General features: G+C 30.3%; 3 protein-coding genes across 5 annotated transcripts; 2 read left to right on the forward strand and 1 right to left on the reverse strand.

Annotated features, from left to right (window-relative positions):
• The first annotated feature begins 12,731 nt into the window (after positions 1 to 12,731).
• On the forward strand, positions 12,732 to 37,953 carry LOC139089678 (receptor-type guanylate cyclase Gyc76C-like). 3 transcript variants are annotated; one of them, XM_070639263.1, is made up of 18 exons: positions 12,732 to 12,890; positions 14,955 to 15,201; positions 30,533 to 30,984; positions 31,075 to 31,140; positions 31,290 to 31,499; positions 32,557 to 32,711; positions 32,808 to 33,205; positions 34,078 to 34,250; positions 34,313 to 34,603; positions 34,664 to 34,853; positions 34,918 to 35,054; positions 35,119 to 35,284; positions 35,440 to 35,978; positions 36,033 to 36,180; positions 36,240 to 36,464; positions 36,527 to 36,688; positions 36,758 to 37,198; positions 37,385 to 37,953. In XM_070639263.1, exons 3-18 carry the CDS (start codon positions 30,598 to 30,600, stop codon positions 37,852 to 37,854), a joined length of 4,158 nt encoding a protein of 1,385 aa, XP_070495364.1. In that variant the 5' UTR covers positions 12,732 to 12,890; positions 14,955 to 15,201; positions 30,533 to 30,597; the 3' UTR covers positions 37,855 to 37,953. The 3 variants fall into 3 exon arrangements, with proteins under 3 accessions (XP_070495364.1, XP_070495363.1, XP_070495365.1); XM_070639262.1 differs by lacking the exon at positions 12,732 to 12,890 and adding an exon at positions 13,471 to 14,207; XM_070639264.1 differs by lacking the exon at positions 12,732 to 12,890 and adding an exon at positions 13,471 to 14,179.
• Position 37,954: 1 nt separating this feature from the next.
• Positions 37,955 to 38,605, reverse strand: LOC139089681 (reactive oxygen species modulator 1). The gene is made up of 3 exons (XM_070639266.1): positions 38,407 to 38,605; positions 38,277 to 38,343; positions 37,955 to 38,163 (listed from the first exon to the last, which is right to left on the reverse strand). The coding sequence occupies exons 1-3, from the start codon at positions 38,471 to 38,473 to the stop codon at positions 38,055 to 38,057; spliced, it is 243 nt and encodes an 80-aa protein (XP_070495367.1). The 5' UTR covers positions 38,474 to 38,605; the 3' UTR covers positions 37,955 to 38,054.
• Positions 38,606 to 39,007: 402 nt separating this feature from the next.
• Positions 39,008 to 40,054, forward strand: mTerf3 (mitochondrial transcription termination factor 3; the record flags this gene model as incomplete). Its single annotated transcript, XM_070639265.1, has 2 exons — positions 39,008 to 39,638; positions 39,702 to 40,054. Coding segments are annotated over 2 exons (909 nt in total), but the record flags the coding sequence as incomplete, so codon positions are not given.
• Between the last annotated feature and the right edge of the window lie 32,035 nt (positions 40,055 to 72,089).

A 72,089-nucleotide genomic window follows, 5' to 3' on the forward strand; every position in this document is an offset into this window, starting at 1 on the left:
CAGTTGTGTACAGTAACTAAATAATTAAGAGTGAAATGTATCGATCTATTGACAATGATTAGAAAAAATATTTAGCAAGTATCTTCACCAGTTGGTTGCTGTGTAATCACTTTAACAGCGTGATTGTAGAAAGTGTATTCGTAGCTCATTAAACAATTATGAAACCGAGTCTAACAACACGAAATATAAAAGATCTCACTTTGGCAAAGAAAAGTGAAAAATAATGATAAAAAAATTTTAAAAAAAGAAGAAAAGAGAGGAAAAGATCCATTTTAAACCATATATCGCGAAAGTTTCATTTTGAAATATTCATAATTGAGCATTATAAGCCATAATGGTTAAATGAAATATTGAAGATTACCAGTGAAAAATTTAAGACATGTGATGGTTAAGCGCTTTTACTTATATCTTTTTTGGACAGATTAATATTAGTAATCTGATAAGATAATTGTTGCTTCACAATGTAATTTAAGGTTTCCAAATATTGCTTCAATTATTTATTTGGAAGTAATTTGGATGCCATATGGAGGAGGCTTCTATTCAACGTAGACTTTGAAGCTTCATAGCCGAGTCTTCTTCATTTGTGTCGCTCAAGGCTAATTTCACCTAAGGCCAATTAATAATTTTTAAATTTGACATTTTTTGCTTTGATTTTAATTTACACTATAGAAGTCAGATGTTATTAAACAGCCTTACAGCCTTAAAATTGTTCAAAGAATTTTTTTGTCAAACAATCTACAGGTAGCTACCACCTGTGGATCTATTTATGAAAAATTTAATTTCAATTAGGTAACAGATTGGAGTCAAGGAAATATATTTGTGATACGTAATTTTAGAGACAAAAGGTGCCAACTGTTGACAATAAAGAAGACTTTACAACTTTAGGAAATTGCTTCCAATTTTTCAAAGTGATTACTGAATTCTTGTTAATTAATGCTTTGCAAAATTGTCTTCTTTTCAATCAATTTCATTTCTAATATTTCGAAATAATTATCAAAATTAAAATATTAATGTTAAATGCCGAACAGTATCATTTCATTCCTAAAACCGCTAGAAACGGAGTTTAATAGTATTTTTTAAAATTTTTTAAACATTTCACGAGAAGATGAGCTAGAAAACTCATATGTGGTATTCATTTCTAGACAAAATTATGTGTATCATGAATTCATATGCTGCGATAATGTGAACCGTTTAATTTTAATATGCAACATATAATTGGTATTATATGCATTCATCATTTACCACATGATGAACAAAAGAGATTCATAAGGAGAAAAAAATTGGCCAGCAACGGTTAATAAAATAATATAAAGCATAAAAAAGATTTAAAAAATTAGCGCCACAAAACTTACAGATTTTCAAAAGATGATCTCAAAATTTTTTTATGTATCAATCCAATTGAAAGAAGAACTGAATCAGCAGCAATTTTTTTTAAATGAGAAGAAATGCTATCGATTGTGCATGTATTGTACTGAAAAAAAATTTATAGCACAAGCTGAGATACATAACACAAAATTGAAATGGATAACTGTTCCCGACTCAGCATCACAATTTTTTTTTGTTTCTTTCGTTCACTATTTTTTAAGTTTTGATTTCTTGTATTTTTCGTGAGCACTCAAACTGTAATATTAAAGAATTTCAATTACTATCCCGCGGGATAATCCCATATAAATGAAATTCCGAAGGTATTTTTTTCTTGTCGTAATTAACACCTTGAAATTAATGTAATTGCTTCTTAACACTCTTTTTACAATTTTATCTATTAGCACCTTTCTTGTTATGTGACACCTGGATCACATTGAATTAATTAATCACTGATGGAATTTACTTCTTTTTTTCTATTTATATATTCCACACTTTAATGCTTGATAATTTTATAATCCGTAATTCTTCTCAAGAAAAACAAATCGAAACAAATTCAATTAACTTAAAACCGACCGTCCGTCGATTCACGTCTGAATCGCATAGTTATTAAAGGTAAACTAACCTGTAGCGGCAAAGAGGAATGAGGAAAAATAAGAAACAATAACAAAAAAAAATCGCGTGAATTAAAAAAGCATTCTCAATTTTTTTTTACTCTCTTTACAGACACGTGAGTGAGCACAGCTTAAAGTAAGTCATGTTGTGGTGCTTTATTTATCTCGCTGATTTTGACCGCAAAGAATGGAAAATGTGAGAGATGAAAAGCTTTTGTGAGCTTTTTGAAGCTTTTGAATTTTTAAGTTTTTCAGGTACGTTACGGAAATTTAGAAATTTTAAATGATTTTAAAGCATCGAAAAGTTTTTGAGACATGATTTTATTGCAACAGAAATGCAAAAAAAAAATTAAATTATTTAAGGAGTTTTAGGGAAAGAGGGGTAAATCTGATTTAAACATTAAGTTCATTATTCTGTAACGCGATAAATGTACGGCCTGTAATTCGATTTCATGATTTGTATCACATATTTAATGTAATTTATCATTTCAGACTTAACAAATTGTTGTTGATTACGTCTGATTACAAGTGTAATTTATCTAGTTAGTCAACATAAGAATTCCCAGCTTTATTACTTTCCAATTAGTGACAACACCTTCATTATTAATTAGATTCTAGAAATAAGGCAGGTTCTGAAATAAATCACTCAAGTCAAATAAAATAGTCTGATGAGAAAATAATACAAGGAAGAAATTAACTTAAATGAACTACATTTTTTATCAAACTTTTTTGATCCGTTATAAGGAATAATAAATTATTATCGTTTATGCTGTGCACATGAATATGAACTGTTTTTATGCTCAAATTAATCTTAGCATTTGTTCTTAGGCATGTATTATTTTGCAGTAAGAATAGTACATTTAGATGCTGTACGTGAGAGAAAATTATCTTTTTAGTTTTTGCACATAAATGGACTGATATCAATGATTTATTGTAGTTTGTGGGTGAATGTTCACTTTTCTATTTTATATTTTCTTAAGAGAATCGTTTTGCCAAGTCAAGACTACAACAATATTCAGACTTCATAGAAATTTGTACACCAGTGAAGGATTAGAGTCCTATACATTAGAGTTCTGCCAACTCTGGTGTTGTCTATGTATGTATTCAGAACCAAACAGTGGCTCTTTAGCAAATTTATACATTTCTGAATTTGTTAGTCATTTATTGAAATTTGAATAACATTCCGCATAAATTATAAAAAGAATTTTTTAATCAGCAGGCTTCATGACCTACCATTACAACAAATTATATCCGTACTCACCTTTCGCATATCGAATAGTTTCCATTAACTCTGCAGTCTTCATCATCACAATAACCGCAACTACAATATGAACATTCTGAACCATACGTGCATGAATAATTATCATCATGATGTCCTATTTTATTATTTTCAATCATCTTAGATTTCGTGATGTCATCGCTAAAAATAAATTATATTTAAAATGCAAATTTTATACATTTAAAAATAATTGGATTTAGTGATAGTTAGCGATATCACGGAAGTTCTCTTCCCTTTAAAAATGATTGACATAATTTATGTCAATCGTCAACAATGTCATAAAATTCTTTAAAAAGTAATACAAGAACTAAATTTCTCTTTGAGCAAAACAAGAATATTATTTCATTTTACTGGAACAACAATAATACAATATAGGTCATGGACGGTAAAGTTTCCTTCTATAAATTTTATTTTCATCTCAGCCAATTAAAATTCAAACGTGTTTCCAAAGTGATGTGAAATTGTACGAGACTTGCCGCGAGACAAGAACAGAAGCAATATGCGCATCAAGAAATGCAATAAAATTGAGTGAAAAGTAAGCAAAGAGAATTCCGTAAAGAACGAAAAGCACACTTATATTCTACAATTACAGGTTTAAAGAAGACATGAAGAAAGTGAAAATTATGTCAGTAAGAATGAAACTAAGAATTAAAGAACAATTTGAACTAATTTAAAAGGTTGCCTGAGTTTTGTTCTAACCAGAGCACGAAATCGACTCAAATTTACTCAAACTGATGTTGAAGACAAATCGACTTGAGTCGATTATTTCATATCAAATCAGAGTTGACTTCAATCTCTGGTTTTAACTTCAAATTAGTAGAACAAAAGACAATGCAAATTAAAGATTTCTTCAATTCGTTTTCAACCTTGCAATTATTTCGAAATTTCCATAGACATCAATGCAATCTTTACTTATTGCGTTATAGTTTCATTTTCATCTCTGTTTTCTTGAGCGTATAAAAATAATGAGCAATGCGTAAAAATGCTTTTGCTTTAAAAGGTCAATAAACTCAATTCTTCATTCATATCATACATACCGCTTCCCTTTTCCATCAGACACAATATTCCATGTACGATGTATAAGGTACATCAAAAACAGCATGCGAGAGTTTTCTTGACTGTTATTATTATGGCCATTGCTGCTATCATCATTACGTCTATCAATCGTATTGGTTTTCGGTAAAATTAATTTCTTTTCCTGACGAGGAAATGTTTGTCGATCATATAGAGTTGGTATTTCACTGTGTGGTGTCGATGCACTATTTCCCATTGTTAAAAATATTTATTATGTCACTGTCAGCATGTGAAAATTTTTTTAATAGCAAAAAAGTATTATTACTGCCAAAAAAAATCGTTCAATGACAGAAGTTTCCTTATTTCTTAAGATTCTTTTATTTGGCACAAAGATTATCGACTCAAAAGAATCTTAATTAAGTTATAATTTTTTATGCACTTGTAACTATTTCTTTTGCATAACAATTAAATGAATCACATGTTAGTAACACCGCTTTGTTTGTTTATTTTGTGTTCATTATGCATGGCTAATAGTTATTTCTATTTTTAATTCACTGAGAAAATTATATAACATAAAAATGGTTTAGAGACCTAGAAATAGCTGTATCCATATCTAATCCATCTAATCTTTTAATGAAAAGGTTGCAGATATGCCACATAAATGATTAATCTGTGAATGAAGTAAAATTAATTTAATTATTTGGTAATCAATTGAAATGAATTTTAAATTTAATTAATAAGTTGTACGATGTGTGTGAAATCATAGATGAATACATGATTTAATAAAATTTTGAGTAGGGTAAATTTAAAAATAACCTAACTTATTTGTGGCTTAAGTTTTACAGTCACTAGTCAAAGTGCAGACACAAACTGCATTATATGGGTAGAATAAAGAAAATCACTTGAATTTACTTAGAATTTTTTTAAGATGAATCCTCAGTACTCAGTGTAAGAGCCTTCACTAATATGAAATATTATTTCTACATCAGTTCTAATAACGAAGCTCAGTTCGTGTATTAAGTGCAGTGTTGGGGTCTTTGGCATATAATACGTCTCCACTGTTAGGTGTACAAGGATATATTGAAACTGAGTTATGTGGATGATATTCTTTACGTAATCTTCAGCACACGAACTGTAACTGGGAACATTGCAGGGTACATCAAGTCTTATGACGGACCCGTGTCTTTGCAAAGTACAGAGCTTGCAATTGGCATTGCATATATACTTGTATATTATATTGTATTATATTATATTACAATATTAAGTATTAATACAATTTAATGTACAATGCAACATTAATCATAGATAACTAATGCAAAGTGTTAATATAGTTTAAACATAAAGCATTATGAATTGTCATAATTTGTTAAGATTATGTGTTAAGCGTGGCGGTGTTTAAGAAAAGCTCAGTAAAAAGGCTGTGAGAAATAAATTAATGAAGGTCTCACATATTCATCATATAAACAAAACATTTTCATTTTCAGTTTTTCATTCTGCTCTGTATGAAGTACAAAGTGTAAAAGATTTAAATGCTTACGAAAAATTGAAAGTATTTCTGTTGTTTCTTCACGATTAAGATAATAGAATGAACAGAGAATTGTGGGAATTGGTAATGAAATGATTCTTTTTCTTATTCCTGTATGATGAGCTTAATTATTATTCTTTTAATCTCTTTTTTTACTTCTGTTAATTTCACACTTCATACTTTTTTAATTCACATTCCATCAATATTTGTATTATTATTGAATGAATGAACGTGTGCTGATTAATTAGGTCAATTTAATTTATTATAACTGCAATTTTAAATAATTCACTTAATAAGAAAAGAAATGAACAGATGAATAGAATATTTTGTAATTTATAAAATTTTCGCTACAAGCAAGAAATTTCAAATTATTCCAATAAACTACTGGTCTTAATTTACTTTTAATGACTCAAAGAATATTTGATGTAAGAACAGTTTTCATCATTTTATGTTACGTAAGATAACACTAGTTAATTTTTACTTAAACGTTCCTATTTATTACATTCTTAATGATTAGCAAATGATAAATCTAGAATCGAGATTAAGCATCATAATACCATAAATCATAATATACATAGCTTTGAAATTAATCTATTAACTTTAAGCATAATGGATCTTTTGCAACGTCTTAAGAGCTAAGAGCTAATATTTGGATCATAATATTGGTAATGAGATAGAATAGCGTATAAACAGAAATAAAAATTGCTAAATAATAGCAGTAATTAAGGAATATTTGAATTAATAAATCTATTTGCTTCTTCAAATGGATTCCACTTAAAATTTAAAATCTCAATTTTGGCAAATTGAAATTAGTTACTTTACATTCAAAATGAGACCACATTGAACTGGCGATGAGTTAAAACCCGAGTGACACAAATGAGAAGGCTCCACTACGGAGCTTTAAAGGGTTAAATCTCATTTACTAACACCAAAAGGAATCTGACTATTTTTGGAAACAATACGGATGCATTAACGGAAGCGGTCTTAAAAGCACCGTGGCGGAGCCTTGTTCATAGTGTCGCTCGAGGTGTAACATTCGATTAAATTACATTCATATTAAATAAGAATTATCGATTGATAAAGAAAAGAAATTAATCATGCAGGAAAAAGTTTATTATTTATTATTTACAAATCTCAAGTTCAATGTTATTGAAACTACAACATAGAAACGCGAAATCACCACAAAATGGAAAATACACAGTCATGTCTTTGACTAAAACACGATGCTATGTAATGCGATAGTGAAAAGAGACCGTAATTTGATGTAATTAAAATTGAAGTTAATAATTGGAAAATGAGATAAATAAGCTGGTTTTGTATATACGATCTGCTTTAGTTTACTTCCTCCTACTTTCACTTTATTGCATTGAAAAGGATGAAAAATATTTTTTGCATTTTTTTATCGACATACACATATGGTCCGAAAAATAAGCTATTGCTAAAAGAGTAAGAAGACGTAATTTATGTATTGTTCATGTAATGAGTCATAAGCTACATTTAAAGACTTGTATAGTTTTGGTGTGAAGCTATTTCTATAATTAAAACAAATATCCGAAGAGAATCATGAAATGTTAATTAAATTTGAAATTGTAAATTAGGCGAATTGATATTTCAGCCACAGAAATGAATATCTTATTTTTCATAATTAAAATAACAAACAAAATGTGAAAGTGCAACAAATTTATAACAAATTGAGCAGTCAAAGTGGAATATTGAGAACGTTCTCATTTAATTTTCTGTAATGTGTTACACATTTGACTCAGGCGACTGCAACCATTACCCAATGTTCTACATTATTGGACATTATTAGTTTAAAAATAGCACATTGAAGTTTCAACCGGTAAAAACTCGTTTCTCTTACTTTTTTGCACGAGAGCACTCATCACATAATGGTTATGTTCATTTAGTAGATTTTCTACAACAAGTATGTGATTGTTGTAATATTATCATGTGCGACAAGGTCACGATCAATCCGATCACAATTTCTATTGTTCCCAATTCTTTTCTTATTGACATAAGCATGCTTTAAAAAGACAATGGTGTTCAAATAGAACAATAGATCAGTCGGATAATAGTGACTGATTTTATGCTTAGATATGGCTTATATTAGATTTTAGTATGGTAATGAATTAAAAAATAATAGGATATGAATGTTTTAATAGCGCTGCAATATCAAAGCAAACACCCGAAATTAAGTATGTAGGCATTAAGTGATGAAATAAGTTCTTAATGTGAAAAAACATAAATATGATAATTTTCCCCAAAAATAAATTTAAGAATTAAAAGCAGTTCTAGATAAGACCGAAAATCAAATAAAAATCCACCAAATTTCATTATCTTTTTCATTTCTTCCAAATCAATTCGACGCATTAAATTGTTGACATTAAATCCACATTAAGTTTTCAGCGCAACCGTTTCAAGCTAAACTGAAAATTTGTCGTGATGTTTACTGTTAAGATGCTTGTCTTATAATTTCAATACCACTTGTTCCTTATCGTCATATACAGCACCCGTTATTTAATTTTCCAAATTGTTAAGTAATTTCTTAATATTTAATTTTTTACAGTAAAAGTGATTCAACTGCAGCTGTCCCAATAAAACGAGTAATCTTAACTTATTTTGTGAGTTTCACTTATGCATAACTGCTTTGGAAAGAATTCAGGATCTTTATGGATAAAATATGGAACAATAGGCTCTTTAACGATTATATTCCCGAGCGACACAAATGAAGAAGGTTCCGCTGAGGCATATTGATTCCAAACGACAGTAATAAAAGAGGTTTAAGCGGAGCCTTAAAAGCTACGTGACGGAACCCTTCTTCATTTGTGTCACTTGTGATTTAAACTAATTCAGTTCATCTCATTTCATCATCAAATTCATTATTACATCGACTAAAACACTATAGATGATCTCTTTCCGATTAAAAAGCAAAAATAGGAATAACCTAATGCATTGGTAATTATTATTGAAATAGAACATCAAATGAAAGTAACTAATGTTTTCATATTAAGATTGAGGTTAAATGTAGCTTGTTCTTCATAAAGTTTTCATTATATCCATTAATAAATATTGTTGGCGCCGACTTCCTTGCTTTTGAAATGTCACTATTCCTACATAGTTATTATTATTTGTAAGTAATGTCCCAAATCTAGCTGAATAAGTTTTAATCACTTAACAACATTTTAAGGCACTTTTGCTTTATAATTTGATGGAATCAAAAATTTAATTTTTACACCAATTTAGGTATTTATTATTTATTTAGTGCAATAAAAATTCCACAACAAATATTCTTCAAGTGAATTTCCTCACATGTTGTATGTACACAAAAAGTGTTAAACAAAGCAATTAAAAGAAAAGATGCTTTTAATCTCAATCATAGAGAATAGCTATAACAAAAGTAAGTCTATCATTAATTATGAAGTATAAAGCCACAATTCAGATGAAGCCATAATTTCCATCATTTAATTCAATTTGTGGAGAAAGAAAGTACATCACATCGTACAACTTCTTGTTTCAGTATTTTCTTAAAAACATTTAATATTCTTTTCATTCAAAATCTCTTAATTACATTTGATAATTGCGTTAATCTGCATTACTTCCAATGTAGATAAAAATCGGAGATTATGGATTTTAGTTTTCTCTTGAACTTTTTTTCACTTCTTATATTCAAATTTTTAATTTTTTATGTCATCATCAACACATATTTTGCACATAATTTCCTTTGCACTTTATAATTAACTTCATTTCACATAAAAATCATTTCCTGATTATAATCCACTTTTTCAATTGAACCGATTTTATCTTCGACTTTTTACTTTTTCCTAATCGAACGATCATACAAAATTGAAGTTGAATAAAAGCACATTCCACTCCATGCGAGTGCAGAAATGGAAATGAAAATTAGCTTTCAGTATTCGACTTGCAAAGTCGAAAAGAGAAAAAAATGTTTATGCAGCAAGGCTGTTTGTGAGCATATCGCAATCTATTCCATTCAATGAGATAAAGCTTCATCTTTATTGATCATGGACTGTTCTCAATTTGAGTTTTAATTTTTCAAAAGTAAGGTTTTCTATGATCTTTGAGGTGTAGTCCTGAGTTGACAATTCGAGTTGGCAATTCAAATACTTTTTTATATAGAATGTATAAGGGTTGCCATAGGCCTCAATAACACTCCTGTGATAGTCCGTGGATGTAGACCACATCAGAACTTACAAAATAAAATACAATATTCAGCTATTAAAATTACAAACCTTTGTCTATTTACATTATTGTAAAAACAAAAACAGAATCCAAAAAAAAAAATGAGAGAAGAGCAAAGCAAAGCGAACAGCAATAGCAGTAGAAGATAACATAATTGTTTTGATATTGAATGAGAAAAATCGCATATTCTTTTGCTGCAAGCATTATTTACTCTCACCTGACCTACCGCTCTTTCTCTCACTACTATAGACACTTTTGCAACACTTTGTATACACTATGTGATTGATCAGTCTATCCTGTTTCTACATAGACTATTTTATGAAGGAAAGCATCGTATGATGCAAGTAGGTTAGTCGGTCGAAAACAAAGCTATGATCGAGAAAAAAAGAATCTTTTACTATATATGAACTTGTCGGATAATAGTTTATATTCTGATTACATCGTTTGCAGTATTATGAGCTACATTCTATTATCATAAAATATGTAGGCAATCTTGTGATAAGCAAGATGTTGAATTACTATGGAATACATAACCAATCATAAAAGAGAAGGTAAGAGTTGTAGAATTATTTTTTAGGGTTTGGTTAAGAATCGCTGAATTGCATTTCTCGCATTTAAGATTGCCGGCCTGCATTATTTCTCTGGACCTTATAGTTTGTCCAAGGCTCCAATAATTTTTTATGAAGCTTATTCTTTCTATCTATGTATGCACACAGTCTGAAGTAACTTCACATGCAAGTCACATATTTTTGTCACAACCCTGTCATGCTCACAAAAACTATTGCATATATAGTAATATGAAGCAAGAATGATTGAAATTCTCGACGTAAAAAAAGTTCGATTGATCGTGATGGCATCGATAACATAAAATATGATGTGTTACAGTTAAATTGCTATCTTTGATTATAGCACATAGCAGAAGCATAATTTTATTAGAAGATGCATTTATCAATTGAGATATTATTGTGTGCTTGCATAATAACAACTTTATCTATTACATATACCATTCTAGGAAGCTAATTGAATCATTGTTTGTAGGTTGAAGCAGTCTTACATTCAATTTTAAATACGATCTGCAGTTGTATAATTTTGTAAAAATGTAGAACAAAATTAAATGGAAAGATATCAAAGAAAAGTAAAAAAATAATTGATAGTTTTTTTGTTTCAATTTTAGATAACGGCAATATTTGCATATAAGGCAATGTGCAGCTTCAGTAATGAACGATATTACATATGAATGGTACAGAAAAATAATCATAAATGCTATTTTGTATTCAATGTTATGAGCAGAACAAGTAGAAATGTGCTTAATAAAAAATTGTTTCATATTCTATATTTTGCTTTCTGTTCTTGTAAACTTGATCGCTTATTTTCATCAACATCTTGTCAACATCATATCTATTCATAAATCTTTATAATTAAGTGTTGTAAATATATTTAAAATTTAAATTAAGATATGTTAAAACTTTTATGATAATGAAGTCTTCACGAGTGGAACAGGTTGGGATTAGTCGACCCTATGTACACGTATCATTCCTTACGTATCATACTTGATACACTTTTCCTGCCAAGTTCCTCAAATGTCAATTTATTAACGATATAGTCTCGATTAGCCTGTTCCATTCTGACTTATTAAGAGAGTAATAAAGTAACAAATTTTATTACCCATCGATCATATTTTCATTTTTAATAGGCATTTTAAACGGAACTATAATTAAACTATGAGCTAGCTTTGAGATTTAATAGTTCTAGCTGATAGCTAGATATAGTTAGAATTTGTTGAATTTAAATATTAACGAAATATCCCTAAACAACTTCAGCATCTTCACGTACATGATGAGAAGATGAGAATGTAAAAATCTTGAGCAATAGAAAGACTTACTCTAAAACATTTGTACTGTTTGTCATAAATAATTTGAAAATGTTTTGAACGTTACAATAATTTTATAAAAAAAATATTTTAGTTTGGTGATAATTTGTAATAATTTTCGTGAATCAGAATTTTTATTGTGAATTCATTAATATATCAGTGCTGAAAAATCTAAAAATAGAAAAGCCATATTTGTATGTCATGAATAACAAATTAGATAAAAAAAATGTTTTAGTATTAAAATCCAAATAAATTGTGCCTGTAAGCAATAAAAGTTCTTAACGATGACTAAATGATTTTATGGATGCACTCTTTCAATGCATCAATATTCACGTCATACAATTTTGCACAACAATAAATGAAAGACATTTTAGTAAACAAACATATACATACAAATGTATGATCATCGGAAGCACGTGCAGCATAAAAAAGCTTATGCATACATAAACAAAATGACGTGATCGGCAAAAGAGAAGAAAATAGCAAAGAGAATGAGAAATGTATGCAGTTGTGGATGTTCAATGCATGAGAAATCTACATACAAACATCTTTTGTTGTGCTCATTCATTCAGTTTCAACTCAAGAATTGAGCGGATAAGAAGCCCAAAAATCTCGTTCGCGAATTTTTTTCTCAGTTAAAGATATAAGAAAAAATTGTTCCACTTTGCGTTTTTAGAAAATAACATTATTTGTGATAAAATTTCATTCAACATAGTGCAAAAATATTTAAAAAAGAGAAACAATCGATTCGATTTTTTATAGTTTTTTTAATAATATCACAAGCTAATAATAAAGTATAAAAAGAGAAAGAAGAAGAAAATTTCTTACATGCAGAATGAATTTAAAAAAAAAAATTGTTTATTGTAAAAAGTGCAAACAAAAATAGAATTAAAAGAGTAATTTTAAGCATTCCGGTGCAATTATAAACAATTGAGTGTTTTAATGAATCACAGATGTAATAATCATATGTGTTCTCAGGGTCTGTGAAATGAAATCTCAATCACTTTGTGATCTGCAGTATAAATTGTATGTATATTGATTTTACAATAATTCTAGTGATATTTGCTCAGTAAATTTACGAACATGAGATTATTCACAGGATAAAAGTCATGTGATTTACTTCTTAAGTTTCTTTATGAAATATATGTGAGAACGGTGGTTCTGAAGAGTTGTGACAGGTTCTACTTTTGTAAATTTTGTGTAGAAATTTAGAATTTAGTGATCAGTTTTAAGTTTATCGCTTAAATAAATGTTGTCTACCTCACTCATGTTACGTAAAATAATAAATGAAATCGGAGCAAAAAAAGTTGAAAATTTCAAGATAAAAGATACAAGAAACATCTTGAATGAACAAGAATGATCTTGTCATTTAAATAAATTTTCTAAAAAAATTATACATGAGATAAATAGATTGAAAATGCTTGCACAAGCTTGTGGATAATGAGATTTTTTTGAGAGTAAAACAAGTGATCAATCAAAAAAAAAAATAGTCCTTATCATGAGAAGATTTATTCAATGTGTTCAAATATCTGTGTCATTCACACATAATAGTATAACAGACGCACACTTATTGGGCACATAGTAAAGAATTTATTAGCAAAAATGTGAGAGTCGTGTTCTCGATCAAAAGAAGAATGTAAAATTGTGTGTGAAAATTGCACTATCAATTGTTATCAGTGTGTGGAATTTTAAATCTTTATATTGTATATGTGATCATGCCCGGCAAACTCTCAACAATACTCATTTCCTCTCTTCTGGCGCGCAGAAAGTACATTTTTACGAAACACAAAAAAATCTCATGTTTCAGTATTTCTTGTGTCGTGGTATTGATCGTACATAATCTCAAGACGCTCCCCAGATTTTGTTCAAAAAATATACAAAAAGTTAAATTTTCCATAACTAAATTTTTTTAAAACATTTTAAAAGTGAAATTTTTCAAAATAACTTTAAAAATCTTTTTGGACAATTTTATTAGAAAATAAATTTTAGTTCATTAAAAGAAAGTTTTATTAATGTGATTTGCAACAACAACAGTGTACTTCTAGTGTGAATTAGTGTGGCTATTTTTAAAACTAACAATAAACAACTGAGAAAAAACGACAAAAGCAAAAAATAAAAAAAAAATATGAAAAACTTGAAATAATTTTTTGCGACTGTAGAATTTCAAAACAAAGAATACAAAAAATTATACATTTATCCAAGAAAAGATTTTTGTCGTGGTCTTACCAAACGACAAAGAAGAAGCATCGAAAAATATTTTAATATCAACCGCTCGACTGAAAAGAAAAATTTAGAAAGGAAGGAAAAAAGTCGCAGTAAATGCATTTTTATGGAAAGAATAATGTAAAAAAAATTTCATGAGTGTTATCACTTATCAGTTACATTTGTATACACAATTTATATATAAGCACTGTGTGTGAAGTGTCTACATTCTCAGAATTATTACTTTTACTATACTGTCTCTCATGTAATTTTTTTTTTATTTTCACTTGTCTTCGTAGTCGTTGTAATATTTTTTTATTAGTAAATGCCGCATTTTTAGAGGGCATCAGATGCATCTAAAGATATCATGAGTAGAAAATTGTTTTCGGTCTTGAGAATTCTGAGTTCAAAATATGAAGGAAATTTCTTATTTAATTAAATGATAAGCACACATATTATAATTAAATGTTTATGCCAGCTTATACAGTTAATATTTGTATACTACCTTCTTGCCCGAGTGGACAAAAATTTGGTTATAACTAGATGATGGCAAGTTAATGTCTAGTTCTAACGGATTTTTATCCACTTGGGTTGTCACTAAATTAAAATTAATTTGAATTATTCAGACCTTTAATCATCTGTACATCCATTGTATTACATGGCGCTTAATTCAAAAAATTACTCTAAAATCAGACTTATTTTATTAGACAAGGATTTTTAAATTTAGACAGTGAGAAAATTTTAAAAATAACCATAATACAGGTTAAACAAAACTATTAAATTATTAGTTAAATCCAGAATATTTACTAATTAAATTCGTAAATTTACCTTCGCAATATTTTATCACCATCATGAAATTATTGAAAATAATCAAAAATTAATTTTCAGAAAACTGGAATAGTTCAACAAAAAAACTACCAAGTATCATAAAATATACAAAAGTGTTAAAGTAAAAATAATCAAAGTGTTACAAATAGACACATAAATACAACAGACCATTATTGGTCAATAGAAGTAAAAAAGCAAAAAAGTTATTTTTCTTATCAATTTATTACAAATTTGTGAACAACAAAAGAGATAAAAAAATACGTTATCGAAGGGATAATTGCAGTTTTCCATACTTGAAAACCTCATGGTAAGTTTAATTAGTCATAATTGTTTAAGAATATTTTAGAACGTTTTCTTTGCTTTCCTCTTTGATGCAAATCATTATGCTAAAAGTGTCAAAATTCTTCAAATTCAATTGAATCATCCAACTTGCTGTCGTAGCTCAGTTGACTTGAATTTTGTATAAGATCGAGTCCACTCAAATCGACTATTCCAAACAAAAACCGAGTCGACTTCGAGGTCTGATCATAGCTAAATTAATAAAAATTAAAGTATTTTTTTATGAATCTAATAAATTTTGTTGACTCGAGTACTAAGAGATTTGGGCTGCATTCCTTTAAAAAAAAATGCAAAATCTTTAAATTTATTCAAATTTTCAAAATTATAATATTCTCCTAAAATTATAAACACTCAAAATAATTATATAAGAATCAGACGATGTTTAAGGTACTTAACAATTTAAGCAAATGTTAAGCACAATTCCATATTTTTGTCACCTTCAAAGATGGAATTTCAACTGAAAATTTCTTTCATTCCTCTTTCTACAATCTTAATTTTTTCTTTCACTCATGATCATTTATATTCTTCTTTTTATGTACAAAAAATGCAACTTGCAGATCTGTTTCTTTAAAGAGTTTATTTTTAGAATCTGCAGCCTGTTGAATTTATCTCTTTCATTCTCTAGTCGTATGTATCTGTTGATGATGTTGAACGTGGGAAAAATGAGTTATGATAAATTTTAAAACCAACAAAAAAAGCTTCAAAAAACATTCTAAATTGAATATTCGTGATAAGAATATTAGCAAAATTTGGTTGTATTTGAAAATTATTTTCAAAAAGAATTTTACAGCCATAATTAAAATACATTAACAAATATGTTAATAATGTAATTAAACTAATTTGTGTTTTTGACTAAGCAAATCGACTTAAATTTGAGTATATGGACAAAATCTATGCAAAAACATTTAAATCAATTTATAATTCATACAGCAATAAAATGCATCAGAATCAAAATATTGCAAAATCACTCAATTAACTCTCATCAGCCATATATGTATGTCGTTCCAACAAATTTGTCTCGTAGAAAATCGTAAATTCATTTTGTATTTGTAAAATCCAAACAAATCAATTAAATTCTTTAAGTAAATCTTTAAAGCAGAGAGAAAAGACTGCGAAAATAAAAATTCCCACGAGAATCAAAAAAAGAATTTTTTACGAAAAAAAAAATTCATGACTCTTTTATCTTTCTTTAAAAAGTTTTGTGCCACACAGAAGAATGAAGCAATAACAGTTTAGTATGGAGTGAATTATTAATGATTTATTGCTTCACTCTCACAGCACATAAAACTGTCGATCACTGCCAAAAGAGCCATTCTATACAAGTACATTCACTTGATATTTCAGTGCCACTATTACCTGTTCACTTGTTACCTTATGGGCAAATTGAAGGGAAAATATAAAAAATTTAAAAATAATAAAAATGGGTGTACATACACCGACCCATAAAATTATTTTGTTTATTATGGAATGAAAAGTGAGTACGAAAGAGAAAACAATGCAATTATTATGCATGAATAAGGTAATTCTTAAATATTTACTGGAACAATGTTAGTTGACGTCATGGGGAATTTTATATGCATTTTTTACTGTACAAAGGTGCCGCAGGGTAGTTTCTGTCTGACTGACATAATTTTTATTGTTTGTCAAACGAAACATTGTTGCATGTTACATCAAGATGTAATTTTATCACTCATAAATTAACATAATTTAGGGAACATTGACTCATGACGTCCGGAAATGCCAGAATTATTTAAAAACAAAAGATTCGATCTTCCTCCTCCTCCTGGATGTCATAAATGACTTATTCTGTATACGACTTTAATTGAAAATTAAGATGCATATGTAAGCAGAATAAAAATTAAATATGCCAAGTCTTTAATCGTCACCAGTTCATTTTAATTTTTTTACGAGCATTCACTATTGTCTTAATAAAAAATGACACTTAGTATATTCATATTTTTTTCTCTTCATCATTAGTTCTTCTGTTACTGATCTTGGAGAATAATAAAATGAATAACTGGCCATAATTTAAATATTGAATCCATAATTACAAATAAATACTTGCAGAATGACTATAAAAACAACAATCATTATTATGAACAGCACACTAAGTAAACGAAGGCAATTTAAAGAGAGCTGTCGAATGAAAGAGAAAAAAAATAAAATCATCAAGCACAAAAACCGCAAAGATGATTGGCAACAACTCATGTTTTCATACGTATGAATGTATTGTAAAGAAATGTGAACATGCGATCGAACAAGTGAATGGATGGATGGAGACAATGTGGCTACGAATTTCAAAATAAAAGGAGAAAAAAACGCGAAAATCAATATAATTAATCATTCTCCAAATCATTAAATTACATTACGTCGGACTCGCTTTTTGCTCTTTAATTTATACATCCGATCTCTTTTAAAAAGTTTAAATATCTCAAATGTTTTTTTTTGCTGTGCTAGCCAGAATGTTGCCTATGATCAACTTTGCGAATCAAGTGTGTGGCAAAATATGTCAAGAATAGGAAATGGTTTGAGTTTTGAGACATAGGCGCAGTTTTTTCGATCTTTTAAGGTTCTTGGAAGTTTTCATGAACTGCTTCAACCTTGACTTAATCGAATGTGAACTGATCATGGAGACTTTTAAAAAGTTTAAAATCTTGTTTCGAGATCATTCATGTCTAATCGAATTTATTTTTTTTTTTTTCGCCAGATGCCTATGATCAACTTTGCGAATCTGGCAAAATATCGAAATGGTTTGAGTTTTGAGACATTAGCGCAGTTTTTTCTATCTTTTAAGGTTCTTGGAAGTTTTTATGAACTTCTCAACCTTGACTTAATCGAATTCTGATCAATTGTTTCGTCATTCTTATATATGTCAGTCCTAGCTACATGACATGATCAGTAATCATCCCTGTGAAGGTCCTTGTGACAAAGTAAACTTTAAAGTTTGCATTCTCATAAAAATTAGGTAACCCGAAAACCATGAGAAAGAATAATGATATGTGAGAAATAGTGAGTCGACGTCTAAACAACTCACAAGACTACTTAGTGAATAAAAAATATACAAATCTGAACAGAGATGTTTGGAGCAAATCTTAATGTTACCCCACTAAGAGTTCGAGTAATAAAAAAAAATCTGAAGAGAAGAAAGAACGCGAAATCCTTTAGTAGAACTTTTCGAAAGATGAAATAAACAGAAAATTTACGTCATCGAGTCATGTTTTCTTTGCTTTCATTTCATCATTTGTACTTTTTTTTGCTCTTAAGCGGGTTCATGAAGGAGACACGTGTCAATTTAAAATGAGTTGTAGTTGTAAATTTTAATGATCAGTTTTTTTATTATTAAATTTTTATTGACCAGAATAATTTTTTGTTTGTTTAAAAGAAAATAATTTTTAGGGTTAATGAAGACATAACAGATGATTGACCGTTAAATTTCCTCAATTTAATTATGAAAATTTACGATTTACCAGAACTCGAAATCGACTTGATTTTTATGTGAAGCTGAGTCATTTTGATTCGATTTTCAATACGAAATTCATGCCTACCTCAAGCTCTGAGTTTTACAGTTGCTTTTTATTGTTGATAAAATTGATAAAGTATTCAAATTAAAAGTATGGAATATAATTGATAGAACCTGTCAAGTCAAAAGCAAACAGGTGGACAAAATAATGAAATTTTGACTTTTATTTCCTTTTAATAAGCAATTCAATAATTTATAAACTTGATTAACACCAGTAACAAATAAAAATATAATGAATTTAAAAAAATCGTTGAAGGTTTTGCTGGTTAAGCAAATTAATACATTAGGGGTCGTTTACATATTAAGTTCGCATTACAAAGTAAATAATTGCATGTGGATGAATTGAATTCAATATAAATTCAATTCAAGGGAATATGGAAGTCAAGAGTCTGTGTTCATTGGAACTCAACCAGATGCTCCTCAATCAGTTTGTTGCTTATTGGATAATTGGTCATGGTTATAATTCAAAAATTAAATAACCAAGTTACGATCTGTCAATGGCAATAAAAATTTTGATTTTTAGCAAATTAATTCAAGTTTTGTGACATAAATTTTTCCATAAACACTTTGCATATCCATCGTAAAACATCATTATGTTTTTTTAATAGTTATCAAATTATAGTCAAACTCGGCAATCATTAGTTCCTAACTGTATTCATAGTTCATGCTGTAAATTTTACGTGCAAAGCTGTGATTAATTTTATGTGTTCCATAACACGTTTACGACCTTTAAGTAAACAAATTATGAACTTTTATGACAAATGCAATAAACTTTCCAGATGATTCCTATAATTTCAACTTTAAAGACTTAACCAATACATTTTGAACTTGCATCGAAAAGATTCTTCATTATCTCAGAATAAAAGATACTTGAAATTACTAAAAAGATAAAGCTGATGACGTGAAGAAATAAAACAGGTTGAAACTTGTCATTGACGATTTGTATGTGCATTAAGAAAGGCATAGTATTGAAGTTTTTTGAATAAATTGGCAAAATTCAGGAGCAAATTTGAATTCTTGTCTTGTGACCAATTATGTTCGATTTAATAAACTATTTAGTGAGACTGAACTGAATAAAATATTAAGCATTGAATTTTTTTGTGTTGGGGTAAGAGAAACAATATCATTGAAGCATTTACCTTTTATTTACATTGTGAATTACAGCGCACCCTGAATACAAGAAATATTATAGAAGCAAGTCTACTTAATAGCAATTATAATTGAAACAGCAAACGAAAGTTTCTTTGTGCAAACAAATTAAATGCATAAGGAGACTAGCAAATATCTTTGGGCGATGTAAGAAGAATAGAAAAAATATTTTTTCGTTTTATTACGCATACAAAAATTGTTTCTTAGTACCTACTTTAAAAACAAATCATTTATTTAGCATTAATTTAAATATTAGTAAAAATAGACAAAAATAGTTATGAGTCAAGTTTATGACCAGTTAATGTCCAGCTGATGACTAGTTCTAACGTATTTTTGTCCTTTTGGTTAAAAATGAAAGTTGAGGGCTCATCTAAGAATCGCAGACCTGTCTTTCTGAGTTTTAGATGCACAAGCCTGGAGTTTTCAGGTGTGTTTTATATTTCGTCCAATTATGAAGGCCTGTAGATTTGAACAAACCCTAGAACTTTGAAATATTCTGTTTAAGTTTCTACTGCAATTAATTTTTACCTATCATAAGTAAATGACCTATTAAAGGTCTAATACTTAATTGTTGGTCTTAAAAATCAAAATAATCATAATCCTTTATTCACGAATTTGTTATATGGTGTGAAAAATTGAGAAACTGTTTGAGAAAATAATTCATTACTTAGCACTCCCGAGTGACGCAAATGATTAAGGCTCATGGAGGCTGATTGCCTTTTTCTCTGTCATTCTGTCTTTAGTATTTTTAGAGAATCCAAAAATGAGATTAATTACCATACATTTCGAATGAAAACTTTATCAATTAAGAGCTTTAAAGTAGCAATGATATCTACATAACTCTGTCATATAATCTCCACAGAAACAGAAGTTAGTAAAGTATACAAAATCCTGCAAGTCATGCTCTGAAGATATAGTGCACTAGTTTTCAAGACTATTAATAGTATCGATGGAAAAGAGATAAATATTTACAATCAATTTAATCAAAAAGCACCCACAAATGTCGTCATTGCAGACATTTACTAAAGAAAATATATAAGAAGACATTAAAATACACATATAAAGGAGAAAGAAGAATCAAGTAAGACAGAAAAAAATAACACAAAAAATGAACAAAAGAAGAAGAAGAACTGATACAAATACTTTGGAATGCATTTTAAACTGCATACTTGAATATCCGCGAAAAGAATATGCGTAAGAGCTAAAAATAAATATAGGCTTTGTAATTTGATTACATATTAATCGATATAAGGGCCATCATCAAATTTAGGGCCAAAATTTGCAAATTAGATGCTCGAATTCGATTTAGACTAGTGTATTATCAAAATTATCATATTAATTTCATCATAACTGCATAATTTAAGATACTATGCAAGCTTGTAGGGCAACCAGATGCAAGATATCATAAAAATATTGATAAGATGAAAATGGGACACAAAATAATTGAAATCTTCAAAAAAATATATTTCTTATTCTTAGCTTTACAAAAATCCATGTTGTTATTTTTTTGTTAATTTTGTTCATTAACAAGTTATTTCTTGATTGTCGTTAAAGCATACATTTACATTCCGGTTGTTGTTAAGAAACAGAACAAAAATCTGTCTGTGTATTTTACTTAAAGCACATATATACGTGTGCATATTTCGGCCTCTGAGACTGAGACGAGTTTATTCTCTTTTACTCTTTATTTTTTTTTTCTTTCTCTCTGCACTAGAGTCACATGTTTATTTGCATCATTTAACAACTGATTAGAGGATTCTATTTTTAGAAATGAAAAAGTATATATTCAACTAAATGACTCTGCAGCTAACTGAAATTGAAAATTAAATTGATGCTGTGAATATATTTTTATAAATTTAAATTACGTTTATTGTTATTTATAGTTTCTCATCAGCACTGAGACATTTACTTACGAATGTACACATTATGTCTTTATTCTAATAGGAAGCGCGTCTAATAGTTCAATAATAATGTCGAACATCGGAAACAATTTATACTCATGTCTATAAATAGAATAATGTATGCAGAGAAAATAAAACAAGTTAATAATTCATGACGCATTACAGGTTGAGATGCATAAATTTTTTAATGGTTATTACTACTTCAACTATTCAAATTCAGTTGCCAAATGCATGCAAATTTTAAAAACAAGCAATTTTTTTTAATTAATTTGTGTATTTTTCTGAGTATTTTAGAGATTTTGTGCCCAAAATAGATGCTAGAATCTTGCCTTACTATTTAAAAAATTTGATATAGCTGGCACGAGTAGAGAGGTTTATTTGGATTTCAAGTCTTAATATCCAAACAGACAATGAGCATTCACATTAATGACCATACTCAATTTTGCGAGCATTCTCTTGTGCATGCTCCTTGAAATTGAGTGTTCAATATTCATATTGAATTATTGACCATCCATAAACTATGCATTTACTTAAAGACAAAACGCTCTTAAGTTTCCATCCCTATTCAAAAGTAACAACGTAAAAATATTAAATTAAAAGTTATTGATTCGTGTCAGAATGTCATTTTTTATGATAAATTGGCATCAATATCGCGATGTGATCGCTTTGTCGTCTCAATTATCATTTAGCTGTATAGCAACCAGTCTATTAAGATCTACAAGTAGTATACGCTGTGAAGATGAAAAATGAATTTGCGCCGTGATAAGATCACTTTAAATGACTTTGACGATTGTGATCGGAGTCAGTAGAGAAAACAAGTCTCGTCTTTATCACATTGGAATAATTTTATAAATTCATTGTGACTAGGCTTGAGCTCCTGCATTAAAAAAAAAATCGAAAAGAGGTTCAATGTCTCTAATTCATTTTGACCGTAATTATACGTCTGTAGAACTTTGTAGAAAGTCTAATTAAAGAGTAAATATCTGTGCTTAAATTGACCAGACAAAATTTCAATATTTCCTCATACTTATTTTCTTATAAATCATGTTTCAAGCATTTCGTTTTCAAAATAATGAACATGAAAATTGGCAAAAATTCTATTTAGTTGTACCTAAACTGTCGAATATTTGACAAATGGAAATTTCCGTGTTATTTGAGTCTTTTACGTCAATATTCTTAAAACTTTTCTCATCCTTTTTTTTCTAACGTGTTAACGCCTTCAATTAGCACAGAGATGTAAATCCAGAAATTAAAGCACAGCAGATACGTCATACGCAAATAATCTTAAGAAAACATTGCATTATTTTATTTAACAAAAAATTGTGTAGATAAGAAAAGGAAACAGTAAGTGATACAAGCTTAATTCAACAAAAAAATCTAAATATTCTCCTACGTATATTGATACATGAATTATGCAAATTAAAAATACACACAATGTGTTAATTTGACAAAATCTACATGCATGACGAAAGCAAAAACAGAAGTTTGTCTCATTTATCATTTGAAAATTTGATTTTTGTCAATATTTTGAAAGGGTGTAGCTGCAGAAAATTGTGAACTTTTTTTTCTTGTATTTTAACGATTATAAAAATATCTCAAGACTACCAACTTCTTCTCGAAATTGATGAGGGAATTAAATCTTATTTTAGCGTCAGTTTTGATAACCTTTCTCAGATTTTGGTTCCAATTTTAATTCATTTTATTATTAAAAAGTTTATATTTAGATTCTATTTTGTATGCGCTTCATTCACTCTGTATGAGCCTCTTTTACTTTAAAATACTATATTTAGGAACAAATTTATTAGTAAACCAAACACAGGCTTCAATTTTTATCACATCATATTTCTTAGAACTACAAGATCTAAAAACACCGCATTACTAAAAACTTGACATTTGACAGAAATTAGTTTTTTTTCTGTTTTTTGCTTCAAGTGCTGGTCAGTGCTGGCATAATTTACTACCAATTCATAGATTTAACATTGAAATTACCAGATTAGAAAAAGGCAAGCCCGTAGGCAAAAACGGAGACAGATTTGTCGTCTGTGCCTGCCACAGAAAATTCTAACTTCAGTCCATCTCGTTGTTGTTGTACTTACCTACTTTCTTACTGCAACAATGTTCCTATGTGGAGCTTAGGATACAATAAAAGCTTTCCATCTGACTATGTTGCTGGTTCTGTCACCTAGTTTGAATGAATTGTCTATGTGCACATTAAACTGATATCCCTTCATCACTGTTCTGCCTCAAGAAGGTTGAGAAGCTTGGAGCTCCTTGTCACCATTTTTCTTGTGGATTCCATCCAAGGACGGTATAGCTAACCGACTGTTATTGTACTCTAAATCAATTTTTCCTGCAATACTTGACGGTATGCTACACTAGTTTTATATATTTTAAGTCGTGTGCGGTTAAGGTTATTTTTGATGTAATTTATAAAATTGCCGAAACCATTGACAATAAATGACAAATTCATGTTGAATAATAATTTAATAGAGTGAGAATAACATCAAACTCTAAGCTTAAATTGTTATTATTCATATAAAAATACAATAATAATAGATAGACAATAACTACAAAATCGTGACCATGTAAAATATATTTGGTCGAATAAAAAGTAAAAACATAATTTAAGTGTCTATTATTTACCATTTAAATAATTCAATAGATGGCTCTTAAGAACAATTAATCACATAAGAAGGTTTATTTGCTATTTGAAAGTCGATTTCATACTTTTTAAGTTAATGACCCACTTATTACATACCACAATACAACTTGAGGATTTTATCATATTAAGACACTAGGAATAAGGACACAAATCCCAGGGATAAAGTTTAATAAAATATAAAATCATCCAAAAATCTAAAATAAGAATAAAAGCTCTGAATAACCAGCTACAAGTATCTCCGTTATCATGTCTGATTCAGTAAATGATCATAGCATCATCACAAAACATTTATGGACTGTACGTTAACAAAACAACAAAACAGAATGAAATAATAAATAAGCTCATGAAGGAGATGAATAAGAAGAAGAAGTTGAGAAGGCGAATATATGATTTCAGTCTATTTTTAGAATGAATAATATCATAATAAAATGTGTATACAAAAAGAGTGTAAAATAAATGACCTTGTTTCATTGGAATTGTGTATATACGATTTATTTTCGTTGTCGCTTGGTATTTTACTATAGCTGGACTCGTAGAAATTCGCTCAGCAAAAATTATATTTTGTTCTTATCTACTCTGATTGCACGAATAATTAAATTAAATTTGTTAGTCAATATTGAATTGTAATTTTGTTGCTTAATGTGAGTTAATTTCAAAAAATTGTCAAACTTGCCAATTAAATTGTGGAAAAAGAGTTAATTGCTTAATTCATACTTAATTCAATTGCTGATGATACTGCAAAGATATCGGTGTTCATCACGCAATGTCAATGGCTGTTATTACTATTAATATACTCAATTGTGGTAATTAATATCATGATTACCGTATCATAGACTTCCTCTTGATGCTATTTTTATCTTATGATTTATTTTTATTTCATACTTGGTATGCGGCAAGATTCATATGCAGTATACACGCATAAAGCAATGCAATGAGATTCTATATATGTAATCTTCTCTATTACTTCATTCACGCGCTTTTTATATCCCACTACTTTACTATCACTAATACACACCTTGCTTATGTACCCACTTAGTATTGTATTATTTAAGGGTCATTTACTCATCTCGCTTATTATCTATTGAGCATGCATATGAAATATCATCTCATGTTGTTATTGTGACTGTTATTTTTCAAGAATGTTTGATGTCGTTGATATAAGGGAACGTTCGGAGATCATGTAACGCTTAGAAAAGAAGGGAGGGGGTCAATTCGGGATATTCTTAACATTCAAATGTTTCGTGTTTTATACGTGTTTATCCATAAAAGTTCTAACGTTCGGTCTGTTAAATTAATATTTTCCCATCAAGTTTACCGGGGATAGTGCTAATCAATGTTAAGAATAGAAGCATATCATGGCCGTGAAGCAGCACGACACGTTGAAAAGTTTAATAAAAATCAAATTCTATACGCAAAGTTCTCAAAACAATTCAATATAACTTTTGCGTTTTACTTCTAATTCTTAATAATTTAGTGAATCCACAACCTTCATAACTTTAATTCACTTCCATGTAAACGATTCAATAAAATAGAAACATAAACCGCAACAAATAAAGGGTCGACCGTGAATGAGTAAACATTTAATTGTAATTAAGAGAATTGTATAAAATTGTCGATAATCCAATTGTTTAGAAAAAGAAGTAAGCATACAACCTCTTTTCTTTTTGTAGAAGACTGAATTGTAAACGGCCGACCTTTTCGTTTCGACCAACTGTTTGCCAACATTATTTAATTGAAAATCGAAATATATTGAAATAAGGTGGAAAGAAGAAAAATTAAAAAAGAAGTGAATTAAATGAGAAATGCTCTGTTTGCTGAATACTTTAGAAAGTTTATCGTAAATTTTATTTTTATTTCGCTTAAATATCGTCCGTTAAATATTGATTAGGAAGGAATTTATGGCGCATAAAGCATTTTTGTAGTATTGACTCTTATTGCCGATGTACGTACGATTAGCAATTGCTAAAAATATTTTATTAATCACTAAGAATTCCCAAAAAAATCAGAAAAATTCATAGGATGTGAGAACCTGTATTTACTTTTATAATGCTGTGAGACAGACTGTTATAGCTTTCTTAGTAATTCCTTTTTGGATTAGAAACTTGCAGAGAATTTGACATTTACTTAACAAAAATTTAGGTAATATTTAAATATGAAGTGAATCGGAAATTCTTCAAATTCTTTATATAACAAGTCACATGAATAATTTCTTAATTAGCCAAAAATAACAAAAGAAAAAGGAATTTTATAAACTGAATGTTAAGTCAGTGGCAAGCTCTTGTTTAAAAATTTTTATTGACGTATACATTTGTTTTAATAAATGTTTGAGTATAGGATTATTGAATTTATTTCATTTCCGGATTGAGTCAGTAGTTGATGTATGTTATATGAACATTAAGCAACGACAATTATTAAATTAAATTTAAAAGACTTAAAATTAGAATTTGGTCAAGAACTGCAGATTTGCGCATATAATATGCAGACCTACAATTCTTGACCGAACTCTAATTTTCTGGGATGTACCTTATAGGTAGGTCGTTCAAGACTATTTGATTGTCTACATGTCTATGTTGTCCGTAAGCCTGCATTTTGGACGAGTTCTTCTCTATATTCAGTAATTTTTAGCTAAATATTTCGATAACATACTTCCTGTTCTAAAAATGTGAATTGTCCATACACACATATCATATGACATTCTTTTGAAACATTTATGTAATAATACAGGATTAAGAAATATATACAGCACATTACCATGAATTTACATTAATCTGTAATATTCTACGCATTTAAATGCAACATTGTAAGAACAATGAAATGTTCAATGCTGTAAGGCACTCTACAATAAAGCAATAAAAAAGCTTTAGTCCATAATTACTTTGTGTCATGTTTGACATCAGCATCTTCCTTAAAAGTGCTTGAAGGGTTATTGAATCATCAAAATCAGAGTGAAGAATAAAAAGCAGAAAGAGATCAACACAACACAAAATCCATGAATGAAATTCAATTCATCCAGACCTATTCATCGGAGAACGATCGCCGAAGTATTTTTTTGTGTGTTTGTTTTTTTATTTTTTTCTTCGTTTTGCCTCGCGGTCACATACTAAGCATAAGGTGGCACAACGTTTTCTTATTCCATATATACATACTCATACTCATTTTTTTGCCTTTAAAAAACCGGAATGATAAAAATAGACTTAAAGTCTTTTTTTTTGTATTTTTCAATTTAACATTTTTTTATCGAAATAAAAAAAAAAAAAGTTAAGAAGAAGCGGAAAGCAAAGCATCACAAGAAAAAGCCTCTTGAGAGATTCTTGTTGTGTCGAGTTGTCGTGCGTGTCGTATGTTAAAGTAGAAAGATCTCTCTCAGTTCGTAAATAAAAAAAAATATTCTTAACTGAACAACAAAAAGAAATGAATGAAACCTTATTGGATATAAAAACAGGAATTTCTTGTGATTGGCGCCAATTGATAGTGTGCGGATTTCGATAAGGTGTTTAATGAATAAAAATGAAAAATCTGCATAAAAAATTAACAGAAATGTGAAGACGTAGTGAGATTATCGAGAGGTGGACTATAAATAAGAGGATCTTGATGTCTAACTGTTGCTCCATTGATTTTTTTTTCTTCTAAACTTTATTCTCTACTTCTACAGACAAGTTGTTTTTCTCCTATTCTATTGATACTTCTGATTGAATGACCATCCCAATGACTTCGCTAATGCTTGACGGTCAACAATGTTGGTAATTTGTTTCTCACAGTTAAATCAACGAGAAAGACGTAACCGGTTAAATCGCCAGACTCATTTTGGCGCATCTTTTCTTAAACATAAGTTGATTTCAACAAATTGGCACTGTGTCTTTTAATGCTTAAATAATTAATTACAAAAATAACTTTACATTTTTACTAAGTATTACAAAATAATCACTGATACGTATTTAGTTCATGTATGGTGATTCTCAGATTAAAATATGCTGGATTTCTCGCTCATTAATGCTTCTTAGCAACAGAAGATCTTGGCATATACATATACATATTTGGCTTTTTTCCGTTGCTAAAGCGCCCCAGTAGGCACATGACAACACATAAAGAATGTTTGAAATCAGCTTAATCCTTGCCGTTTGTAAAACAAGCTAAGTAGTGAACAAACCCGAGAAGCATCGTATTTTCGTCGTAAAAATGAGTCGTAAATTGGCCATCGGTGCCGTCAGGATACTTCGCGTCTTACCGTTAATACGTCGACGTATTGGTGCCCTAGTGAACACGATGACTGTTCGAGAAGGTTGAATTTTCAACCAATTGAATCTACCGGAATGCTGACTGAGTATGACAAATAATTCGCTATATGATCCGTCACACATATTTATGCATTCACAATTTCTATTCATTCACAGTTTGTGCTCTTACGGCGCATTCATATCTTTCCCAAACTTTGCAATTTAGAGCTCCTTTCTACTCACTAAAAACAAACTCAAGAAAAAGGAATTTTAATACACAGATTCCCATCGTTTCTTTTCTTCATCTCTTTCATTCCTTCTCACAGCCGTTTTATGTATATAAATCATAAAATTAATCCAATCACAGTTTGTAGATGAAAAAAAAAACTCAAGAGACACAAACTCACAAAAAAATTTCATGCAGAAAACGATGGAAAAATTTGAGAATCATCAGAATAGGAACATAAGTATAAATGGCTCATTTGCATACTTTATTTGTATTGTGCAATCTTTTCATTTATTATTTTCTCATCATCTCTTGCTTCTTGTTCTCTTAATGCAAAAAAATTTAAAACAGAAAAAAAGGCTTTGAGGCTCGACTGTTTAGATTTTCTTTTACTTCCTTTCCTTTTTATTGATATTGTAACATTATAATCGGAACATAAGATTTATATGAAGAATATGTGGACTAACAAATCCGTCAGCTTTATTGGCATTTTCAATCCAAAACGACCCAGAATTTGCTATCAAAATTTTGTTTGCGTGACGAATGTCTTGACTTCGTCTTGACATATTTCAATTCTTTTTATTACGGCCTGATTTGGAAGCTTTTCGAGAGCTACTTGATCGAGCTCGAGCTCGACTAACATTTCTTGATCTGGATTGTGATCTCATCCTTCGTACTCCTGAGCGTTTCTTCTGCAAAATTCTTGGATTTTCCTCTTGTGTTGGGTTAGAATTGACATTCCGAGTCTGTCTTTCAGTTTGTGCCAGAAAATCACGATCAACTATTGGCGCGTAAATTAGGGAATCTGTCATTTCTATAGAGTTTGTTGAATCTTCAGAATGGTCTGTGGACGAACCTGCTGTAATTGGATAAATATTAAACGACATTAATCTTTAAAATTTAAGTGTTAAAATAAGAAATAAGGCTTACATTTTCTAGATTCAATATTCGAACTTTCAGAGGCATCCATTTCTTGATGATTTGCAGCTTTTTAAGGAATTTGATGTTTAATGTTTGAAAATTCTTTGCAAAATGATTTTTACTCAAATGCAATGTGAACTGCGATGCTTAAATTTAAAAGAAAAGTATTTTTAGAAATTTGAAATAAGAACCCGAACAGACAACGAGCATACTCAAGAATATGCTTTCAAAATTGAAGATGCTCAATTATACTCAACAGCATGCTCATTTGAGTGAATCAGAGGAATTTTTGATTTCCTTGATTTTAAGAATATTTCACATTCAGATCTAATTTTAGGAATTAGAAGTCATTTATTAAAACAAACAGGATGTTTTAAAAATATAGTATGATTTATAATAGAAGATCCCTGTTCTATCCAAATGAAAATGTCTCTCATATCCTATTGAAAATGATTCATTCATTACTTTAAATGACAGTGTCTGCATACTCATATACTCGTGAGCTATATTATTCTGTTGAAATCATTAAAATTAATTTCCATATTGACCGGAATCAATGGACACATAAAAATGAATAGCCGAATTTTGTGAATAAGAGGAAAAGAAGAAGAAAGACAAAATAAAGTTTTTAGCATAAGAAAACAGATGATGACATCATTCTATGATTAACATAAAATAATTTAATGTCATTTTCTTATATTTTCAGCAATTTTTTGATATTTTTTATTCGTATGATCGAGAAAGGCCCCGCATCATTGCCGCATTGGGGCCATGTCTGTACTACGAACTATTGTCATAAATTTTGTGGCAATAATACTTATAATTGCCACTGTAGAATTAGTGGATGGAAGTCACTTAAAAACAATATTAAATGTCGGTTACCTGACAGCAATCAAAGGCGATCTTAAAGATCGCCAGGGTCTTGCCATATCTGGTGCAATACAAATGGCACTGGAAGAAATCAATAATGATACAAAAATTTTACCAAATGTAACATTAAATCTTAAATGGAATGATACGAGAGGTGATACAGTAATTGCTACACGTGCCATAACTGAAATGATATGCGATGACGTATCAGTTATTTTTGGACCGGAAGGCACCTGTTATGTTGAGGCAATTGTAACGCAAAGTCGAAATATTCCCATGATAGCTTATGTAAGATTTTATAATGTGCTTCTCATTTTCGTCTACGTGCTTGACACTCTCATTTCCATATTTTATTTTTTCTTTTCTCCTTCCTAATAGAAATGTTCAGATTTTCAAGCTTCAGCAATTCCAACATTTGCAAGAACAGAACCTCCCGACACTCAGGTGAGTCATTGACATTTTATAATGAAATCATTTTAATATTAATGACCATCGATTTATCTAGATATCAAGCAGCCAAAAATAAACATTTTTTTAATATATATTATATGCTTTTTTTTTAAAACTTTCGTATTTCCAAACAAAAAATTCAGGTGACCAAATCAGTTATTTCACTGCTAAATTACTATCGATGGAGTAAATTCACAATCATTTATGAAGAAAAATGGGAAAGAGTTGCAGAATCACTGACTCAACAAGCAAAAGCACACAATAAAACGATCAATCATAAAAGGCAGGTGGTCGATCGTCATAAATGCTGTGAGAATAATATGGACTGTTGTAGGCCAGGCTATTGGTACAATGTATGTCGTTTCTTCTTCATCAACCTTTTAAAAAAAAAATATCATTTCATTCACTAACTTATACACAATGAATAAGATCTCACGAGAATTGACTTCTTCTGATTCTCCTTCTTTCACTCTCAATGGGCTATAAAATAAAGAAAATGTAAATTGAAAGACTTAAAAAGAAATCAAAAGAAACGTCTTGTGTTGTCTAAGGATGCTATTAAGGCATAAAACGCATTTTCGGAAATAATTTTGAATTTGTTGATTTTGACTGCTGAATTTTGATTGCTGAGCTTTGCTCATAAACTTCTGTAGATCAATATCTGAAATTTCAATTGTGAGGTCTAAGCTGGATGTTTAATTTTCGATTTTTGTTTTCAAGGCAAGAACTCCAAAATTCACATTACAATAGTTAACCCTTATTTTGGAATAACATCCCGAACAGGCAAGAACCATGCTCATGAGTATAGTCACAAAACTGAGCATGATCAATTATATTGATTGAGTATACTCATGAGCACTATCATTTAAGTTAGTATGCTCATTATCTGTTAGGGACCTCTCAGGGTATCTTACCCTAACAGGCAAAGAGTATGCTTTTCCCTTACAGAAAGCCAATGTGTCAAACTCTAGCTCAAGACCCTCATCCTTCTTTCAATATTAACCATCATATAGACCCAAAACGAATATTGAATCTTTTTCTTATCGTGATCAGCAGCCACGATAATCTGATCAATAATCTTGCATCTTTAGTTAATTTCGCTATTATCAAAATTGAAACAACACATTTTTATTATATAGTTAATTTACAAGCACAACATATGCTTATTAAGAATAAGAATGGAAGGAAAAGAAGTTGTTGATCATCAACAATCCATCGTCATCAGCAGAATGACGAGCAAAAAGAAGAAATCATTTTTTGAAATATAAATTAAAACATTTCGCGTGTTGTGTGTGTGTTTTTTTTTGCATGCCGCTCGCGCTCTTAATCATTAAGCTTTGAGTTGCCTATTTAACATATTTTATTTTATTCTCTCCATTCCCGTCCATAATGAAATAATTAAAAAACCAGATCATTCAGAACACAATGAATGGAACGAGAATTTACATATTCTTGGGAACACCTGATGCTTTGGTAGACATGATGGGATCTATGGAGTCAATTCAGTTGTTTGATAAAGGCGAATATATGGTGATATTTGTTGATATGATGAGCTATTCTGCTGAGTAAGAAGTTAAATTTTAACAAAATAAATGGACTTTTTTATGAATTTTAATTTTTTTTTCTTTTTCTTTCTCTTTCCATTCCATTTCGACTTTCAGGGAGGCCAAAAAATATTTATATCGACTCGATCATTTCAGTAAATATAAGTCATGCAATGAAATCGAAGGATTTACAAAGAGAGCTAGAAGTTTAATTGTCGTCGTTAGTACCCCACCGACTAAAAATTATGAAGAATTCACTGCCAGAGTTCGAATCTTTAATGAAAGACAGCCATTTGAATTCCGAAATCCAAGCTTTCCCAACAAGCAATTTGTTAAATTCGTCTCAATCTATGCTGCATACTTGTATGATGCAGTTAAATTATATGCAAACGCATTGCACAAATTGCTTAAGAAGGAGGAACATGTGCGACCGTTAACAGATGATGTGATAAGAGAAATTGCAAGCAACGGAACTGCCATCATAAATGCCATAATTCAAGAGAAAAAATATCCAAGTAAATTAATCACTTTTTTTCTATATAGCTATTAAGCCTACTGATTTATGAAAATTAACGAATAAATAATATCAGATAAGAGTGTAAATTGATCTCAAGGAATACTTAGAAAAATTAAAGACTGTTGTCAAGGGGTCATTTACTTATTGCATAACACGAAACATTCTGTCGAGTATTCGCGACGTCTATCCACAACATACTGTCCTCCTTTGCTAGTGTTTGAAAATATAAAAGGCATTAAGATTACCAATTTCTTTGGATGTTGCGTCTGCTTTCCAAAGCTGTCAGTGACCAAATAATACCTAGACTTGGCAAATAATTGTTCAGTTCAAATAAATGCAAAGTTGGGCAAAAACATGGTTTCGATCGGATCATATTGAAATGTCGCCAAGTGGTAATCAGTTGTCGTCTCGTCGCTGTGATGGCAACATCTCATTATGTGCTGATCGGAGGTTGAACATGATAAAATACTTTTCAAATCATAAAATATGAGCTATTAGCTCAGATACGTTAAAACAATTTATCAGATCAAATCCCTAAAATTGTTACTAGACCCAGAAACAAAGCAATAAATTTGTCAATTGTGTATGACTGCTTTCAAGTACGTCCTCGAATTGACCAACTCAACCTAATATTATGAATTATTATGAATTAAAAAGCTTAATAAGTGAACGACCCTATATCACAGTGGTGGGCAACCTTTGTGCCACAAAATAATATGAACCACATACCATATGGGTTTTAGGTTCTAGCTTATCACCAAGGTGTGCAGCGGCATCAAAAAGGTTGCTCACCACTGCTATATCATATGAAATATAAAACATCAAACTAAGCAAAATTGTCCTCTAAAAAAAGTATCTCAAATTTAACAGGTGTAACCGGCGCTGAAATTTGGATGGATGAAAATGGAGATTCGGAAGGAAACTTCTCAGTTTTAGCACTTAAAGAGTCACATTTCTCAACAAAAGATTCAAACTTTACATGTGATCGTCATATGGTAACTGTCGCTACATTTCAAGGTCGAAATAACAACAATTCTCTTCCAGTAAGTTCTAATTGATCTTCATCTGTTCAATTCCAATTATACCAAAGCTTAAATTCATTTAGGAATACAAATTCAACAATATTCTGCGTATTGATTGGCCAAGCGGTGTGATTCCAACAGATGAACCGCAATGTGGTTTTATGAATGAGCAATGCATAAAAGATGACAGGCATGTCATTTCAATGATTATTGCTGGCACTTTAGGTCTCATTTTATTCTGTTCGGTTGTGGTAACAATAAGTATTTATCGGAAGTGGAAAACTGAGTTGGAAATTGAAGGATTATTGTGGAAGATTGAGCCACACGAGATCAAAGGATATTTTAATAACGATATTGTTTCATCGCCTAGCAAAGTAAGTTAAGGATTTAATTTGATGACTATGCTGCTTACTATTGATATTTAATCCCGTTAGCTTAGTCTTGCAAGTGCAGCCAGCTATGGATCAAGATATCAAGTTTGGACTACTACGGGAAAATTTCGTGGTGTAATTGTAAGAATAAAAGAACTGAAATTTTCAAAGAAAAAAGACATGTCAAGAGAATTGATGAAGGAATTCCGAACATTACGTGATCTAAGACACGATAATATAAATAGTTTTATAGGTACGAACTTGATAATATACCTAATAACATTTGATTAATGAATTGACTTATTGATTACATGTAGGAGCTTGTGTTGAGCCCATGAGAATTTTACTAGTCACTGATTATTGCGCTAAGGGAAGTTTATACGATATTATAGAAAATGAAGATATAAAATTAGATAATTTGTTTATTGCATCATTGATTTATGACTTAATCAAGGTAAATTGAATTATTATTTTTAAAGCAGTTCCATAGATACTGATCCATTTTAATTGTCCAATAGGGTATGATCTACATTCACTCATCAACAATGGTATTTCATGGAAATCTCAAGTCATCAAATTGTGTCATAACGTCGCGATGGATGCTACAAATTACAGATTTTGGATTGCATGATTTACGGCATTGTGCAGAGAGTGGATCTGTGGGAGAGCATCAATATTATAGAAGTAAGTATACAAAATATGCTTAAATTAGGGTTCGTCTGAAGTTGCAGACTCAGAGTTGCAGCCTTGGACAAACTTTAAGGAACAACCCAAAACTGCAGGCATACGCATCTGAAATGCAGCATAAATTCCTTTACTTAATCTATATTTCTCATCAGGTTTATTTTGGAAATCTCCTGAGCTTTTACGTAATCCAAATATTTACGGTAGTCAGAAAGGTGATGTATATGCATTTGCCATAATTCTCTATGAGATATGCGGAAGAAAAGGTCCCTTCGGCAGTACAGATTATGAACCAAAGCAAATTATTGATTTAGTCAAAGAAATTCCAACCGATGATAAGCCACCATTTCGTCCCGACATGGATTGTCTATTAGATTCTGATAATTGTCCTGATTATGTTATCAGTTGTATACAAGATTGTTGGAATGAAAATCCAGAACTTCGTGATGATTTTCCCACAATAAGAACACGACTGAAAAAGATGAGGGATGGAAAGTCGAAAAATATCATGGATCAAATTATGGAAATGATGGAAAAGTACACAAATAATTTAGAAGATATTGTGAATGAACGTACACGCTTATTGTATGAAGAGAAGAGAAAGACAGAAGATCTTCTTAATCGAATGTTACCACAATCTGTTGCTGAACGACTTACCATGGGACACGGTGTTGAGCCTGTCACTTTTGATGCTGTAAGTCATCATACTTGCTTTTATTGCCTTTATACTAATCCTTATGTATTGCAGGTTACGATATACTTTAGTGATATTGTTGGATTTACCCAACTATCAGCTGAAAGTACACCTCTTCAAGTTGTCAATTTTCTGAATGACCTCTATACAATCTTTGACAGAGTCATAAAGGGCTACGACGTATACAAAGTTGAAACTATTGGTAACTAGACTAAGGAACTGATTCCAAACATTCAATTAACTGTTCATATTCAATTCTAGGTGATGCCTATATGGTAGTTTCCGGTTTGCCTATCAAGAATGACGATCGTCATGTTGGTGAAATTGCATCGATGGCTCTTGATCTACTTCAGGCTGTAAAGAATCACAGGATCGCACACAGACCGACCGAAACACTTAAATTAAGAATTGGAATACATACGGGACCAGTTGTAGCCGGTGTTGTTGGACTAACAATGCCAAGATATTGCCTTTTTGGCGATACAGGTATGCTGTAGAATTGTTATAAGTTAATCAAGTTCATAAACCTTTTTTGTATTATCTCACAGTGAATACAGCATCAAGGATGGAGTCATGTGGCGAGCCATTAAAAATTCATATTTCACCACAATGCAAAGAAAAATTAGACAAATTAGGAGGCTATATAACAGAAAAGCGTGGCATAGTATCGATGAAAGGAAAGGGTGATGTTGTGACTTATTGGCTTATAGGTATGCTGCTGGCTGCTTGCATTCTTGGGATTTAAAACATTTTAATTGTTATCTTTTTATAATCTCCAGGAGCCAACGAATGTGCCATTCAAAAACGAAACGTTGATTTAAGAGACTTACCACCGCCATTATTTTGTCGACCTCGAAAGAGTCCCAAATATATTAGTGACTCAAAGCAACCGTCAATATCATGTATTACAAATTTCGGTACATCCGATAATCGAAGTATTCTTTGTGAGAGTCGGAGACAGTCAAATGCACAACGGAATGATAACGATGGTGCTTATAGTCTCCAAGGATCACATCGAGACTCATCCTCACCATTCATATCAAAGCCAAGGAAGTATGATATGACACCACTTTATATCAATAATAATGACACTGAAATGGGTTGTGTCAATGACACGACAGATGATTTGAGACGAGATACCATGAATGGAAGTGGTGAGAAACCGTATGCTATGGTTCGACCTCAACAAAATATAACAAATAGTTCAAACGATGATATTAGTAAGTTGGAAATTCCAGATTACGTGACTGATTTAATGATCGTGACTTTTAATTTTTTTTACGCGCTTCTTTTGATGTTTTTTCTTTTTCTATCCACCTGTTTATGCTGTTCTTTTGTTTAGATTAAATTCATATTTAACATACATCCGTATTTTTCGGACTCATGATTGTCATCTCTCATTTCAGGTTCATTAAGGCCATTTGAAGACCACAGTAATTTTAAAAAGAGCTATTCGCTCGATCCCTTTCCAGTACCCGATCATCATCAAATAAATAAACAGAACAACGAAAATTTCCGTAAACGTAAGAACAACGTAAGTGAACCTCTTAAAACAGTCAATGGTGGAGTTATAACATCATCACGAACCCAAAGATCTGATCACATACCACTTTTAAACAAGAATATGAAACGATGGCATTCGTTAGAATTAGAAGCAGTTCGCACTGATATTGATCATGAAGAAAGTAGTGGCTGTGAAGAAATTATTGGTACTAAAAAGTCATTAGGTCGTAACATTAAGTCATGGTTGATTGGAATATTTCAAAATCAAAGCAGAAGTTCCAATGGACAAAATGGAAGTGGTTTGCTTTCACAACAGACATCAAGTGCAATTGTTAGGAATAGAGCAGATAATGAAAGTATGAGTGTTGTGTGAACAAAACAAATGGATAAAAAAATCTCTTAAAATTTAAGATGTGTGAATTAAAATAAAAATGAAAATATGTGTACAAGTCGTAGATTTCTTAAATCCAAACTTATTTTTTTTTAATTCCTTTTCTAGGCGAATTTATTTGAGTTTTTTAACTTTACAGGATTATAATTAATAACACATACGATATTTGTGATTGTTCTTCTTCAACACCTTAATCCAGTTCCTATTGCCATAAATGTTCCGAAAGTCCCGCCACCTTGCACCATCACTTTGCCTACATTATTTACTAATTCACGTCCTCTAAGTCCATATCTGAAGCAAAAAATAACAAAATTGTAAAATTGATACTGAATTGCGTAATTTGTTCTTGCCGGAAAGATCCAGCAACTTTTAAAAATTTTATGTTTTTCACTTTGATTTCTCACCTCAATGCTGAAAATCCACCAAATAGTGCACCACTTGCCATTCCAACACAAAATCCAATTGTAAAACCTGATATAAATAAGAAATAATTATGAAATGTCCTTAAATCCACAAAACACCATGAGTATTTACCATATTTCATTTTATCGAAGCAGCTAGGCTGAGATCCTTGTTGAAATGCATTACTTGGGACAGGCATTGTGATGAGGTATATTTGGCAGGTTGTATGAGTTTGATTAATCCGTAATTATTGTTAATTTTAATAAAAAGTCTTGTTCAAAACGACAGTAAACAAGTGCTTGAGAACCCTACACTTAGTTAAAACATTTATAAGGTTTTCGTGTTGAAATTTTTTCAAGTTCCATTCCCCTTGTTGTGTTTTGAAAAATAAATCAAAACATGCTTTGATGAAATTAATTATTTAGACGATAATAGAGAGTTCTGTAACGATTGTGTTAATTGACAGCTGAAAAAAATCAAACTTACCATCAGTGAATTAATTGATTTTGAAAATCAAGACCTGAAAAAGGAGTAATTGGCCATAAAGTTTTAAATGTAAGTATAACGAAATCTATTCTGATGCATTTAATTTCTTTAATATAGCAATTTTAATCCATTACAGTGCTAGATCCTGCATTCAAAATGAGCTTGATCAAATTGTTTAAAAACATAAAATTAGTAAATATCCAAAGATATTGTACAGCAATCCAAATAGTAACTCCGTCTGAATGTATCCAGTAAAAATGCTGATATCCTGGAAGAAACAAATCGTGAGCTTGTTCCCGGCGAAGATTTTCCAACATACTTCCCACCAACATTTAATTTTGCTGCATACGTGAATAAATCAGAAACACTGCAAAAGTTTGTTGAGCTTGGAGTGGATTTAAGTAAAATAGAGAAAAAGAAAGGACTTCCACAATTTTTAATGAGATTGGACTTTAATCGAGACGTCAGAAATCATCTATTATTGCTTCATGACTTAGAAATTCCTGCAGAATTATACGGCGAATTTCTAACAAAAAATCCTTTATTCTTCAAAAATTCTATCGAAGATCTTGAGACGCGCATTTATTATCTCCGGTCCAAGAACTTTTCAATTGAACAAGTCAGAACAATTGTATCAAAAGATCCATTTTGGCTAAACTTTTCAACAAAACGAATAGACAGAAGACTTGGTTGGTTCCAAAAGAATTTTGCACTAACAGGCGATGATGTCAGGTACTTAGCAACGAAATTTCCAAGAGTAATAACATCGCATTTGATGACAGTTCGAGAATTGAGTTTTAGTATTAAGGAAGAAATGGGATTTAACAAAGAAGAAACTAAAGCATTAATTTTAGCAGTTCCAAAAGTTTTAATGATGAGTAAGTATTAGGATGGTATAAAGTGCTTAGCTATGATTTACGAAATACCCATTTATATTACAGATAAAGACAGTCTGAATGAAAGGTTTAACTATGTTCACAACATTATGAAATTTTCACACGACAAGATACTTCAAAATCCACAAATCCTCAACACAAGACTCAGTCGAATCGAAAACCGCCATAAATTCCTCAAATTACTCAAGCGTGATCAATTTGATGAAAAATTACCTCGTTATGTATCACTTAAAGACATATATAGTGGTTCCGATGATGAGTTTGTAACACAAGTGTGCGAATCAACAATTGAGACTTATGATAATTTCCTTAAAACACTTTAGTGCAGTTAATAGCTATAAAAAAAACTGTGAGAAATTTAATTAGGCAATAAAACGATCGTAATAATGATTGTGCAACTTTGTCTTTGAGTTATTATTAATTCTCGCGGTATTAAATGTCGTGCTAAAAATACATTCAGCATAGCAAGTAGAGATTTTCACCTCATGCTGTTTTTTTACAATTAAAAAATATCCGTAAAGTCTGATGAGAACTGCAATTTTATATCAAGTGATAAAGTCCTTAACTGATGTTGGTTCCAGTGCATTCGTATGCATTTTATTGGAACTACATAAGAAGTCATTAAACTTAATTACTCAATCAACATTTTATTGATGCCATATCAAACCTTCTAAAAGACATCAAGACATATTTACAACAATTAAGAACCATACCTTGTATTGTAAGCATTGCTGATAAAATTATTTACTTACCCATGAGAACGATGAATTTGCATTTTTTTGCGCTGATGCTTTGTACATAAAAGAAAACATTGTATGTATGTTTATGTTGTAATAATCGTGATATGAGCACATTTTTTCCTCTTTCCATAGAGAATTTCCTTTAAAAGCTCGGAAAATTAAAATTCTCTTGGGCAATTAATTAAAGAAAGGAAGATACTGCTTAGGATAATGTTGTCCTGAGAGATTTATAAGTTAGCTCACTTTAGGAGATGAGTAATGTATTAATAATTTTTGATAAGGTTCATTGATATCAAGAGTTGAATTGGTTCTAACTTACTATGATACAGTAATCAGCTATGATCCATGGTCTCTCTTAGTTGGCTTCTGAAGCAGGCTCTTTCACTGGTTGCAAATTATCAATATCAAATGTAGCACTGAATTGATTCTAGTTTAGAGATTTTCTAATACAGCAGCTGATCATAATGGGATATAAAAGGTCTCAAATTAAGCTGCATAAAAGTTAATTGTCTAGAATTTGGAAAATTCTTGGATCATTTTTAACGGTAAAGTCAATTTTGAATGCACTCGCGAATATTCACCACTTGAGTGATAATTCACCATTTGAAAGACTAAATGTGGTTATGCGAGATTTAAAAGGGAATAAGCAGTCGGTCAATAATCTCATTCGGGAAGCTCCAATGCTCTGTTCAGAGCAGATTAATTGTTTATATTGTCATTCTGCCAAGTATGTAAGCAACTCAATAAAAGGCGTGCGACTAGAAATCGTAAGATTGTGATCTCGATTCTTTCTTTAGACAAGCTTTTGAATGACTTCTTCATTTTTCATTTTCTGCTAAATATTATGTATTGTTGATCTTTAATACTCCCAATGTTTGTCCAACTAACCAAATTGCTCACATTGAAAGTGCCGGATTTTTCTTCTGAACGTAACTTTTTCTCCTCTTTAACCGCGACCCATATCGCGCTTTCTCAGTCTCATCCTCCTTGTTAAACCACAGTTCTGATCAGTTAAACATAAAAAGTGCAATAAACAGTTTTAGGTGATTCAAATACATAATGGATCAACAATAAAAGAAATTACCATCAAATTATAATTAAAATTAATTGTATTTAAATATCCTCTCCCTCGCGGACACATTGAGAAGTGGAAAAAAAAATTTATAAAACGTATATAATTTTTTTATATTCACCTGAATTATTATTTACGAAGAGACCAATTGAGTCATAAAACGAATATTAATTTTCCACAGCCATAAAGTTCTCATTTAACAATTTCTTTTTTTTTTTTTGTTTTGCACATTCCATAGAGGCAGAAAAATATACGATACCAATAAAACAATTTTTCAATTATGGCCATCGTCCTCTCTCATTTCGGTATGACATTAAATGCCTGAACTTTAATTTCAAAATAAGTGACCCATAAAAATATATATTTATTAATTTGGCTCACTAAATATTTTTTTTTTGCAGTATTTTTCACTCAGATTTTTTTTCTGTGCTTCATTCTACCTACCATCTCACAATTGCTGCATTGATGGCTTTCAGGTTGCACATTTTTTTATGATACGAACATAAATTTCTTTTTTTTTGCCTCCCGTTTCAGTTTTTATTGATTTCACGATTCCTGAGTGCATTAATTTATTCATGACTTTTACGCAAGCAGCGATTTTTAAATTATTCAATTTGCATACATTTTAATGGACATTAAGAGGCATACCTGTCAGCATATTTTTCTTATTGAGATGCATATGAATCAGCTACTGTTAACATTTTTCTCTTTTTTTCGTCTATAGTAACAATGTTGGAATTAATTTAAAATTGTCACACTTATAATCGACAGAAATCTAGTTTTGGAATCGATTAATGCTTAAAGTTCCAGCACAAATTGAACTCTTTGTTGGTAAGGGAAGTTTAATTAATTTAATTTAGGTACTTAACTTGTTTTAAATTATTCCATGCCATTGGTAACCAATCAGTTTGCTTTGGAATCGTGTGATACAAACCAGTATACCGTAGTGGATGATTCACCTTGGATGCAGTATCTGAATCAAAAAATTCTCTAAAATGAAGCTGAAGAGAGCAGCGTACTACGGCGAACCACATTTTTCGCCGAAAAAATGGTTGAAATTTTCCTTCACGGTTTCGTCTGGGCCACTTTACGCCTTTACGTTAATGAGGCGATGCAGCGGTATCCTTGCAAACACGGTGTGTTTTTCGGTAAAATCGTAATTCCTTTTGGTAGTTCATTGCTTTAACATCTTCTTAACGTTATCGAATTCCCAAGTGACTTGTTTTTATGAATTATTTGCATGTCTAGATTAGTTGATCTATTCTTTGTTCGTAGAAATCAAAGTGAATGTTCCATAACCTGAACAGACAAGGAGAATGCTCATGAGCATATTCGTAAAATTAAGCATAAATTGTGTATCCTCATGATGACGCTCATTTAGATGAGCATGCTTATTTTTGGTTAGGATAAGACCCAGAGTTCAAAGTCGACTCTCATTTTGTATGAAAAAGTCGACTTCATGTAAAATTCAAGTCGATTCCGAGCTCTGTAAATCAAATGAAAAATTAATAAAGACATCATCATCAATATTCACATCCAAAAAATTCCCTTTAGAAACAAAATTATTTCAAAATCAGTGAACTTGATGTTAAATTGTCGGTGAAATTATGTATGACGTCATCATTAAAGTCTAAAACAACAAAGAAGAATGAGACATGCAAAACTTTAAGCTGTCTTGTCTGACACTTTCAGATGCTTATGGGGATTTATTTTTTTAGGGTAATTTAAATAATAAAAAATTTATTCCTATTATATGGAGATAGATGTAGATGTTATTAAGTCAAATAATCTTAATTCCTATTTTAATTTGGTAGTCTTGCTTGTTTCAGCATGCATGGTTTCACAATATTTCTTAAAATGGCATATAAGTCTATACTTCAAATTGTGATTCTAAAGCTGATTTATATGTCCAAATGAAGTTTTTGAATTAATGTCTCGGTAGGGACTATGCGTCAAACTGCATTTTTCGCCGTAAAGGTTGCCGTCAGAGCAGACGTAGCTGTGTCATAGCGAACACGGCGTGGTACACACATAGTCAAATATGTTGATTTACCAGATATCGAAAGGACATCTACCTTTCATATGCCGTAACCAGCCATGAAGAACAAAATCACAAAGAAGTTCTCTGAACGAAATGTTCAGCCATTATGCACATGAGTAAAAATATCTTAATTCCTATGTAAAAAATATCGAATGGTTAATAAGGATACCTTTAATTCCACATTTTCCCTGAAAATATCTAATGCACAATATATGAAAGAAATAGACTCAATGAAAGAGATGAAAAATGGTAAAAAGCATGACCTATCTGAATTATTAAAAAGGATAGCCAATCAAGTGGAAATTTTTCGGATGAAATGTGGAAAAATCTGGTAGAAAATGAATTGGAAGTGATTGATTAGAGCGCATATTTAAGGTTTTAAGGATGTTATTAAGGAATTGAATTATGCTTAATTAGACTGCTCATTTGGAATACAATACAGCTCAAATCATGCATTTCAAATTAAATTTTCAGAAGACTTGGCAGTTTCTCTATACTTTGGAACTTTGCTCAGTTGCCTGGTTGCCTGGTACAGCATGCAATAGCTCAATTCTCAAAAACAATACATTTTCAGCTAATTCCTTAAAAAACACAGCCTGCCAGATTTTTTATCTCAATGTTTATCTGTATATGAATCAGACTACGAATCAAATGAATGGCATACGGTATAAGTAAAGGTATAGGTAAGAAAAAATGAAGTGAGTGTTCAAAAGTTGAAAACATGGCATGGCAATAGCTGAGGGGTGAAAATGATTTTGAACATTTCTTGATTCAATAAATATTTTATTAACTTTCTCCGTGATTCATGAATATCTTAGTCAATTTTCGTAGCATATCTATCTACACCATAAAATGTTTAGAAAAGCTCAAGTCAATGACTGAAAAATCACTGCCATAGCTTCATGATGCAAACTTTTTCCTTTTTGATTAAACTTTACAATATATGGAATTTTCCCATTCGAGAGTTTTCATAATTTTTTTCCCGTTTCCTACTTCTTCACATATGTATGATCCAGGGACGTAGCCAGAAATGAATTTATGTTGAATTTTATTTGGGTTCCAAAAATAGATTTTGGAATTTTTTCACGATAAATCTCAGTAAATTGAAGAATTTTTTCAAATCAGGGTCTTGAGGGAGGGGTTCAACTCCTCTACCCCTGAATTGAGCCCTAATAATATGATCATAAACTTTTTTTTGTCTATGTTTATGTGGCTTCTACAGAAATGAGAGTGATGATGATGTTAAACCATCAAAAAGTTTAGTATAATTTTTTACAACGCGGAAACTTTCACGGTTGTTTTATAAATAACAAGTACACGCATGAATTTCAATCAGACTGTATGATATATATTTTTTTTTCGGGAAAATAAACTTTAAGAGCTCTTTATTGAAGCTGTATAAATAGCAATAGAGCTTGTGCTAAAATAAAACTATATGTGGTGTGCTGGCAGTATAGTACTTAATCTGAAATGTCGTGTCACATGTATGAGATTCAAGCAATGCATGAGTAAAGCCTCTGTGACCAAATGACATGCCAAATAGTTAGTTAAACCTTAATTTTGATAAGACGATGTGCAGCTTGATGTGCTATAAATAAATTACAAGCGACAAAAATAAAAAAAGGCTTTAAGGCTCTATAATGGTTGCTTTTATTAACACTAAATGGCCACCTCCTCAATTTGCAAGCCGTAAGGTCTTGATGCTCCCCCCACGCTTCCTAATGTCATAATGCAGTCTTTTTCATTTGCGTCACTTGCGATTGGAATCAAAAGTTGTCTTCAAACTGTCAATTAATTAGAAAGCACAAAATATTCCAATTTAGATTGGCATTAACACATTTCATCATGCAAATGCAACAAATTGTGTGCATCAAACTAACAATCTGATATCATTCAATATTATTTGAATAAATTGGCATAAATTTATTGGCACAAGTTTTAATCGCCGTTGTGTGATAAGTTTTCCATAAATGCAATCATTTCCACACATACACAAGATGGAGATTTACCTTAAATAAACAAACCAAGCAATAACAAAATAAGTAGTTAAGTCGACAAAATAACAACAGGAAAATGTTCATACATGAAAAACTTTTTTTTTTGTTGAAATTGTTGTTGTACATTTTTGGGGAAGTGAAACTGAAAATTGTCAACAGCAATTAAAATGCAAAATAGAATGAAACATATTGAGAATATCCTGAAGGTATTAAAATAAAGGTAAGAAAATGTATGAGAAATTCAATAGATGTTTTTTGGTATGAGCTGGGGTATGAGGTAAACAGGAAGTTCTATCAAATGCAAATGTTTTGTTGCCACGTTTCTGAGAGAAAAAAATAATTAAAATTTGCTCATGTCTTGTTTGGAAATTTGGGGTGTCCATCATTTAATGTCTGTTCATCTTAGTTATTGCGTAGCTAGGTAGAGGTAAGTGAGCTGCATTGCATGCCTAACATAAGCTAGATTGGCCTAGGAAATAGTCAGTGAGCTTCAGAGCAGGCCTAACATAAGCTAGATTGGCCTATAATATTGGTATCTGCAAAAAATTGCAACATCCTTCCCTGACTCCCATCCTAGACTAAATCCGATGTAAGTGAGTTATATCTTATTCAATTCCGAAATTCCATTCATTGCATCTGTTTTCAATAGTTTACAGGTATAGTCATCCAAATTAAAAACTACACTCTAACATTTTCCTCTTAATTTTAGACGAGTGTCTTCTTGTTGCTGAGTCGATTGAATTTATATATGAACGTAGAATAAATGTAGGACATACAATAGGAATAATAAGAATTATAACAGTGGCATTGCAGAGGAAAAATTAAACTCATACAATAAACAGTTTTCATTGATAAATCTCCAAAAGAGTTATTTTTTTCCTGTTTATTTGCTCTCTTTCATATTGCTTCTGGCTCCTGCTGTTGACACTTCAGCTATCCATGAGGCCGATGAATAAAAGCTCGGATGATCTCAAGAAAAAAGAGAGAAAGAACTAAAATAAATAAAATGAATATAAATTAAACTTTAGATGAACATGAAAATTTTTCAACATAGAAAAGTGTTCCTGAAGTTGAAGGCATGCAAGCGAAATAGGATCAGTAGTAGAAAAGAAGAGGAAGAGGAAAAGAAAAGAAATTAAGTGGAAAAGGTTGCAGCAAGAGCATTCGAGACTATAGAGGAAATGTGGCAATGTGCAAAACATGTTTAAAAACAAAAATTTCTACAAGCGGAAGATGTAGATGAGGAAAAACAGGGAAAAATTCAGCACACAAGTTCCTATTCATTGTCAGCGTTCATTTTTTAAACTCATTTTTAATATGAGAAAAAAATCGAAATAGTTCACTATTTTTGGCATAAAAATACAAACAAAAATATAAATAAATTGGTGTGTTGACAAAGAGTTTGCGAAACACTGAATAAACATTGCATCTGCTGAAGAACGCAGATTTTAAAAACTTCCTGTTTCAGGTAATTTGTAATTGAAATCTTATTCATTCTCAATGATGTTTATTCTTTGGGGTTTAAAAGCAGGTTGAGATTTTGTAAACAAAGGGGTTTTCAACTATGAACAATCAATAATATTTAAATCTCAAATGAACGTTATAACAGTTTTTGTGATTCAAATGCTATAGTTTGCTACTGAAAGAAGTTCTAAAGCTTTTTAATATTCCATCTTAATTATTAACCTGATGCTGTCCATATTTATTACTTTTTAGGTCACTTATGTCAATGTAGTTTCAAAATTTAGACTTTGATTTTAATTGAATAAACTTTAATAATTATAGCAGAACAAAGACAAAATGTCATTAATTTGTTTTAGAAATATATGAAAATAAAAAAATAAGGAAAAAATATTGCGACAAAAAATGCACATAGATTGCATGTTGCCATAGAGTATGAAAATAAAAATGTATTGTTATGCATGATTTTGAGTAAGTTTAGAGAGAAATTTTTGATGACTTTTTCACCCCCAAACTCAATGATGAGAAAGAAAAAGTTGAAATTAGTTTCGAATGTTGAAATAGTGTCAGTCGCATACAGACACATAGAGAGACAAAAACAAAGGTGAAGGGATTTTAATTAAAATGAGTTAAAACTTAGACTTTAATTAAACTGTTTCAAATCTATCTAGGTGATTTTTTTTTTGGTTGTTGAAAAATCGCGCTATTAAAAATTCACACCAAAAATATCAGCACAATCACTCATAAGCACACATTGTTTTAAACTTAGTGATGCAGAAATATGAAAAATTCATTCATCGAGTTTATTTTGTTTATACCTTTATTCAGGATTTTTTAAAAAACATATTTGAAAAGTTCGATAATAAAAATCACACATTGGAATAACTTTTCATTCATGCATTGAAATTTCTTAAAACGTATTATTAATTTTGAATAGTTTTTCTAATTTTCACCAAACGAGCAACTTTCGGATTTTTTGTCATTTTTTAATTACCAAAATTGAATTTTTCATGCATAGAAATGGACCATAAATCAAAATTTTAATTCACCTCTGCAAAAATCAGCCTTTTTGTGCATTATGTTTGCATCATTTGAAATTTTGAAAATGAATGCTGTATACCGTACCAGAGAACGTCATTTCGTGTAAATCTTTTGTTAATTATTTTCATAATTTTACTTGTCAAAAGTCAAGTCTTAACTAATTCAGGTGTGTAATCTTAAAATTTGTAGAAGTCATGTCAATGCTCATCAACACTCTTGATTCATTAAGAAAATATCTTATGATAACAAGACTTTGAATACTCAATGAGCAAGCTAAGATACACACAAAAGTTCATAGCCTTCATTTTCACGGTAAACACGAAAAAATTGAAAACTTTTTAAAATGTCAACAAGCACAAAATTTGCACAAAACTGCATTTCGTGAAGTTCAAAACTTTCCCCACGACAATTTTTTTATTTTATCAAAAATTTTAATTATTTTTTTTTCTGTTCTTTGCTGTTCTAATTATTCATGTGCACAAAAAAAGAATTCTCATGTGAGTTTATGATTTTTAGCATGTTAAAAATGAATGAACGACTTTGTTGCGTGTTAGAAAAGCAATCTATTTCCACGACATTCTCTCATCGTGATGAAAATGTGCAAAGTGCTCTTTGCTTTACACATAAAGTACTAATAAGTATGTTTACCTGAATATTGGGTTAGGGGTTATGTTTGATCGTGAAGTCACACTTCATTTCAATGATCAGGAATAAGAGGTTAACGATTGGATTAAATGAAGTAGTCAGGATCAGTCATAATTTAAGTACAGAATATATTTCAAGAAACTTAGTGTTCTGGAATCTTCTTGACAACCAAAATTCGAGTAGATTATGTGGACTTAATGTCACCTAGTAATCTCAGCAAAAAAGGAACTCAGCAGGAAATCACTACTTATTAATCCCGAAAAGTATAAATCAGATGCCAAATCACACCCTTCAAATTAAGGACCCCTAATAAGTGAACTTTTCATGCTATTTTTCCATCAACTTTCACAAAGAGCACTACTTATAAAAAAATCATGTTAAGATATTAAGAATGAAAAAAAATAAATAAAATTATTTCATCATGATTTAGCTTTTAGAATAAAACATGATTTTGTACTCGAAAACATGTGTCTCATTTAATAACGAGAATGAATAGTAAAGCTGTGTGTCTAAGTGAGATAACAAAAAACTTTTACTGTGAACATTTTTTTGACATCACCTTTTCACTAAAGGAACATTATTCGAAGGCATTATATATATGTATATACGAAGAAAGATGAATAGGAAGTAACGGCAGGAGACTGGTGGTAGGAAGTAAGTAAGGCACATTCCATAAATTTTCATTATTGCATAAAAGCAAATACACAAAAAACAATTTTCTGCTGTTGTACATAATATGCTCAGATGAAATGTTTTTAACAAGAGAAGAAGTAAGCAATGAACATGCAATAAAATCAGTTTATAATTTTTCCCTACTGAGCTTTCTCTTTTTCATTTTATTTCTCGTTCAATTTTTTATATTGTATTTTTTTCAGCTGTTGGTTTAAGCTTGTTTCAGTTTGTTCTAAGAACAATTAGTAAAGTTATTTTTGATCGATATTTAAACATCATGATGAGCATATAACCGAAAACATTTGATGATATTTCTATTCGGGGGCTGATTTCTTCTGTACTGGTTTGGTACAAAATGCGCCTGGTTTGGCAGGCATACCAGCTGTACCTGGTTTACCATACCAGGTGTACCATTGTACTGTACCAGTAGTGTACCTATACCGTACTGTACCGTATCGTTCCACCACCAGAGAAATCGATCCCAGGAATAAGGACGTCAAATACTAATGGCTTCTATTTAGTGAAAAAGGAGAAGTTATCCACCCAAATGTCGAATGCAAGTCTATTCTTAAATTTTCAAGCATCTACTAAACAACTGCACGGAAATCCTTCAGCTTGCCTTACATTTCACGTAACATTCCAGCAATCCCTAAGGAATGTTGAGAAGCAATACATTTTTTAAGCTGGTTAAACCAAAATAATTGAGATATCTTCGCAACTTGCTGTTAAAATGAATGTAATACCTTCCATTTACTGGCCTTTTGTGTTTGTTCATTTTATTCCTCTCACTCCATTAACAATTCTCACTTTGTTTGTTTTGCCTGTTTTTTTTTCTCTCTCTCTCTCATTCCCTAATGAACTGCAACATTTAAACAATTTGTTTTCAATTAACATTTTTAAACTTAAAAAATAAACAAAAAAAAGTAAAACAATTGTATATCAGATAGATGTTTGGATAGAAATCATGTGGGAGTGCATGAAAATAACATAAAGCACGACTCACATGCAGCTATTTTTTTGTTTATTAATCCAGAAGCCTCTCGTGAGGATAAAACAGCTTTGTTGGATACTTTTGTAAATTGATAATACTACAGCAATAAAAAAATGTGCAGATGTATAGGCATCCGAACAAAATTTCGATGTTTTTCATGTGCAATAATATGTCGTTAGTGTGATAAAATTAACATATTTGAGTATACAATTGTTAAATCCTCATAATCCATTTTATTCTGCTTAATATGATAAATTTGTTCAGTAAATGAATTCTACTGCATTCTATGCCGATCGGTTAATACTGCATTATTTTTCAATTTATCAAAATTCTGATCAGTTTGAAGAATTAAAAGCGTTTAATTTTATTTGCATTAATGTGTGCCTTAATTAATTTCATTAACACCATTCATTATTGAAACAGTAAAATTTCCATAGTTTAAAAATTATAGCAATTAAATTAAATCAATATTTGCATTATTGTGAACTAAACAGTATTAAAGTAAGTAAAACTGGCAAGTTTTAATTCTGTTTATCTTTCTTTTTTGATTAATTCCAGTAGAATTTCAACTTTATGTTTAAATTTCTTAATCTAATCAATAATTATTCTGATGAACATGAACATCAATTTCACATTAACTTTATTGATCATTTGTCTGTCATTTCCTCTTTACCTCTTAACTGATGAAAAACTTAACTCATAAAAATATGGAGCATAAAAATACGCGCATTGACGGAAAATTATAGATAATACCACATTATTCATTAAGCACATGTGAAAAATATTATATGTATAAATATCATTTTATACTTAAATAAATATATTTATATGCATGGCAATGTAGGGAAATACTGACAATCTGAAAAATAAAAACATACATAATGGAAAAATTGAAAATGATTTTACACACAGGACTTAAATGTGGTTTGGCGAATATACTGTTGAATGCTTTTAAACGTACAGAGAAATGTATTTAAAGCATAGCGGGAAAATATATGTAGGAAGCGAAACAAAGTGATATCATTTCAGGGGTGGTTTCTAAGTACTATAGGAACAGAATTAGAAATTCCTTTTTTTAAATATACTAGATTGCATATTCGTGAGCGTTGTTCTCATATTACTCTGATCTTGAGAGCACACACTTTGCATTCGAATTGAGCGTTGATCTCATATTACTCTGATCTTAAGAGATCACTCTCTGCATTCTAGAGAATTGTTTTAAATGAAGGACCTTATTATGTAACTAGTGTATTCGGGTGAGCCCGTGGGGCCCATCTTCAGAATTTTCAACTTACCACGGCTTCACAAAATGGCTTCACATGGCTTCCGTTCTGGTATCAGAAAAGGAATTGGGTTTTCGTAATATAGATAAATTTACAGCCGTTAAACGTTGCTTCCACGGAGATGGTGCGGTTAAAACCAAATGGCAGTCAATTGACAAATTTGGTTGGTTTTGCCGATTAGACGCCAAGTGCCTGACACTTAGTTCTGAGAATTCTACAACAGCAACGTCGTGTTGGCAACACTTCAATAGTCCCGATCGAGGCGAATGGCACTTCTATCTAAGTTTAGTACAGCAATTAAGATGCTTTCTCAACTCTGACAAAAACACAGAGAAAGAAAACTCGCATATTTATGAGGTATGAATATTGGGCTGAAAATATATATAAATATACAAGTTGTAACGCGCTGCACATTAAAATCGGCTTTGATTGTGATTTATCGTTTCATAACACGTTTTTGAATTGCTTTTTTTCGCCTTTTTAAACATTTAATAGTATGTTGATAAAGCAAGCCAACACTTTGGTTGATTACGCTTTATTAGTCATTTGAAAACATTCACACTCGATTGAACATCCATATATGTATATAAAGATGATCAATATTTTACTCATACTGCTAATTTTACATCAAATTTCGCCGACTTCCTTTCTCCCATTCCATCAATGTTAAGCTAAGCAATAAAAGTAAGTAATCGCAATGCATGGGTTTACTCTTTTTGATTGAACGAATGATTTTTGATGTTGACTTTTATTTTATTACCCTTTCTCGCCTCTTTTTTTCACCACAAAGCAATGTTGATGTTTGACGCTTTAACGCTAAAAAGCACATGGGGATATTGAAAAGATTAGATGAATGAAGGAATATGTATGTACATGTATGAAAAATTGAGATAGAAAATGAAAAAGAAGGTCTTTGGAAAATTAAAATTGATTTTACTTTTGTATGATTTTTACCCCACAAACAAATACTTTAACACACACAATCATGTTTTCTTCCTTCAATGCGTATATTCATATATTATAAGATATATCAAAAGTGATTACTCAATATTGAATGTCATAAAAATGTGAAGAGTTAAATAATTTATGAAGATGTTTGGATAGCTGAACAGAGCGCAGTCGAGTTGAGTACGATATTCTGAAACTATGTATAAATACATGACAGTCTTATGTCTGGATCCTAAATATTCCTTCCAAATTCATCTCTAAGTTACAATTATTAGAACAAGACATAATGACGCATCTCTAAAAAGCACAGAGAAACAAATCGGCAGTTCAAGTTAATACCTTATGTTTCTAATGGAGCATATGCATGAATCTACCAACATAGACTCGTAAAATACTCGACATATATCGAAAATAATATTTATGACTGACGATGACGCCTGAAGAGTAAGAAAAATGATGAAAAAATATTAGGAAAGTTTTTAGGAAGAGATTATTTTTTATCGACGCAAATGTGTCAATATTTTTACATTCACAACGACGTGAAGAAGTGAAAAGTACGGGAATGTAAAGAACAAGAGTAGCACCTTCAAGAAATAAACCTTTTGATTAATGATGTTTGATGTATGGATTTCGGTATTGAGAGGATTTACAAATTACATTTTTCAAGCTTTTTCTTTTTTCAGAAAAACCTCTTCCGTACCTCCTCAATTTATTTCACCTTCCACTCATTCACTTCACGTTTGTTGCTGCTCTTGCCACTTTTGCCGCTTTTCATTTCATTCATTTAGCTATTTTCAACTTAAAAAACGAAAAAATAAAAAAAAAAGAGAACGAGAGTCAAGATTAATAGCTTGAACAGTGAGGAGCTTTTATGCAATAGAAAGTGCTGATTTTCTAATTACGTAGTAATGCGAGATGCTCATAAATTACGTGAATTGAATAATAGAGTTCTTTACTCTATGTTTTTTCCTCATTTTGTTGAAGAGAATTTTATTTTTTGTACATTTTAGCGGATTTGTTGAGAATTGTGTTAATAAGACTTAGTATCCTTGTGATGTCTTTAAGTTTGACAACTATGAAAATCATGAAGAATCTGTCTTATTGCTTTTCCCCTTTTTTGGGGTTAAAAAAGAATAAAAGCAGGGAGCACTCAATATCATGTGCCTTGGTGGACAAAATAGAATTATTTTCACAGATTGAAGTCTTATGACTCATAAAACTCGAAAAGAAGAAATCGCTCTATCCTTCAATTTACTTCGGATTGCTTCTTATACGTCCTTGTTTCGCAATCACGCTTCTTTACATTTTCTACTTTTAATATTATTTTGACTGTTCTAGGTACTTCAATTTTCACTTAACTTATTGAATAAATTAAACAAGTGAAACAAATAATGATTCTTATTTCTTATAAATTTGAAATTTCACATTTTTTCTAGCTTAAAAAATCTTGATTCGGAAAAAAAATCTTTTAGAACGGATTTATATGCTAGATCATTAATTCGTAGTACTATGCATAGTATGAGCAGGGGCGTAATTATTGGTCCTCTCTCCCCTCACTCTTTGGGAAAAATAAGGTACGGCCATGAGCCGCAGACCAAGTATCCTACATTTTAGATGTGTAAGTCTGAAGTTTTTGTCTGTACTTTACAGTTCGTACGAGACTACATGCCTGAAATTTTGTACAAACTCTAGAAAAAAGTTCCAATTTTGCTAGGATTTTTCGATGCCAAAATCCAATAATCCTCTTAAATTTAGTGTCAAAAGCCAAATCCTCCCCTCCTCAAAAAATTTCTGACTCCGCTCCAGCTACAACAAAATATCAAGCTCTCTTTTTGAGGTAAAACTAAAATATCTAGTACAATTCCCTCTAATTCTTTAAAGCTCTGAATCTTACCAAACCCAAAAAGACTCTGAAATAATATTATGTGAGAAAACGTCAAATTTGAAAAGGAAAGAGAAAAAAAAATCCAAGAAAAGCCGCAAACATAAAATAATCAAAGAAACGAAAAAAGTACACGATGTGAATTGAATTTTGAACGACATACATTTTCTCATCTGACATCATACCGTATTTCTATCTCGTCCTTGCAAGCGATATTCACAAATAGTTTAACGCTTGAAAGGCTTTTATAGTCTGTGAAATTAAATTTAATGATCAATGACGTTCATTCATTTATCGTTTATTGAATGCGGTCAAATCAAGAGTATTTTAAGGATTTACTTTATGCTTTTTCATATTTTGTCGAAATATTTATGTTATTCGAGCACGAAGCAGTAAAAATACTCAATTTTTTTCGACTTATGGTGTCAATATTGGTTTTTATTTTATTTTATTAACTATAGTTTTAGATATGCCGAAAAAGGGTTCTGTAAATTTTTGGGATAAAGCATTAAGCCTTAAAAATATATTTCCAAAAAAGTCACATACTCAATTCCGAAAAAAATAGGCATAATCAAACTGCAATCGATTAGACTCCGATGAACCCAAAAACTATCTGTCTCTTCTATCGTCTGTCTACTTTCCCTCTATTCTCTCTCCCCATTTGTCTTTGTTTTATTAGATTTCAAAGCTTTTCAAATGATTAAACATTGTGTACATTGCTATGTGTTTTATTTAATAGTATATTGTTGCTGTTGTTTTTGTCGACTTATATGTAGTTGAATGAATTTATTGTAAATATTTTGTTATAGGTACTGATGAGGGGATGTGTTTTTGTTGAATTCTAGCTTCATTTTACAGGGTTAACTTCGAAAATTGGACACATGTCGGAATTCATTATTTTCACTTGGAGAAAATTATTTTCGTTTAAACAATTTTGCGCTACTATTTCACTTAAATGAACATAAATTTCATGACTTAATCTCGTATAGTTCCGTATGTGAATGCTATTCAATGATGGTATAAGTGTTTGAATGTATGTTTAGTTTATGGGCAAAAGATTTATTGTGGGAGAAAATAAATTTTCAACAGAATTCAATGTTTGTATAAATGGAACTCCATGTGTGTACAATAAGAATAATGAAAAATATTTACGGTCGGGAGTTAGTTAATAACCGATGTGTTCACTTATGTTTATTTTTAATAAATAGTACTATTGAGGAATCTAGAAATAAGGAAACCATTTACTCATTAATACGCAAAATATTAACTTTTATATCCTCATTTCTCCAGAGGCAACATGTGATTTTCGTTAAGTTGTATGTCTGGCTCCAAGGATGACTATTGTCGTTTAGTTTCAATTCGTTGTTGGATTTTATATCTTGATTCAATACAACAATAAGTGCCATGCAATGAAGATTGAGTAGAGATAAGGTTTGAGTGGTCATAATCTCTATCAGCCTCCGATAACTCAGTAGCTAAGAGCACTTGATGTTTAATTAGGACTGCGTGGTATAATAATTGATTTTACCTTAGTTGTGTACTAAGGTTCCGATTAATTGCCCTTATAAATAGACTTGTATGTCAAAAAAACATGTCAACGCGGGCGGGGTTCAATTTTTCATGCGCCAGAATTGGATTATCACCCTCAAAATATGCCTGAACTTCGAAAAGTATTATAATTTAATTTAATAACTAAAAATATAAATATTAGTTTAATTTACAAGGTATGTATGTATGTATGTATGTATGGAGATAGACATAATTGTATCTTTCTTCATTGTTCTTGTTTTCAGAAAGTCAAATTATATTGATAAATGTTTAATAGTAGAAAAGCCTGGGAAAAGGACAATATGAAGTATTAGATCGTTCATCATTTACTGTCTACCTTACAGTTAGGCCAATTAACATCATTTCTCATGATCAATAATTTATGTAAATGCGATTATTGAACGCTATCGAATACGTTTTTAGTTCAATTTATTGCTGCTTCACTCAAATTTGTTGATAGGACATGTCATTAAAAATTCAAGAGAAAAGATTAATTAAACGAAGCGTTAATACCTAAACAGAAGCCTAAAAATTAAGTTCCTTAGCTTCTTTTCCACAAAATTTTTGTTATCATTATTTTCTATTCAGCTAAGTATTCGCTCTTCTTGCTGTTAAATTATTAAAAGCTTTCGACAAAAAAAATGTTTTCGTTCCTTTTTCACCATTAAAAATTCACTTTTAGTGGTTAGTAAAAGAAAAGAAGAAATTGTAGACGTGAAAAATGAATAAAAAGAGTTGAAAAAAATGTTGAAAGTCCTCAAAAAAGGTGAGCTATTTGATGCTATAAATAAAGGCAGCTCTTTCATATAACTCATTTTAAGATTTGTAAAGTAATGTAAGATGCAATACTGTGAATGGATTTTTCATGTTTTCTTTATGAAGGAAGAAGAGAGGCTGAAAAAAAAAGAAATATTGAGTGAAAGAGTTTTTCATGTCTAAATTAAAAATAAGAAGAAAAGAAAAGTCGACAGAATAGAGAGAAGGAAGGAATAAAAATCCAAACATAAACATATCCATCATCATTTTCCTCAATATGCAAAACATTTTATCCAAAATTAGATGGAGACTTTTAGCGCATCCGATGTTGACGAAAGGTTGAATGTGCTTTGATTGTTTGATGGATTGTAATCTAGATATAGAGACTGAAGTTACTGAAGTAACCATCAACCTACACCCATAAATTTTAGGAATTTATTTATGGCTGGTAATAGGTCAAAAGTAAACATGATTCTAGTACAATATGTATGGCTTTATTATCAAATTAATCAGGTATAGATGATCTAATTAAAATCAAATGTGTTGACTTGCGACGTATGAATAAATCATATTTAATGTCTATTAGTAACAAACTAATTAGGCAGCAAATAAAATCATCAAATCATTTCCAAATATCATCATCAAGCACAGTTATCTGATTAAGTTTGGATAAAAAAATGAAAATCATTTGAGCTCATTAAAAGCATGTATTATAGACAATTTCTTAACGAAAATCAATTTAAAATCTTTTAATTATCACTATTCGTGAATCTTACTTTGTATATTTGCAAAAGCTTTAAATAATTCCAATGAGATGAAAGGAAATTTAATTTTGCTAAAGGATATAGAACAACATTAGTTTATAAAGTAAATAGACTAAAACTGTGGTTAAAAATTAAACAATTTATAATAAAAACTCTAACATAAATTACAGATATACACAAATTTCCCTCTGAGTGTCAAAATATATGCAACAAAAAAATATACCGCGAAAGCAATACAATTTCCCCTACATCTCTTATGAACAGCATGCGGTTAACCACATTTTTGGTTGCGGAATCATATTTTTTTTTATACTAACAATTTCATGATTCATATAGAGGTTGGGGTGATGTAGGGGTTGTTGATAAACTGTATTGAAAATTTATTTATTTTATGTATTAAACATATATAGGAAGTCTTTAATGGGCATGATTTGAATAGATTGTATTGGAATTGGAACTAAATTATTTATTAACAGTTTAAGTTCTAAGAATTCCTTAAATTGGTGTTTGAAATTGCATCAATCAATCACATTCCTAATATTTCTACCTTGAAATAAAAGCATCAATCAATCACACTTTTACAAAAAGACAATAGATAATCAGATTTTTTCCATTTACCATGTCCCTTCCTTTAACAATTAAAAACTTTCAACACCTTGACACAGTTAACAAGTCCCTTAAATTTCAAAAGTCCGTAAATTTGAATTTCAATTTAAAAATTAAAAAGAATAAAAACTTTTACAAAAAGACAATAGATAGGCGGTTGGTATCAGATTTTTTTATTTGAATACTTTATTCATTTATGCAATTTATGCGAAACAATATTTGCCTATTTACAAAGTGTACGCAAATTTCCCATTTACATCCGCGAAGGATGTCATCATTTATTCATAAAGTAATGAAACAGAAGCCAATGGTGACAGAAATTTTTACTGAGGTTTATTGTTATTTTTAGCATGCTTGGTCAAGATCTTTTGTCATATTAAATTTCTTTATGGAAGTCCTTGAGTTATTGATTTGTTTTTGTAGTTTCTAAATTTATTTTGAATCAGGTACAAAAATAACTTTGAATATTAATAGCTCATCAAATCATTTTTTGGAAATGATTTTTTCCCAATTTTCCAATCAAATGCATCATACAGCGATAATACTCGTACCTTCATACAGAGAATGACACCCGAGTGGAACAGGATGCGACTAGTCGACCTTGTTTCTCGAAATAAACTTGAAATTTGTGAAATCTGTCATAGAAAGTCAATTTTATTACTAGACATAAGGTCGTCAAATCGCAGCCTGCTTCACTCGGGACATAATCGATTGTATTGACACAGTTAAAATTAATCTAAAAAAGAATGAGATCCAAACATAGCGAAATTATTTTTTTCGAGATTGAAGATTGATGAGGAATGTGTGATGCACACACATATTCTAAATGCCAAAGGCAATAAAATCAATTTAAGTGCTTTTCAACATTCCACACAAGCGTGATGAATTTTGATGACGAGTTATAATATTTCCATTTCATTCTCATTCCTAATAAAATTTCAATCAAAAAATTATAACGTCAAGTATGGGAAAATGGATGGGAAAAAATCTTTAGAGAATTCTCCTATAAATCTTTAAATGAAATTTCTGTTCTGGTTTTGATTGCATGCTTCTTTTTATCCTGATTTAAATCTCATCTCTTTTGCTTTTTTCGAAAATCAACATAAATTTTCTCTTTACACTTTTGCGATTGCGCATAAAATACTTTGAGAGAGTGAAACTCTTTTCGAACATCATCGGCTTGCTGTCTGGCTGATGAGCTTATTTTATCGGAGAAAAAAAAAAGTTTTTTCTGGCAACATTCAATCGAAAGGGAAGTTGTTAATAAATTATCATGTATAAGATTGAACATGATTTTTTGAATCTTAAGTATTCCGACGTGATTACTCTTGTATTCTATTGTGCGAATGACTTTTATGTTCATACTGATTTATACTAAGTTAATCAAGTGGCATAGCATGAGGCTGTGTTAACATTTTGAATATTTTTAAATAATCCTTTCTAATGACCCAGCTTTCAGGGCTATTTTCATTTGACCATGGGCAATACATAAGTGAAAGTACCAGAAGATCTGAATATCTATGTCTTGAGTTCTAAAAGTCTCATTTTTTGGTGGATGATGTCCAAGTCTTAAGATAATAACTCTTTCAATTTAAAAATGAAGAACTATCCTGACGCCAACTATTTTTGTCCTTCGTATGACATCACATAAATTATAAATAGTTTTTTTTAATTCCTCTGCCAAAAAAAAGTGTCTAGAATTGTGGAAAAATGTTGGTTCTGATTCAAAACTTTTTGATTTTTCCACAGTTTTGAAAACTTTAAAAAATTTAATTAACAGATCTTAATTTTTTTAATCATAACTTTAAAAGTTAAAAATATCCAAGAAGTATTGTTGCAAGACTTATTGCATTGACACACAAAAAATAATTCAGAAAAACTCCACAAACAATATTTCACATTGTTAAGTTGTGTGCACATTCCCATTCTCTAAAAACTTTCATTTCATTCCGAGGGGTGATTTGTGTCACATAAAAATATATATAAAGCAGATTGGTGCCTGACAGTCTCGTCTAGTCTCATCTTTTTCAATAATATCAACCTCGAAAGAAAAGACTAAGGAAAGAAAAAAAAGAAATCGACTGGAGGAAGAAATTTGGTGGGAAAATGTTATGCAAATCAATTGAATGCGTCTTTTTGTTATTGATGTTTAGACAAATTAATTTAAAAATTATATATTGATGAAAAATATCGAGTTTTAAATTGTACAACGAAGAATCTTTTTCCAATAAAATTTTGCTGTTCAGACATTCTGAGTTGTTTGTGTAGATACTTTTATTGTCTTCATATATTTATAATAGTATCTTTATATGGTCAACATTACAGAAATCTCATAAAGGTCGCGTTTATTTATTTATTGATTATCCATCCATTTACGACGATTTGTTAATTAATTAATTTAATTTATGTCATAATAAAATATTTGTATTGTACAGCAATATATCGTAAAGTAAATTGACATCTTTAGAATTACGATTAGTATATTGTTCATAAATATACTCAGTCATTGTGCCTTTTTGATGATATTTATTGAATGTTATTGAAGTTGTTTTAGGACAATACAATCTGTTGTAAGGGTCATTCACTTGTAATGTCTAATATTTCCTTAGCGACAGGTCAACCGCTGTGCGAGAATTCAAAAAGGATAAGAATGCTTGAAATTCGTTTATTTGTGGTATGAAGTAGGAAAATGACTTTACAAAAATTTGGAAGCTTTGATAGTAATCTTGAAGCTCATTAGTTAAAATGATAATTAACTTAGAATCAATTGTTTAATCAACCTGACTGGATGGTAAAAATGCGCTTACATTTTAACTTTGCATTCTGAATTGACTGTTTATTTAATCAACAAATTTATTGAAATGATGATGACATGCTGTAGATAAAATAAAAATGGATAGACATATGGATTATCACCACTCACAGAAAATGAATCAAAAGCAGAGACCGAAAAAGAAAGATTATATAAAAAAAAGGAACAAAAGTTTTCCATTAATTAATTATAAAGTTTATGAGAGATAACTGAAATAATTATAATTGATATTTTAATGTCACTTATAAAATTAAACATGTTGAATGAAATTAAAAAAAAAAAAAGAATATTAAATACCATAGGAAAGATCCCATGCAGTTGAGCATTGTTTTTATGGCACACTCGTGACATAAATTATTTTAGTCTGTGTTTTACATAACAATTTACAATCTTGAGTGAGGTATATGGAGATGAATGTATAATAATTTTCCTTTTTATTGTATTCTGTAACTAGTTTCGGTTTACAAAATATATGTACATTCTCATGATGAGTAGTTTACGTTTGTGATATATTACATGCTGATAATAAAAAGTTAACAACTTTGATGAAATTTAAATTGAAATAGCTTAAGAATGGAAGTATTTCCTTTTCTTATCATCTCTTCCTTAATTAAGCCATCATTAAATTATTCAAATGTAGCTCCAAATCAGCTGTTACAGTGCCGTGTCATATCAATTATACGCCTATGTATCGGCAATAACTTAGCCTGACAAACAAAAGATTGCAGTTCTGAGATTCTCTAACAGACAAGCAATGCACTCAATTAATGAATAAGCTAGTCCAAAATAATTGAATAACTTCCTCACAAAAATCCTTTCATAAACAATTAATTTTAGAAAACAAACAACTTTTAATTCATTTAATCACTACAAATTTACCTTTAACATCCTTTTACTTACATTTATTATGCATATTTACAAATTTATATATGTAGATGATAAACAATAATTACCTTAAGGAATGAAAACTAATATTATATTATACAAACTATGCAAAACGTAAATTAATCTCACATTCTCAAACAAATTTGTTTTATTGACTTATCATCATCATCATCATCATCAAGCTAAATTCAAGGTAAATTATATTATCTCAAGCTTAATATATAGGTATATATTTTAAAATAGGCGTATATGTGAATTAATGAAACGATGATTATACAATTTTTGTTTTCCATAAGATTGTAATTTGCATGATATTTAAATTGTCTGTTAAATATTATAGCAACTTATTTATCAAATTTTCATATCATAGATGCTCCTGTATTTAATTATAATTCAATAAAAATATAACTCTAATTTATCCAAAACCTCATAATGACTTAAAAATTGATGTAATTAAAATGTAATTGAATTTAACTCTTAAAGCCTACTAATTTTGAAATTAAGTGAGGAAGTTGGAACAATCCTCATGAATTTCAAATAAAAATCCAATTATTGCAGTCATCTTAAGCCATAATTAATGAAGCCTCGTCTGAATCTAATGCGGTAATAGCCCGAAGGGAGAAAAAGTGCTTGAGAAAAAGTCAAGTGGCTAATTGTCTTCTCAAGATGGAAAAGAAACATCACAAAACCAAAAAACAAGTTTGAAAATTATTGCTGATGTAGGTTTAAAGCGCATTTCATTTAAATTTTGACAAAAAAACAATTTGAAATATCCTCGAGTGGACAAAAATAAGTTAGAAGTAGACATTTACTTGCGATTGACTTGTAACAACGTATTGGACAAACCATTCGGGATCTCATACACATCATCACCATTCATTTGGCCAGACTGTCAAATTAAATAAGGATTCAAATTGTCTTTAAATACTCAAAGGAAACAAAAAGAAATAAAGGATAGATTCATTGTATTGGCTTTTCTTGTTCAAATAACGAAAAAAGTTTCCTTTTTATTCTTTTATTTCAATCAAAAAGAAATTGCAAGAAGGCATCATTGCGGAGGGGAGGTTAGAGAAAAGTAACGAAAAAAAAAATCCTTTTTGCATGAATATTTGATTGCATCTCTCACCCAATGATGTACATAAAAAATGAGTTTTGCCACTTTTTTCCATTATCACCAAATCTATTGCATGAAATATTTACATTTTAATCTATAGACTCTCCCTCTCTCCTTTCTATAGTTATATTTAACTGCTAGAAATAGAGTGTAAGCTATGTGCTCGTTGAGAATAAAAATGGAATAGAAACAGCAAATGGAAGAAAGATGTCGATTGAAGATTGAATAAATGTAGATGTGGAAAGTGGATTTATGTTCAAAAATTTTCTCGATTTTTTTTTTTCTCGTTTTTCTATCCACTCTTACAATGGATGAAAATGAAAATTCTTTCATTGAGCCATTACTACATCATCAATCTTTCCGATTATTCTGTCTATATTCAGTCGTATGTTCTTTGCATAGATATCAATGAATTTTACTCTTTTGATGTTAATTCAAGTATAAAGGTAGGACTACAGATCAGTTTGTTTTTTGAGCACAAATCCCTTATGATTCTACGTCTTGTTCACATTTTTAAAGTTTGGCGAAGAACCGTCAGCCTGTATCATAATTCGTTCAAGACTACAGGCTTGAAGTTTTTGATAAACTCTACAAAAATGAGTGTTAGCAGGAATTTAAGTGTCCGGACTCCAAAAGTCCAAAAAGATGCCTATACCGGAATCAACTTTTAATTTAGAGTCCGAGCCCAAATGTAGGTGCATTCGTAATGAAATGAGAGTATTGCCAACTCAAAAATAAATCATACCCTAAACCCAACCTAGGCCCCTTTGATCTTAAAAGTTGGACGTCATATATAGACGATTAACTTGAGATAAACGATCATAATCCTTAATCTGAAAATAAAATCTTTTCTTACCATAAAATATCCAGTAATCTTTCTTACTCTTCTAATATTATTCTTCTCTTTAAAAATATTCCATTCCTTGAAGAAGCGACAAACTTCCGTGAAGATAACATTCACTTTTGGACAGACACGTTTAAATAAACTCACATTTTATTTTCAAATTTATTTCTATTTAAATAAGATTTTTATTTTCACGTACCTTTGGAGTAAGGACTATTGACAAACTCAAACCACTATTTTGAAAATTTCATTCGTCAATTTTGACATTTGAAAGCTACAAAATTGAATTTAAATTGACTGATTTTTCTCAAGCTTTTTTAAATAAAATTTCAACATCATATAATTTATTTCAAATTGAATTTCATGAATTTTTATTCAACAGCAACGTAAAATGTGGTTTAGTTTTCACACAAACCACATTTTTGTAATTCCATTAAGCTTTATTTAAATTTCATTATTTTTTTGGAGAAGAGCTATTGATTGGGGATCTTGAAAAATTGTTATATATTTAGAATTAAATTAAAAAATTTAAATTTGATTATCGTAATTAAAATCATTTTATTGTTTATTAATTGTACAGGTCAATAAATCAATTTGTGTAATTATTTTAACTGTGGCTAAATTGAACAAAAAGAGGAACAATAACTTTGGCTTACTCTAAATTCAGTTTTGTTAATTTTAATTATCCCGAGCAACACAAATGAAGAAAGCTCCACATTGATTTGGCAGCCATATCATAAATTTGATTGCGTACAAATTGAAAAATTGTTTTATTTAAATATTCATTGATTATCGTAAGTAAAATAAAGAAGCCATTTGGTCTCCACATGACTGATTCTACACATGCCTCCTTCATTAGTTTCGCTCGTGTATGTAATTTCAAAATGACTAAATTCTGTCTATAAAAACGTCATAGAATTCAATAAATAAACTCCTTCAAATCCTCACAGCAATTTTATTTTCTAAATTTAAATAGAAACACCCCAACATCAAAATGTAAAAAAGCCACATATACCAGATTGCGTACAAATAAACAAAGCGTAAATATTGATTGAGAATAAGATTCCTCTGATAAAAGAATGTTGGCGTTTTTTTTCCCGTGAGAAAAATCGAAATAAAGTTATTTTGGGAGGGTTAAAAATATTTGAAAAGTGAAGCAAATAAATAGGTACAAAAAGCGCTTTCAGCACGAAAATTGCTATATCCAATGCTAAATTTTAAGCATTTTAATTGTTATGAATTATTTAATTTGTTCAAATTAAACAAAATGCTAAGCAAGTAATTGGAAAATTTTACAAAAAATCAGATTTACCTAAAGCAATAAAAAAGAATAAATCCAAATTTTAGGATACAATAATAATCAATTTTGGTAAGAAGTAAATAAGCCACAAGATAGATACTTATTCGAAGGATTGTTGTCGATATGCAAATGCAATCAAAAAGCGTCAGGAAAGAAAATTTCCGTACCATACCGCTAGAGACAATACGTTTCGCTTCACATAAACATCTTCGCTCATTCCTAAAAAAAAATACATTATTTTTATTTTTATTGTTTTTGAAGATAATTTTCAAGCAATCACAAATTGAATCAACATCATCAAGGCAATCAGTAAAAAGGGAATAACCATGGTTATGTTATCGACAATTCGACAATTGTAGATTTTGTGTTGAAAAAGAGAACGAAAATTCAAGGAAAAGAAATTGCCACAAGCACTCTTCATAATATTATTTGTAAGGGCGCTGAGCAACAAAAACAAGAGAAAATACAAAAAAAAAATCAAGCAGCGGCATGAGAATGTAAGCGAGAAGAAGACAAGCAGAAAGTAACAAAAAAGAAAGTAAATGATCCATATAGCCTCAAGATATCTCAAAGAATATTGGGGAAAAAGAAATGAAATTGTCTTCATCATCATCTTATCGTTGCGATAAGCAAGCAGGTCGAACAAATTTACGTGAGCTAATAGATACATATATGTATACGTGTATTAAAAGTCTAAAGGACCAAATTTTTATGCTAAACGTGTCTAATGGATTAGAGGTCATTCAAAAATGAACCTAATCTTTAAGAAGGTAAATCTTGTCATCATTTATGAATGACCCATTAGTTCCTGACCCGAACAGCACGACATGCACGCCAAGACACCGCTCCATCGCTATATTAACGGTATGACCAGAACTGTCCATGACCGTTGATTCAGATCCATTTCTAAGACAAAAAATGTTGTTCACCACATTGAACCGCTCGGGATTTAAAACCTCGAAGTGTTAAAATAAATCACGTCATTTTAAGGAAGTTTACAAGTCAACCTCATGGAAATTTTTACATACAATGTGTGAAGGAAAATAAGCTTTGTGGTGGTGGTTGTGGTTGCGCGACAGGAACCCTTTTGTCAAGAGCTTCCTTTAACATATTTCTTATTAAATTTTGAATATCCCAAATTCAATTGTGGGTTCTGTTATTTTAAATTGAGATAATATTTCCTTAAAAACTAGAAAATAAATGTATATGTACGCAAGTGAAGCTAGAGGAAATGACATAAAGTGAACATTGAGATTGACGATAAAATAAGATTTGGAAAATAAATAAGACGAAATTAATTAGACGATAGCAGTCGCTCTCTCTCGTTTATTTTCATCTTCCCACAGATTTACATCTCAATATTATTAAAATCTATGGTGATTACTGCTATTTTTTCCAGAAGATTGTTGAAATACCTGCAAGGCACTCAAATGAGACAGAATTCCTTTTCAATTGTAAAGTAGGTGGAGGTTGCTATGGTTAAATCAAAATTAGAGTTCCATGAGCTTATTTTAGATGAAAAAGTTTCGTGATACTGGTATTACTAATTGAAAAAAGTGAGACTTTTGATTCCATTTCGCGGAAAAGCTTTTAGCGAACTAATTAAAATTATTTCTATTAAGTATTAATGTTTAATTGATACATAATTAGTTATTGAGAAAATCCTTTTTGATTGAACTATTTATTGAATTGTTTAGAAATGACGTCCATGGACATTTTTGAATTTTTTCTCGCTTTCTCTCCGCTGCAAAATTATCTGTAGACACGCAGCTGAGGACTCTTTACATTATAAATTTGATAGGCACTAAACCAGTGGCGGTGCCCCACCCAAAGAAGTAGAATTCTCTAATTAATCATGCTCTCGAAAAAAAAAACATCATTTTTGAATAAAATGACATTTCCATTTTGCGTCATTTGAACTAAAGTATTAAAAACTATCCCGAGCAGCACAATGCGGCAAATGACATTTTTCACCGAAAAAATAATTCAAAATCAGTTATCAGGCTGCCGTCAGAGCATCTTTGCGTCTTACCATCAATACATACGTACCGGTGCCCTACTAAGCACGTTGTTCAGCTCAGCATTTGAAATCTTCAAATGAGCATCAAATAAGCACCTAATGAAAAAATTTAATTTTCAACATTTGCTTTTCATTTCATTTAAAAATTAGACGAAAGAAATACAATTGAAAATCAGAACAAAGAACATAGCACTTAATGTTCATGAACAGTCTCTCTACACCTTGATACATCTTCACATAAAACGTCTGCTCATTTCAGTTCATACATTGTGTTTTATGCATGCATATGCTCATTCATATCTTTAGATCTTTATCATTCATAAGAGGATCTTTTTTGCCATTTTATTATTTGTGCTTTTTTTGCATGATATTCACTGAGAAAATAAGTGAGCTTGAAAACAAAAAGCCATTGCACATTCAGAGATTTTTGTATAAACTCCATTCACTTTTTGAGTCTCCTATTATTTCAACTTTCCTTTCTTCTATGACTGACTTTATTATCTTACATTCTTACTGTTATAAATCTTTGCTCTTTCAGGCATTTTATTATTATTATTTTACTTTGCGTTATTTTTTCACATTTTTTGGAGTATATGTGAATGTTTACTTTGAATCCTTGCAGGAAAATCCTGCAAATAGGAAGGAAACTCATTTTGAATATTTTTGAATGAAAATTATTTTTTAAGTTAATTTCCCGAGCGACGCAAACGAAGAATGCTTCGTCACGGAGCTTTTCAGGCTCTGTTAAGTCATGATCTAAGCAAGATTCTCTCGACCCGAATACACAAGGAGCATGTTTATGAGCACGCTGATTTAGGTGAAAATTCTCATTGACTGTTAAGGCTCTTTTATTATTCTCATTTCGCTCGAGAATCTACACAAGGGGACAGCATTGCCTGCATTTTTTTCCTTAAGTGTCATAAATTTTTCTCTAATACTATGTAGAAAAGAACAAAAGTAACATAATTTTCGTCAGACGGTTTAAGATAACAGAAAATATAACAAGTGTCGTTAAAAAGACAAAAATAATCTTAAAAATATTATAATTAAAAGGATTTATGGCATGTCGCACATTTATTCACTTTTTTTCATCGTCGTTGTTGTATGGCCTTGAAGATATAACATAGATTTGGATTTGATGATGTTGGATTTTTGAGGCTAAAAAATCATTTTCTGATGGGCATTTTAAAGCTCAGCAGCTGTATAGTCAGAAATTTTTCATTGAGAGATCACGACCCTCTCGTAAGGCATTAAAGTCATTTTTAAATTTTTGCCTTCAATTTCATAAATTACAATCATCGTTCAGTGTTATTGTCTTTGTCAAGTTACAACAGTAACAATAATATGATAAAGTTAACAGATGAGATGATGTAGAGTTTAGAGACTGAATCTCTTTTTTATGGAAATCGCTTTTTTTTGTTCTATGCTTTATGGCAACAACAATGGTGGTGCGTTAATAAACCTTAAAATTTTTTCATTCCTTTTTTTTCCTCTCCTCTTTCACTTTGTGTGAAATTGCCTTTGATTTATTTTTCACCATTCATACTTTTCCACTCACTCTTTCCACTACACTCAATTCATTTCTATGTAGCTTTGTACCTTTATTCTATTTTGCCGCAATGAAGCATGATGAGAGTTAGAGAGGAGGTGGCTGGTTGAGGGGTGCAGAACACGACATAAAAGCTTTTCCCGTCTTATCTTAAAACACAAATTTTATCTGGTTAATTTGATGTACGGGCGGGTTGGAGACCTTTTTGTTTCTTATGCTACATTATTTTCCTCCTTCTTCTTCTTTTTCTTGTTCTCTAACTTGTTTGTACCTCAACGATTTTAGAAATTTCTTACCTTACCTTGCGTTGTTGTCGTCAAATAGAGAAAGAGAAAAAGGATAAGGAATGTTAATGAGGTCAATTATAAAGAAATGTCGCGTATATTTCATTTTATGGAGCAAAAAAATATATTGCAAACCTGGTAGGAGGTTGAATAAAAAATTACAAAAATAAAAAACATTGAAATTGTAGATTATGGTAAATAATTTTTCATGCTTAAAATTTGCATAACTGCCAATATCAATATAATATAAACAAAGTTCACATTCATTATGCACTCAATGTCATGACTTAATGTAATTAAAATGTTACATTCAAATCTTTCAAAAAACCACACACATGTGAAGGTACGTCTGATCAAAAATAATTTTTCCTTCCTTTTTTCTACTCGATGTCATTTTTTGGAAATGTTATGCCCGCTGCATAAGCAGATTGTCCTTTGAAAAACTTGAATTCAATGTCCCTGGACAGACAAGCAATTTGCCGAATATATTCAATCTATATAATAATCCTCATGCTCAATTCTGTGAACATACTCATGAGTAGAGCTCGAAGTCGACTCGAATTTTATATGTATTTGAATCGAAGCGATTTGAGTCGATTTTTTCACACAAAATCAAACTCGACTTCGAGTTCTGCTCATGAGGTCCTTGTCTGTTCGGGTCCTGATAACAAAAACTAGGATCCTTCGCTATTCGATGTAATCGCTGTTGTATTTTTGTTCTGGTCTGAATATTAATAATTAATAGTTGCTCTTTCACGAATTATCTACTAACTCACAAAGTTTTGATCAAGTTTATACCTAAATATCTAATTTTATTAAGTTTATTTTCTCCGAAACTGCGTTTTAAAAAAGAATGAATTTACGTCAATCGGATTTTCTTCTTTTTGCATTTCGTTTATTGATTTTAAATGGGCAAACATTTTCTAAGAATAATGACTCATACAAGCTTAATACACATATGGTTGTTCGTACATAAAAACATAATATAAGTAGTGCAATATAGAAGGAATGAATTTTATAGTTTGAGAAAAAGAGAAGTAAAATTGAAATGCACACGGAAAGGAGTACTTTATGAAATGAAATGGATGGAGGAACTGAATAATTTATGGGTAAATAGGAGTAAAAGAAAATTTAAATTGTTGTTGCATGAACGAGATTCATATAAGCTCATAAGTACATTACGTTGAGTCTATTTATTTCATTGCATGAATGTTTATTGTGGGATATCTTTTGATAGATTTTATGGTATCTAAATTTTCAAATATGATGTGGTATGTTTACTATAAAAGCATACGGAAAGGTTGTCCAATTTGTTAATTCATTTGACCAAATTTCCAAAGGGAAAACCAAGTTTGTTGGGGGTAATTTAAAAGTTATTTAATTTGAATTCATCTTTAAAATAATATTTGAGCTTTATTTCCTAAATTTAAATTAGCTGTTGTTTCAAATTGATTATTCATATAATCAATGAATTGTAAATTATTTTCTTTCTTATTTTATTGGTTTTCATAAGAAATTTAAAAATTATAATTTTGTTTTCAATAATTTCAAAATGATAACTTTTGTCAGTTTTTGTATTACTAATTAAAATGTTATTTTATTCAAATTAAGCAGAATTTAAAGTACCTTTATTCAGCACGAGTTGATATCACACTTATTAGGCGTTATGATCAATTAGAACAGTATTGTCCAAACTTTTTTGCTTAACGGCCCATCGTGGTATGCCCAATACCACGACGAAATTACACAAGGCAAAAATTAAACTTTTATTGCAGAATAGAATTAGAACCATAAATTGATAGCTAGTTTTGCTCCTCACCAGCCCACTTATCACATGTTCGGCTGAAGGCGGCAGCCTATGGAAAGAACCAATAACAGATTCCGTTATTTGGTGCGTTTTTGCGGATCATATCTGAATGATTGCCAACTCAGAATCAATGATTAAATTTACTTTTGGATTCTTGGAAGCATCAAAAATTATAAATATTCGTTGTTTTTAAAGCGACAGTTTTTGTAACATCCATCAAAAATGAATGAGTTTATTTAGAAATATTTTGATAGGAAATTGAATATTCAAAATATTTAAGAAATTAATTTCCTTGATAACTGTACATAATACTTACCTGAAGTTATTTAAATCTGTTCAAAATTTCTTAGCAACCAATCTGATTCAGAAACATCATATTGCTAACTACATAATCATTATAAATACAAAATCTGAAAATTTCTCAAGAAAAAGGAAGACGAGCATTAAAGTTTTTCAGTAATTTCCACAGCATTTCCAATCCGTTAAGTTTAAAACTTTAAGTCAAACAGAAAAAAAGAGAAATTACTTCGCAAAAATTTAATTAAATACTTTAAACAATTGAGAATAATTACCAGACGTGCACGTCGAGAGGAAGACGACACGAAAATTATCGTGCTCATGCGGAAATTTTGTTTAAAAATTGAGCATTTAAATTCGTTGCTCTTGTACAAAAAAGGATGTTTAATTTTGAGAAATTTTAAATTAAAGGATCCATAAGAAGCATGTAGAAATTACATTACATTCATCTAATATCATTCTAAGGATTACAAAAAGAAAATTAAAAAAATTCAGACACGACAGAGTGAAAGTCATCAGATGATGTAAAAGTTCTGTAACATCCAGCGCTAGTACAATGCAATTAAAATGTTTTTGAAATTACTAATTATTATTATTATTATGAAAAATCAATGAAATAAATCCTTTTGTGTGAAAAGCAAAGCAAGGCTCTTGCGATGATGATGAGAGCAGCCAAATTCTGAAAAAAATACGATAAAGAACAAAAAGGAAAAACTATTTTTATAACATTGTGTTGACAACTTTACTAGGGTTTTTCATAATAATATTTTTTCCCATTTATTTAGCGATAATTGGATAAATTCATTCTCTAGTTCTTTTTCTAGCAACATTCAGTCGATGCCACAAAAAGGAAAAATAAAAAAAAAAAATACTCGAAAAGAGGAAAAAAATTCAATTTTTAAACTAGAAAATCTGTCGCCATGCGAACTGGCTTGGCTCCATTATGACGAAGCTTTTTTTTCCTCTCTCTCTTCTCCTCATTCCTTCAATATGTGGTTGTGCCAAAAAATTAAAGAATTTTATTTTTAAAAAGCATATCCATTGTATTAGTTCTTTTATACAGCACTTGGTATT

This window comes from Chironomus tepperi, unplaced genomic scaffold (assembly GCF_022539635.2).
Source record: "Chironomus tepperi strain 1889 unplaced genomic scaffold, CSIRO-AGI_Ctep_v1 contig_191, whole genome shotgun sequence".
Lineage (NCBI taxonomy): Eukaryota > Metazoa > Arthropoda > Insecta > Diptera > Chironomidae > Chironomus > Chironomus tepperi.

Coding starts and splice junctions, on each gene's coding strand:
- LOC139089678 (XM_070639263.1), top strand. CDS start 30,598: ATGTCTGTACTACGAACTATTGTCATAAATTTTGTGGCAATAATACTT. Junction 34,604..34,663: donor TTGTTTCATCGCCTAGCAAA/GTAAGTTAAGGA, acceptor TAATCCCGTTAG/CTTAGTCTTGCAAGTGCAGC. Junction 35,055..35,118: donor TGATTTATGACTTAATCAAG/GTAAATTGAATT, acceptor ATTGTCCAATAG/GGTATGATCTACATTCACTC.
- LOC139089681 (XM_070639266.1), bottom strand. CDS start 38,473: ATGCCTGTCCCAAGTAATGCATTTCAACAAGGATCTCAGCCTAGCTGC. Junction 38,344..38,406: donor CTTCGATAAAATGAAATATG/GTAAATACTCAT, acceptor TATTTATATCAG/GTTTTACAATTGGATTTTGT. Junction 38,164..38,276: donor GGTGGATTTTCAGCATTGAG/GTGAGAAATCAA, acceptor TTTTTGCTTCAG/ATATGGACTTAGAGGACGTG.